This window comes from Zeugodacus cucurbitae, chromosome 5 (genome assembly GCF_028554725.1).
Source record: "Zeugodacus cucurbitae isolate PBARC_wt_2022May chromosome 5, idZeuCucr1.2, whole genome shotgun sequence".
NCBI lineage: Eukaryota > Metazoa > Arthropoda > Insecta > Diptera > Tephritidae > Zeugodacus > Zeugodacus cucurbitae.
The window spans coordinates 9,474,822-9,546,910 of NC_071670.1; the positions used below are offsets into that span (position 1 = coordinate 9,474,822).

The window sequence follows — 72,089 nt, forward strand, 5'->3', positions numbered from 1 at the left end:
TGGATGATAAGAAATGTATCCTGTAATCAAAAATACAGCCAACAGTTGCACGGCTCGTCTCACGTAATACTATTGGCAGTCATAAGTTCGAAAGCTTAGACGATCAGGTTTATTCTGGAACCAACATTCTGTGTACTGAATGAGAAACTCTGAAGTAGAGTTCTATTTCGTTGATCAAGGATAAGGAATGTTTTGAGGTAAGGAGGAAAAAATAAATTGGATAGATTGAACCAACTTCTAGGGAAGAATATAGTAATAAAAACTGTATTTATTTTAGATCCATATCAAATCACTGAACTAAATCCTCTTCATCGGACAGATTAGGATTCGCTTCTTTCGCCAAATTATCAGTTAGACGGAAATATAGAAGTAGTTTAAAATACCTTTTTAGCAAGAAATTCGGCAACTTTTTCTTTCTGAACTCGAAAAATGTGGTTGTGAAACTAAACTAATTGCTATTAGTTTAGGATCCAGACTAGATGATTAAGTTTGATAATAAAGTGGGGAAAAAAGTAAAGACGAGAATGTTCAATCAGTAAGCTTGTCAAGACCGTAGATTATATGTGGAAAGAACTAATATAGAACAAAATAGATAGTTTTCTTCAGAACAGCGATACCTGAGTCTATTTGGATCACAAGAACCACAAAGTTAATCAACCCCCTCATGACATCTATATGCACTGCATTCTCCAGTTCGAATCATATATCTGAAATCCAATAAATTTGAGCAAAAAAATTACCAAGTTTTAACGCTTAATTCTGCGAAATTCTGCCATTTTTTTTTAGTTTCTGCTGCTTTACGGAAAGTACAAAAGTTTCCGTTGGATCAAAAAAGCGAGAAACTAAACAAAAAGCACAAGAAATTGCCGCTGCTTTCCAATAAAAACTTTCTGGTCGGCAAGTGTGCACCTTTTCTCGCGCAAATTTTTTGCCGCCACTCTCAAAGTAATGCTGGCTGCGCACCAAAGTAACTGAAGTGAGGGCTTTTGCCAAAGCAAATATCTAACTCCCTAGGGTTGCATTAGGCAACACTTAGAAACACACATATCGCAGACATGTGGGCATGAGTACCCATACGTGTAACTCATATTTCGCTTTTGGCTCTACGCTTTTTCACAGCTGCCAAATTGGCTAAAATTTGAGTTTCCTTTGTCTGCGGTTTGACCTGTTTTCGACTGTGGTATTATAGTTTTGCTTCCTTTTTGGTAAATCGATGTATATTTTTTCTATTTTATTGTACCTTTTCATAAAGTGGCAAGGAATTATATTTCTGCGTCGTTATATTTTATATATAAACTGGTTGATGAACGCGAAATTAAGACAGGGTGGTTGGAGGAAATCTTTGGAATATTCTCAATGCTCTAATTTGTACTTTTCCAATTTCGCAAAGTCTTGACTGAAATACTGTTCTGTATCCCACAGTCTATATCTACCTACTTTGGATTATCATGGGCAGGGTATGTTTTCTCGATGCAGTACCCGCTGGTGGAAGCCGAGGAAGAGGGAGACCTCCACTCCGATGGAAGGACCAGGTGGAGAAGGACCTGTCTTCACTTGGTATTACCAATTGGCGCGAAACTGCCAAAAGGAGAGATGCGTGGCGCGCTGTTGTGGACTCGGCTATAACCGCGTAAGCTGTCTCTACGCCAGTCAAGAAGAAGAAGAAGGGTATGTTAGAAAGTCATCCTTAATGGCTAGTGGGCAGTTTCAGTTAAAGAACTTTATACATCGTAGTTATTATTTAATAGAAGATTCATATCGAAGGAAGGTAAAACCTAGATGAAACAGAATTACAGAAAGAAATGTTTGTTGGAACTGAAATAACCATTAAATGATCGATGGATCGAATCTGTCAAGGGAAATTAACTGAGTAGTTTTCCCACATAGCTAACAACTTTAGTTTGGAGACCGTAGTACTACTGTCTTAGTAAGGCATATAAACAAGTAGAAAAAGTTCCTCGAAATATCAGGAAAGATGAATTGCCAACGCTTAGGGAGCTTTAAGTATTTTATTATTGAAATAATCATGAATTAATAAAATTTACACATAACTATGGTACACTGTAGCGCCTATTTGCCATGTCGTACCGCAACTGTACGTCGATTATGTACGTAATAAATTCACTTTTGATAAGTTTTTGACATAATAAGCGAGAAATGAAAGCGTAAAAAAAGTGAGCGAAAAGCATTGAAATGTGCTGAATTTATACGAATATTCCCCGGTGCGCTTAAGCGCCAAAAACTATGCAATCAAACCTTATTGCCAGAAATAATGTGTTTGGAAAGGGCTTTTCGGCGATAGTACGTAGATTTTGGTGTTGATGGAAAAATATTTTACTATTTTTTTTTGAAGATTTTAAAGTGTGGTAGCGAAATTCTGTAGAAAAAAATTATTCGAGGCCATTGAAAAAATATGTTTATGTGGAAATCAGTGCATATCAAAATAAAATGCAAGATAGAAAACCAATATTTTTAATAATGGAAGAGTTGCAATAAAAAATTGCAAGTTGAAATATTTAAAAAAATATAATGACAGTTAATTAGTTTAAGAATAGATCAAACAAACGTTTGAAGCAAATTTGTTACAATTAGTTTTCAAATTTTACATTAGTTTATGCTGCCATATTTTTTCAAAAATATATCCCCGACTTATTGCTGGTTACATGCCAAATTCGGCGAACACACATGCCACAGCTAACGCTGTCATGGCCAATATTAGTTTATTGCTAACTATACTAAACGAAATCTGGAATAACACACAAGCTGGCAACCATTTGGCAAGACTAGTGGCAGCTGCTGCTGCACCTAAAAATATGCTTTGTCTTAGATTGCTCGGCATAATTTGTTGGCGCAGTCATACATTTGCCTCTTTTCAGCGCAAGTTTTAGATTCTTTTCTCACTTATTTTGGTGAAAAAATGCATATGTTGGCTCGCTTACTTTGTATGAAGAAATGTGTATATATTTGGGTGTATTTTTCTGCCCTATAACCTTTTTGGCTGCTGCATAATTTTTGCTGCAGCTGCTAGTTATTCCTGCTAGTCCACTAACACATATGTATATATACCCTTATATTTATCCAACTACACACTTCTCCTCGCAAATTTTGACCAACCAAGCGTTGCTTGCATTTTTATTACCTTTTGGCAACACTTAAAATTGCAGCGTAAGAAATATCGCAAATCGAAAAGATTGCATATGAAATCAACGGAATAAACCCGGAATGCACGAACGGAAGATTGAAAAATATCGGACTTTCTATATTTTTGCAAACACTTTTTTTTGTTTTTGTATTTTATAGTAATTTTCTTGGTACTCACCTGGAACTGTTGCTGCTACTGCTTGTTTGCTTTGCTGCTTTATAGTTGTTTTATCTGCTTTTTTATGATATGAATTCGTTGCGCTGATTTTCATACAGCTGTTGGATTTCTTATTCGCTTTCAAATTTCAAAATCTCGCAGCAATCTGTAATGAATTCATAGAATGATGAAAATGAAAATTAATGCAAGGTAAAACTCTTAGAATGTTGTGATTATATTGTGCTTTGTTTAGTTTTGATTTGCTACGGAAAATTTAATTATCTGTCGATAAGTAATAGAGTTGCTACGAAAGGAAATTATTTTGTAATTGTGAAAGAAAAATATTAAAAAATAGTCAGAAAATAGCATTTTGATAGAAAAGTTTGAATCAATAGTATTTTGCGTAGCATACTTTTGAGCGCCACCATTGAAAATGCATAATAGATATACGCGAGCTATATGTTGTTATATTTCTATTTTATTGATTTTTAATCACTTTTTTAGAAAGTAATTCGCAAAATTTCATGCCAATGACTACTCAATTTAGGGAGTTCTAATTTGAATAATCGGTTGTATGTGTAATTTTTTATAATGATTTTAGGCATATATTCCACGAATATAATAATAATCTATTTTGCCAAATTTCATATTTGTAACTTTGGAATTTTGGGAGTTATAACTTAAATTGTCACATAACCAAAGTTATATAATTCATGCGCCCCCGTTCCGAAACCCCTTTTCTATTAAACAGCGAATAAAAGTATATAGCAGTTGCTGACGCTGAAAGCTATAATTTATATATAAAATTCCTGAACTTCAGCTTAATACTGTAAATATGTAATTAAGCGGGAATTGTCAGCTGTCACGAGCTTTGAAAGAAAGCGTAATATATAATATACGTTTGTGCGCCTAAAAGTATACAAACAACAATGTATATCATATTATAATAGACAGACTTAATGCGTTGTGGCTTAACGGTGAAAGTATTACAGCGGAGTTGAAAGAAATGCTTATTTATATACCATAGATGGATGTATATATGCATGCCGTGCAGAAACAAGTATATAAATGTGTGAAAATAACGGTAAACTTATGGTTATGCAAAGGTAAGTATAAGTATAATTTTGTGCTTGAAGTTTTAAACTGTTACAGCAATACACACATCCATACATATTTACATTCGCACACACAGATTTACTGTCAAAGTGCCACTTTGCGTCTTGTACCAGCCGACATAATCCCAAATAATCCACGTAGATACACGTATGAAGGCACATGCCGCTTATATTGTATTTATATGTATATAAACATATAAATATAGAAACTAAGAATTGTGTAGATATTCTCAAGTAGGCAAAATACATTCAAATGTGGGGTTTTTATAGATGAATCTAGGGCAGTTGGGTAGTTTCTGACCTTAAAAGAAGTCTTAAAACAAATTTCACATAATAATTTAAACCAATGTATGTAAATCCGTGCAAAACTAGTACGGCTATGTAAGTTGACGTTGAGCAACACCAAAAGCTTCGTCAGGATCGGGAAGGACCTCTCCGAGCCGTTCGATAACAAACGAGGCTTCAGACAGGGTGACTCACTATCGTGCGACTTCTTCAATCTATAGCTGGAAAAAATAATTCGAGCTGCAGAGCTAAATAGAGAAGGTACAATCTTCTACAAGAGTGTACAGCTGCTGGCGTATGCCGATGATATTGATATCATCGGAAGCAACAACCGCGCCGTTATTCTGCTTTTTCCAGACTAGATATAGAAACGAAGCGTCTGGTGGTGAAAGAGGTCAATACGAAATATAGGGTTTGCGTAAGATTTTTGGTCCTCTGAACATTGGCAACGGCGAATACCGCAGACGATGGAACGATGAGCTGTATGATTTATACGACGACATTGACATAGTTCGGCGAATAAAAAGACAGCGGCAACGCTCCTCTAGTGGGAGGAAGCCGCGGAAGAGAACGACAGAAGACAGAGAATAAAACAGAATATATAAATCGAATAAAAAAATTTAAAATAAGTTGAGAAAAAAAGTATTAATTATTATTTTTAAATGTTGGAAAAAAATATCATAAAATATCATAAAAATATCGAAAAATATGAAAATTTACAAATTCTGAAAATCATTAGATTAATAAAGAAACTTGATCCTCCAAATGTAAACAAACTTGACCTTAAAAGACTTCTCAAAGTTTCAACAAACTTGAACTCATATGACCCTTCAAAAAGTAAAGTAAATAAAGTTCACCTGACCTCTTGAAACATAAACCAACATGACCTCATATGATAACGTAAAATGTAGTCTAACATGAACCCAAAAGAGCCTTCAAAATACTAACCAATCTGATTCAACCTCAAAATTAAACAAACTTGATCATACGTGAAAATGTAAACAAACCCCTGTCAAAGGTGATTGATCTTCGCCAATATGTAAACAAGTAAAACAAACCCTCCTGAATGGGTCAAATTAATGATCGGTGGAAGTTGGTCAATGAACTACCCTCGGTGCACAATAATAAAGATTTTCGACATTCTGGATTTTTGAAGAATATGACGGTTAATGTATGAGATATATTAATAAAATTTAGTAAATAAGTATAGAAGGGCTTTGGCTGATGTCGGCCTTTATGTCGTATGGGGATGATAAGGAAGTCTAAGAGGTGTGCTTATTTTTATTTTCCAAAATCCTTCCCAAAAATTGTACTGGTTTTTTCGTTAGACTGATCGTTCGACACGCATTTATTTCAAATTTTTTACATTTTTTTTTCAACATGAACATTTTGCCTACTTACAAACCCACAACTTCTCATTCACACCTTCAATGAAATTACTTGTCCTACAAAAGCTAAGCGTTAGAGCTTTTCCTATACTTACATATGTAGTTTATGTATGTATATTCCTTCGTACACCTTCCTACTTTATCATCCCTCGTTATTTAGCGACAATGTAGCAAATTATAATGCCGCGTTGCCGCAAACCACTGCGTATTGCAACTAAGCAGCTATTTTTAAGGTCACTTCCTGCTGTGTGCGCCTTTTTTATTATTTATCAGCGTTTTTGTGAATTTTTTAGCGCAAAATATTTTTATTTTTATGATTTTTCTTTTCAATAACATAAAACATCAATTTGCTGTTATTGCAATTTACAGCTATGCTTATGCACACTTTAACAAAACACGCTAACAAATTTTTGTGGCACAGCTGAAAAAACTCGCACACTCATGCATTTTTGAGCTGATTGCGTGAGTGGGTAGGTAACCAAAACAAAAATTGAATAACTGAAAGGTTACTCATACCACGCGGCGAACCGCCATTGCCAGACAATATAAAGGCTGCCATAGCGTCATTGAGTGGCTGCATTGTGTAGCTATGTGAGTGTATTTAGGTTTCTATTTTGCGCAATTTTTATATTGTATTGTTGTTGTTGCTATTCAACACTGGCTTTCCATATATATTTATAAGTGAGTGTTTTTCTGAACATCGAGTCAAAGATTGTTTATTTATGTCTTTTTTATGGGTCAACAAAGCAGTAGCCGTAAAAGATCAGCAATCTGTAGAGTGGAAAGTGGTGGAAAAATCGAAAAATATATATCTCTATATATATCTAGATTATAAAAACAAAATCTTAAAAAATTTCTATGCTGCCTGTGTCAACTTCAAGGCTTCCGCATGTTTGTTTGTATATGTTGTCGCATTGATTTGACATTCGGCATAACGGCAGGCCGAACAAAGGCACATCCAAGGTTGCATTAGCATGTCTACTGGCTCCGTTGTGCGCTTTGAAAAACAGTTATGACATGCTGTTCACATGTTTATGTGCGACAACTCAATTGGTTTACAAAAAAAAGTGGAAATGCTTTTACATATTTTATATGCTTTTAAGCGACAAAATTTTTTTCGCGTAACAGATTTATTGGTTATTCATGCTTTTGGTGCCCAAAAAAAGGGAGCGTGAATGAAATTTGTTGCAGCTTTTTTCCACACATGGGTATCCATAAAAATGTGTAAATGCAAAAATGCAATAAAATCCGAATAAAAACATTTTATAAAATAATTTGATGTGATTATTATCGTTACAGCTTCGCGCTACATTAACTTCATTTGCATTCATTGAGTGTAGTTGTTTGGAGCTGTGTGCGTTTTATAGCGGATTTTGTGTTGTTTATTATAAACTTATAAATATTTTAGCAAAAAAAGTTAAAAAATTCAAATATCTGTGTAACAAAATTTAATTGTGATTAAATCAAGTCTTATTTCATTATATTAAATGTTGAGGACAATCTGAGTGGTGACTAACTTTTTAGTGCTTTATTAAAATTAAAAGTTTTGAATGAAAAAAAGAATTTATTAGAAACATGAAATTAAGTCAATTTAATTTGCTGCTTTTTTGCAAACTATAGTGAACTAATAACCTTAACCTAAATATTATTATTTTTTTCATTATTAAATTGATTTAAAAAGAGTAAAATAAATAATTTATTCATAATTTTTTATATTCCATCTTGGTCCAAAATAAACCGGAAATGAAGAAATCATTCCATTCAAATATCCAGATAATAATGTCTCCATCTCCATCTCAACCGCAACTGATATTATAAATACCCTTTTTAAACAATTCCCTTTATGTAGCATACATATCTTCACTTAATTGAGCTAATAAGCGACCTAATAGCATTTTCACACAGAAGCTATTTGATCAATTAACCGGCCTCTGCTCGATTAAAATGCTTATTAAAATCGGTTTACCATACAAAATAAAAATCTACATTCATTCTTAATTAAATTTTAATCGATTTGAAAATGAAATGCAACTCTGCGACAAAGACCATATTTGTAATTATATATACGTTCTTTATCTGCGATTGGCTGAATTATTTGATAAAAAAAGGTACGGTAGATGTCGCTGTTAAAAATATTAATCAGCTGATGAAACTTACCAACTTCTTGTGAAAAGCAAAAACAAAAATGTATAACAGCTGATCGGTTATCGAGTAGCGGGCACTGTAAAAGGCAAAAAGGGTTTCTCAATAAAAATTTTGATAAAACTATTAATTTAGCTGTCTAAAAACGCTATTAAAAGTTGATATATTCAGAACATTTTTAGTGTTTCAATGAAATTAAGTTTTTTGTAGGATAAGAAAAATAGTTTGGTAAATTCATTCAATTTGATGTTTAGTTTTTTTTCTCAAATTGAAAAGTAGTTTAAACTATTACAAATGAAAAAAAAAATATTATTAATTATTTATTTAATTATAACAAAACTAAACTAAGCCATAAATTAAGCTATGGATGTAATATTTGGTATGAAGGATCGTCCTATGAAGTGGCATATTTGGATGTAAGTTTTTTGGGGAAGTGGGCGTGGCCCGCCTCCTACTAAGTTTTTTGTACTTATCCCGTAAACTACTAAAGCAGTATCAATTAGACTCTCTAGATTCGTTTCTTTTAGGTAGTACCTTGTACTGTCCAAAAATGGAGAAAATCGCATTATAACCACGCCCATCTCCAATACGAAGGTTATGTTGAATACTACTAAAAATGCTTTAATTCAGTAAGGAAAACCACCAGAAACATTAAATTTTATTATAAATATGATACAGAAGAGCTGCATTCAAAATGGTATACAACATTGTAAATGGACGTGGTTCCGACCACTTGTAGGTCAAAAACCATATCTCCGTAACTACCCGACCAATTTCATTGAAATTCGGTTCATAATATCTTCCCAATGATATGTTATGGAAATAGTCCAAATCGGTTCAAAACTACTACCACCTACTTCCCATAAGTATTCAAAGCTCCATATATCGAACAAGAGGACCTCAGATCTTCGATGTAATTTTTTACCGAAAATATAAGTATGTCTCCCAGATATTTTGAAGAAATTCAGAGGGAATATTTCTGGAATATTCAATGGACTTTATACCATATACATATATGACAAATAAGTGGGTCAAATTGTGTATTATATTAATAAAATTAAATAAATAAATGGCGAGAATATAAAATGTTCGGTGACACACGAACAGAGCCCTTCCTTACTTGTTTAATTTAGATATTTTTATTTAAAATGCTCGTCAATATTTTTTTAACTGTTTTATGGTAGAAAAGTTAAATTATTCCATTCCGAGAACCAGATAATAATCATCTATCTGTATCTCTCTCTCTCTTTATTCATTTCCTAAATGATTTCATAATTATGCCCTTTATTTTGTAAAACTCCTTTTAACATTTTCATAACTCCATTTAATTGAGCTAATTAACAAATGAAAATAATACTAACAAAACAGTAATGTGTTAAATAATTTTAATATTTTTCAACAGCTGTCATAGATATTATATTGTAACAGTACAATTTAGTTGTTGCGACAGAGACAATAAGTTCATTTGACACGCTGCATTATTTAATGCAATAAAAATGAACAATGAACTAAACTATAAAATGCGATGGTAAATTATATAATTGAGGATAGTCAATTATGATATGAAATCAGGGAAATTGACTGCAAGTGAGCTTTTGCTATTTATGCTTTACTTAACACGTTCAGAATGCAAAGCATTGTATTTGTAATTATTCACGACTTTTCTATTGTAAATAAGGAATTTTAATTAATTTAATTTTTATGAGTGAAAAGCACAGCAAAATTATGGAGTATTTATACAACCCGGTTTAAAAATGATAAAGCGCTGTCTGTGCAAATAATTAATGACAGATATTAAAAAATTAAATTCAAAAGGAAAAAAAAATTGTTGACACTTGATTGTAATTTATAACGCGAGCTTAAAATAAATATGAATGATCGCTGCTAATAAAATGGCTATCAAAGCAATACAATTTATGACACATATATGTATATTATATACACAAAAGTGGAGTGTGCGAAAAATAACAAAAACAAATTTGCTCGAAACAACAATAGTTTTAATAGCAAAGCGGATTTTATTATGACAACAAGCAAATGCAACACTGTGTATGGTGAAAATGCACAAGCTATTTATTAGTCACAGCTGAAGGTTAAAATGTTAATAAAGGCAGGAGAAAGTAAATAAAATAGATTTTTTTAATTAAAAAAAAATAATAAAAATTGAAACAATAAAATTTGGTATGAAAAAATTTAAAAAATAGTGTTGCAATAAATATATATCAAAAATTCAATAAATACCAAACAAGCAATTAGCTTTACAAAAAAAGATCAACATATGGACACGCAATATTTATCAGTTAACACTGATTTAAAAATCAAATAAAAAAAAATTAATTTTTTTCCTTCGAATTTGTTTCAGTATCGCCTTAAGCTTTATGAGCCATGTAAGTATTATTATATTGTTGCACTAAATGGAGTTATTGTATATAGTGCACTACTATTTATGTATTGCTGTTTTAATTAAATTGTTGTTATAAATAAAGAAACATTTTTGAAGTGAAAACTTCTTATGGCGCGTTGGGCACTTTTGTGGGTGAACATTTTCAGCCGTTCTCGCGACAGATGAGATTTTACGTAGATATACTCCGCGTGTATTCTTATAATATATGTATACTATACGCAGTCTTTGCATGGGCATTCGTTCGTGCCCTCGCGACAGACGAGATTGAAAGTTTTTTTATATTTATTTTATAAATGAATATTAAACGGACGGATATTTGGGGACGTGGGCGTGGCCCCGCCCCCAAATCGGTTATATGTATATATCACGCAAACCAATGAAGCTATATAAACCGAACTTTCTGCAGTCGATTCTCATACGTACCCCACCACACTCCATAAAAATAGTTGAAATCGGATAATAACCACGCCCACCTCCCATACAAAGGTCAGGTTGAATTATTACTAAAAGTGGGTTAACTCACTAACGTAAAACGTCAGAAACACTAAATTTCACATAAGAAATGGCAGATGGAAGCTGCACTCAGACTTTTTTACAAAATGGAAAATGGGCGTGGCGTCGCCCACTTATGGGTCAAAAACCATACCTCTGAAACTACTCGACCGATTTCAATGAAACTTGGTTTGTAATAGTTTCCTTACCATTTCCTTACCCAATAATATGTTGTGAAAATTGGCCAAATCGCTTCACAACCACGCCTACTTCCTATATACCAGAATTTTGAAGACGATCTGACTCATTCACTTTACAATATATAAAGTAAGCACTAGTGAAGATATAGGAACAGAACTTTGCATAAATAGTACGTTTATAGTGTGGCAGCCCCATTCTAAAAATCGCCGAAATCGGACCATAGGTTTTTAAGGCCCCATATATCGAACACGAGGACCTCGGTGCTTCTAACCTAATATTATGGTTTCCAACTTTCAATGGACTTTATACAATATACATATATGACGAATATGTGGGTCAAATTGTGTATTATATAATATAAATAAAGTTAAATAAATATATTGCGAGAGTATAAAATGTTCGGTTACACCCGAACTTAGCCCTTCCTTACTTGTTTTAATATATATTTAAAATATTTTTCTAGATGGTGAAAATTCCATTTCGATATCTCAACGGGAAGTATTTATGACCGCGCCTTCATACAAGCTGAATCACTGCGCAATGTTGGCTTATAGAGATGTTATAATCTCGACTTATTTAAGTCTGTTCGCAGTTCGTTCTCTTAATTCGTTTTAAGCAGGTTTTAACAAAAGACTTATTTGTGTCATCACCTTATGGTTTCTCGAATCATTTAATATAACATTTTCTACAATTTTAGATCAAATTAATAGCAAACTTTTCGCGATACACTTTAGAGTTTTATTCGTTAATTCTACAACACTACGATTCGCAATCTCATATTGAATCATTCATTATATTTATTTAGTTTATGCCAATCCATCGTCAATTTCATTGATTTGATTTATTTATTTGATTTATTGATTTATTTTATTGCCTCATCTACGTTTAAACGAAAATTAGTTTCACAATTATTTTTACAGCACCATCAAAACTATGCCGCCTTACCAACTACTTAAATGAGGGGTAGAAAACCGCAAATGGCTCAAAGCGCCCAATACATTTTGCTAAAATTCCATTTAATGCAGTTGATTAATTCGAAAAAAGTCCTTGAATGGCCTCCCCCTTCACGTGTATTATTTGTTGCTTTTTTCTGCACTCTGCCCTTCTGTAAGCGCACTCCTCGTCTGTCGTTACTTGTATTTAATGAAGCTTCACTACCTCTCGCTACCAACTGTTACGCCTCTGTAATTCAATTCAATTTAATACGCTTCGCTGCTCTTCAATTTTTGCCTTTTGTTTACTTTTACTACACTATTTTTTGTACCTCTTTCCCTTTGACCTTCTCTTTGTTGCCTAGATATCCTTCTTCACGCTCTCTCTCACGCAGAAATCTATCAAAGTGGCGATTTTATGAAGTTTGCCGCCAACGCCTTGAGGCTGCGCGCAAGCTTGCTTGGCGAGCAGCAAAAACCACAACAGAAACAACTACAATAATTTAACGCCTACACACGACAACAACAACAAAAACGTCGCGGTCTGCAGTCTTCTACGCCAGCGTTGCCATAGTGTTTACTTAATTGTTTTCTATACAGCTATGTATGATTGTTGTTATTTGTTGTTGTTGTTGCAATATATTTGCTTGTCGGTTTTTGGACTGGAAGTGTCAAAACCCAAAACCGCGTAAATCCACGCAAATCAATTTAGCGCTTTTTGCAAACGCCGCGTTGCCTTAGTGTTTGTGTTATAATTCTTGTTGCTGCAGCAGAAGCTCTTGTTGTTGTCATTGTTGTTATTAATGCGGCTTCAACGTTATTTTGTGCAAAGTTTAAATCTTGGCGAAAAGTCAACAGGACGCACAAGAACTCGCTCAAGACAATGGCGCATAGCAAATAGCTGAAGGGGGCTCTGCAGCTGCAGTGGTTCAGTAGAGGGCTGGGGGTGCTGTGAAAGTGAAAACAACTTTCACAGATTTGTATCTTAATTGTTGTTGGTTGTTCCCATTATGTATAGCTGAGCTGACAAGTAATTGAAACATTTTGTACGATTTCCATGCGGAGGTTCATGAATTGTTCAGCTTTTTGCTGCGCAGATGTGCTGTGAGCGGAACTGGCTTTGAGTAGCCAGAGATGGTGAAGTCTGTGTGGATTCTAATGCAAGATAATACTAAGGGTACTAGTAACTTTTTTGGTATGGGATTATTGAGGTAAGATTTGTACTATCTTCAGACCACAATTTGGGGCCCAAATTATCAAATTATAAAGTAATTGATAAAGCAGCTCCGTTCTCACATCGGACATTTTCTGGTTCCTGGATCATATCTCGTTGATTACTGAATCTCTAATTTGGCTCGCTACACAAAAATCTTAAATTCATGAACGCTCGAAGACATTTAACATTACTGGTATTTGGCAAACGAATCTGGTTTGTCATGCGTCCAATTTTTTCATCTTTCGAAGTTCTCGTGCTCACCTCAGACATAATCTGGGTCATATGTGTGATTTTATAAGTTTCAAGCAGTCTGCCTATTTGAAGCTCCCAAGGTTAAATTAATCCCTACTTCGACCCGCTGCATCGAAACGGTACAGTTATTACTGGCTTCGTATTGTCCATGTTATTTAGTTTAATTTAGTTCATAGATCATCAATTAGCAACTCAGTTTTTATAGAAACTATAATTTTATTTTGAGTTGTGGCAGTATGGAAAATACTGATGTTCAAGAAAAAATATGTATAGAGAAGATTATGGAAGAGGCCGTGGTGTACCAACCATATTCCACGGTTTATTTGAACGCATCGAGTACTAGCGATACAGAAAGGCTTATAAACTCACGATGTACTAGTTGGCAACTGCCACAACAAAGTACAGCTCCAGTTGGTTGGAGATCAAATACGGCTTATAAAACATGGAGAAAAATATTTTGACTTGACACAGTTTTTATAGAAACACGATATTAGGGTCTTAAGATATTCTGTATATTAACACATTGGTTTTTGTGTTGCCGCATGGCTAAAAATATTTTTTTGTAATAAATATTGCCTATGATAATGACGGAGCAAGTTGATTTTATATTTTCAAAAGTTTGGGTTTAAGTATAAGTATCTTAATGACGTTGTCACCTTATTTTAGTTAAAAAAAATAATTTTTTTTTTAATGTTTCAGAACAGGGGATATAAAATGGAGACTGTTACCGAAGTTAAAATTTATGAAGTTTTCATCTGATTTAATATTAATTTAAAAAATTTATAATTTTTTTTTCAAATTTAGGGGTTGCCGCCCAATTTAAATATAAATTTAAAATTTCCAAAGATATATAAAGTTTAAGTTAAGAAATGGGCTATACTTTTTAATTTTTATTTCAGAAAAAAGTTAGTAAATAAATCAGTTATCCACGATTGGCTAACTTGTTAACTTATAAATTTTACACAAAAATGTGAAAGATGTCAACACACAACAATTTAAATGTGTACGCCTGTGTAATTGTGAACAATCTCAGCACAATTTACATATTTATGAGCTTACAAGTGATAGTTAATTAAAAGCGGTTGTATTGGTTGTTAAAAAAGTCAAAAACGGAAGTTAAAAGTTGCGGCTACAATGTATGGGCGCACTCGAAATGGAAGCGAATTTACATACATACTTGCATAAAGTACACTAGTAGCATATATTTACCGTTAATGTGCAAAATATGCGACCCATATTGATTTATGCGCATTGCGGTGGCTTGATGTACGCAAAGCTGTGTGCGCACCAGTGCGTGTATACTTGTATTTCCTACTGGGTCATTGATCAATGACGTTGAATAACGACATGACGCAATTTATAGTAAGCGCGGCTGTTGTTGTTATTAGCGGTAAATTTTGTATTGAAATGAGTTTATTAAAGCAAACATGCTTGTCAACAGGCACACGCAGAGTAATATGTGTAGGTTTCCATATTAGTGTGCGGAAGACGAAAAAAAAAAAAATATTGGTAATTGTATATTATGAAGTCATAGCTATTATTAATTTTGGTGATTTTATTTTATTTTATTTTATATTCCAGACCACCTCAAATTGGGAATGAAAATTGGTTTTTGAAATCGTTTACCTATTTTTTATAGATTATGGGTTCAAAATTCCCGAAAATCGAAACTTCTATTTTCTTATACCACCCTAATGTGAAAATACAATTATGTAATATAAACGTATACATATAAAAGTACTCAAACATGTCCCCTTTGCATTCTAGGGTCACGTCGGTGCGCTGTGAACATTGAGGTCATTGCGAATAATCGAAAATTGCATGCAGCATGAAATGCGTTGCATACTTTATGGCGTGGAGACGTATAAGTGTTGTTTAATTTATTTTAAAATAATAACACGCACACAGCATATATGCGATGCACTTGCAGTGGCATTCACACCACAACAATATGCATCATTATGTGGTATGTTGCAAATGTTGCATTTATTTAACGTTTCGGCCTCTCCAACATTGGCAACCGCAGCGTGGCGCTTTTTAAGTACAAAAAACAGCGCATGAATATGCAGTTGTCTGTGTAGGAATGTACAAAAATATTTCCTGCGTTTGTATTTATTATTGTTGTTGATATTTCCAATATTGATTGTTTGATTGATTGCTTGATTTGCCATCCTGTTTGCTGGTATTGTACGCGACGGTTGTGGAAATTAACAATCAACAGTTTGTACATAAATTATTCGGCACTTAAAAGTACATGCCAGTGCTGTTGTGCACATAATGAGGTAGTGCATGCGTGCATGAAATTCTTCAACAAATTAAAGCGTGTTAAAAATGTATCATATTTATCTCTGGAGTTATGCGAAAATTTCCGGAATGAAGTGATGTTGGAGGCATTGTATTTTTATGTATTTTTGATAAAATTTTGGTTATTTGCCACATACAAGTAAATGGATTCAACAAGCGACAATTATACATTTAAACATTAGTATATTCACTCCAGTGTATGAATTGTATGAATTTGTGGACTTAGTAGCTTGATCTTTCCCAAAAATTTATTAACAAATTTCTCCTCCATGGAGTCAAAAATGTTTGACCCCAAAAATTTTGAACTGGGTTGTCGTGAGTGAATATTTAATAAATTTCCGGGGAGGAAGGAAGCATTGAGAAGATTCAACCTACTCTTCGTCCAGGGAACTTCAGCAGGAAGCACCCGATATAATTATTATTGGGACAATAAGGAAATATGAGACCGAAAAGCGCCCTACACATCTAATGATTTTCCTTGCAACTAACCAGCGCCTGCTCAGCTCACTTGAAACCCAACTGCCCAGTTGAAAATTACAAGAGAATAGGTAGTGCTCCATTTGTTCCCATTCTTCCTCTTCTTATTAACTGGCGTAGGTACCGGTTACGCGGTTATAGTCGAGTTTACAACAGCAATAATATCATGTGAAGTCAGGTCCTCCTCCACCTGGTTTTTCCAACGAAGTGGAGGTCTTCCTCTTCCTCGGCTTCCACCAGCCGGTACTGCATCGAACACTTTCGAGCGGGAGTGTTTTCGTCCATTCGTTAGTTAATATATTCCTTCTGTGAGTATTTCAGATGATTAAAGAAAATTTTTTGGGTTTACATTAAACAAAAAAGCTGAACTATGATTTTGAAGCTAATTGATGCTAAAAATGATTTCAAAGAGTTTCACTAGTCGCATTATTGCAAAAAATTATTATCAATGATTGTCTAAGAAACTAAATTTCAGATAAACATACATTTTTTGAGTAATTTGTTCTAATAAAACTATCAAATTCGCTGAAATGCATCAAAAACCTTAAAATTTTCGATAAATTAAACTTTGGTCTTGAATAACTTGTAAACTATTAGGTTTCTCAAAAAATTGTAGGAGACCTTTTTTGTTGAGCGTTCAATTCTCTACAAAGGCAAGCGGAAGTCTCTTTTTTATAATACATGACAGACTAGCAATAAAATTCAAAAAGTGCAGAGAATAATTTTTCCATGTTATTCTTACGGGAAATAGAAACACGCGATGCGGACAGTCTTAATATTAATATTAAGGGCTCAAATTTTAACTGACATCTTCTTACGTTGAATTGAAACTTTTAAGCCTGCTTGCAAGAAAAAAAAATGTTTTTTTTTTTAATCACCCTAATGTATATATATTGTACAAATTTCGATTTCACAAACAAATTCGCCAGCCAGGAGCCCGCACCACTGTCCCTACCAACGCATTACACTTGACATTCTTGCCACGTAAAATATTTTCGTTGCATGTGTATTAGAGGTGTTCTACGTTATATGGAGATTTTTGAAATAGTGTTTTAAGTTAACAGAATGGGCTAATTTCTTTCCTTTTTATGTAAAAATGTTTAAAAAAAAATTTGGGGACAATCGGATGATGGGAAGACGGCGCGGAAACGTTTTTAAATTAAAAATTGCCTACCTATAGGAAAAAACAAGTTTTATGTATTCAAGAATCAATTTTTCTTTTAGTGTATTTATTAAATGAATATGTATGTCTCAACTAGCACGATATAAAGAATAATTTTAATAATATTTTGTTCTTATTTCGAGTGAAAAAACGGTAAATATTATTTTTTTATCGCACCATCGTCGTAACTGGGCCATTGCACTAGCGACTTGGTAGTCAATCGTTCTACTCTCCATAGACTGAGGGAAGAGCATCGCAGAAAAGAATCACAGAGGATTCAAGCGAGTTTTATTGACAAAGTATACCATGATTGAAAATATACGTATAGGTTATTTAAATACTAATAATATCCTATTCTAGCTAAGTGATACACAAGCAATGGTCGTCCACTGGGATGGTAAAGTATTGCCAGATCTAATTGAAAAAATAAAAGTTGAGCGAATTGCAGTGCTTGTTAGTTATAATGGCGAATCCAAATTTCTAGGCGCTCCAAAACTTATATCTGGCACTGGTGAAGATATAGCTACAGCCGTTTTTGATACACTTAGTAAATGGAATATTTTAGATCGCGTAGTAGGCATGTCTTTTGACACCACGTCCACTAATACTGGTCCAATAAATGGAGCATGCGCTCAATTGCAACGCATGTTAGGAAGAAATTTGTTGACGTTACCATGCCGTCACCACATTCTAGAAATATACTTGCGTAGTGTATTCGACCTGCATTTCAAAGTGACTCAAGCACCAGAAGTCTCAATTTTCGAGAGATTTGCCAAAGCCTGGCCAAATATTGACACTTCATCATTTAAGAGTGGGCTCGACTGTGAAGATATAAAATCTCATATAAGTGATGGCATCTGCAATGACATCAAACAATTTTGTCATTCACAATTACAAAAAACGTTTGTTCGTGCTGACCACGAAGAATTTTTACGTCTAGTACTTACATTTCTTGGTGACAATGGTGGTAAATTTAAAACTCCCGGAGTTACAAGTCATGCACGTTGGATGTCAAAGGGAATATATTCCTTGAAAATATTTCTGTTTCGTGATCAATTTCACTTGAGTAAAGCTGAATTAAAAGGTTTAAGTCACATTTGCGTTTTTTTAGTGCGTTTATATATAAAAGCTTGGTACAAATGCTCCAATGCAATTACCTCTCCCCTGCAGGATTTAAGCTTTGTAAAAGAATGTATTAATTATGAAAAAGTGAACCCAAGTATTTCTTCGGAATTGCTGAGAAAAATGCAACAACACATGTGGTATTTGTCAGAGGAAAACGTCGCAATGGCTTTCTTTGATTTCAATGTTTCAGTAGATGTTAAGAAAAAAATGGTAAAAAATTTAAAATCAGAAGAGCCAACTTATAAACTACAAAACAATCGCAAAATAAAAAAATTAAGTGACTTAGGCAATTCGGATTTAAGCGAATTTGTATCCAAAAGAACTTTAACATTTTTTACGAAGTACAAGTTGTCAACCAACTTTTTGTATTTGGATCCAGAGTCTTGGGAAACAAACGAGGAATTCCAAAATGGTCGCACAATATGCCACAAATTGCTTGTTACTAATGATACAGCGGAAAGAGGTATTAAATTTATAAAGGATTTCAATACTATTCTTACAAATAAAGAAGAAGAAAAACAGATCCTCCTTCAAGTTGTTGAAGAATACAAAAAAAATATAAGTCCTATAAAAAATCAGAATTAATTTAAGTTTTAATATTTCTAGATGTATTAAATAAATTGATATGAACAAAAATATTTCCTTGAAGTAGTAGTTTTAAGTTAATATAATGAAAAAAATTGGAGAAAAATAATACACTAAAAGAAAAATTGATTCTTGAATACATAAAACTTGTTTTTTCCTATAGGAAGGCAATTTTTAATTTAAAAACGTTTCCGCGCCGTCTTCCCATCATCCGATTGTCCCCAAATTTTTTTTTAAACATTTTTACATAAAAAGGAAAAAAAATAACCCATTCTGTAAACATAGAATACATTTTGAATTTTAAGGACAGGTCTAATGTACATATGTATACGTATGTCGTTTTGTCGCATCTTAAGAGCTCGTTTTGCGATCTTCGCTTGTTCCGTAAGTAGGTAAACAAACGATCACTTGGGTTCTTTTCTCAATGTAGAGATTTTTACCTTCTTTGTACGCTCTTTCGCCGAAGTTCTGGTTGCACTTAGTAGGTATGGTATCGAAAACTGCTTCTTCAGTATAGCGTGAGTAGCGGTGCACATAAGTTCATATTTCAGTCACTTCGTGAGTTGTTACGGTATGATGTCTACATTTTATAATATAATATATAGGATATATGAGTAGAGATAAGTTTTGCTTTATTTAGTTTTTGATTTTTCGCGGTATTGTTACATTGTTATAACGGAAATAGCGATCTATACTGATGATATTAACTAAGTGATTTTTAGAAACAAGCATAACCAAAAAACTGCTTTCTTTGTAAGCAAGAGAGAGTGAAGAGTCGCCAAGTGAGAGTCAAAATTTAAGAGCGCTCACAGTTGTATCGCTCAGAATGTCATATTTTTAATATTTTTATTTTTGTTTACAAACATTTGGCCGCTGACTTGTGGTTTGTTATTAGTTCTCAACAATTTGCTGATAAGCAGTTTGGGCGAGTAAACCTCAGCAATACTAGGTACATGGCTGCCACAGTGCCGAAAGTGAATAAAGGAGAAATAATAAAAAGTTCAAAAGAATACAAATATGGCAACATACAGTTATCCCTGAGACAGACTTGTAGTACATATTGTAGTATGCTACATCAACCATATGTGTATCACCAGTTTTCCGAATTTCGTTTGAGAGCAAATGGTGTTCCGTACTACAATAGAGTTCTAGAAACCATTGAAATTTTGTGGTGTTGTGAAATGTACTACAATGGATTGCATTGAACACACCGAAAGCTTTAAGCTCTTCTGCCACAATCATATGTTTTCTGACATTTTGACATACAGAAAATAAATTAAATTCAAAATAATTTGAAATCAAAAAAAAAAAAATTGAAAAAAAAATAATGTGAAAAATTTGTTGAGAAGTAATAATTATAATGGAAAAGAATATTTAAATATTGCTTGCAGTTATAACTAAGTCAGGATCCATTTTCCTTTCTGATGGACGTAAACATAGTACAATACTAAATGTGTGTCACTATGCTGGTACATGGTTTCTTGAGCTTTTATTGTCGTACACATTGTAGTACGGAAACCATATGTTCATATAAAGTGAAAACTAATTCAAATTTTTTTTTTTTCAATTTCAACGCTTTTAAGGTTGAGGATTTTTGTAAAATAGTAATACAAGTGTGAATTAAATCGCACAATTTCATTTTACAAATCGTACAAAAGAATTTTAATTGAATATGGCAATTGACAATTATATAAAAAACGGTAGTCAATAAACCCATAATTTTGGATTAAAGTTAGAGTGATTTTAGTTTTAAGATCTGAGGCGAAATAACTATATCCGTTATTTTATTTCTATAGATACTGAGAGATTTTTATAAAGTTGACTTAAGACTTTAATTATTTAATTATTATTTAACTAATACATCTTAGTATCGAATTTCTACACTTAGCGATTGTTGAATCTTAGATTAAATGCTATGATCACTATAACGTATTGTGGTTAGTTTATTACCGAGCTCGAAGTTTAACGCGCTACCAAAATAGGACTCCGACCAGTCGGATATAGAAAATCGTACATTTCGACTACGTAAAACCGTTTGTCGTAGTTATGGAACGAATGTATTCACGTCGTTTCAAGTGATGCTGTCATTTTAAAAATTGTTTAAACTAAATTTAACTAGAAAGCAAAGCTCAAGTTGAATTGACTTTATTCAAAATAATTATTTTCATTTTCATATTTTCTCATCGCAACAGGAAAGTTCAATAAATAAAAATGGCCACAAGTTCAAAGCAAGCAACTGCTTCACAGCGTAATTTGAATGAGTTGAAACTACATTTCATGGAGAAATTAATGAAGAAAATATTTTGCTTCTACGATGAACAGTCTTTAATTGATGTGACTTTTAAAGTTTCTAACCCAGAGTCTTTGTAAGTATTACATAGTTTGAATCTTACATTAAATTAAATTGTTTTATATATATATTTTTTATTTTTCACAGTATACCCGCGCATCGTTTGATACTCTCAGCAGCGAGTCCTTATTTTGAGAACCACTTCAACGGGGACCAAGGCAATGCTCTTGTCATCGAAATAAATGATATCGATAGCGATATCTTTGAACGCTTAATAACCTTTTGCTACACCGGACAGGCGCTGGTTACCGTAGACAATGTCGCTGCGATGTTAAAGGCGGCAATCGTGTTGCAATTGGAAGATGCCGCGACCATGTGCATGGACTTCATTATGTCGCACATCGATGAATGCACATTACAGGGTGTATATGCGCTAGAACGCGAAACGCAATGTGAACTTGTCAAGCGGAAAATCCACGAATACGAAATACAGAATTTCATGGAGGTGAGTCTATTCAATCAATGGGGACCAATGGCGTAATAAAAATTTCGTGTTTTGCCAATACTAGATTAGCCAACGGGACGAGTTTCTCAATTTTGATGTTGAGAAATTGCAATGTCTTCTCGAATCGGACAATTTAAATATAACTTGTGAGGAAGATGCATATGGTGCCATAACTCGTTGGTTTAATCACGATGTTTCTGCGCGCCAACAACACCTACCTCGTTTAGTCGCTTGCCTGCGGCTCACGCAATTCGATGTGGACTTCCTCTTGACTCACATTCAGTCATTACTTGGTTGTGAGCTGTTGGCCTTCATGGCGTCTACTTGGATCAGTAATCCCTCAGCACGAACTAAGATAAATATGCGATTTACTGAACCACGTGTAGGAGAAAACTTTGCTAATGGTTTACAAAGAGGTAAGCGCTCACAGCGGTTAACTTTCAAAATTTAATCTCTAATTAATATATGGAAAATATTTATTTTTAATATAATCAAAGCATAATGCGTCGAAGCCATGTGTATTTCAATATAATAAAGCTGAGGACACATGGCAAAAATATGCGACTCTATATAAGGATAGTATAAACTCTAGTGCGATATTAAAGGATGACAATTTGTTATTTATTGGTGGTGATAGCTATAAATCACCATCCAAAAGATTTCTCAGTTGGAATATTCCAAATAAAACATGGCGAGAATTGCCAGAAATGAACCAAGCACGAAGGGATCACAGTGTTGTCGAATTAGATGGAAAAATCTACGCAATTGGTGGTCGTGGTGAGAATAATACTCTTCTGCAGTCAGTTGAAAGGTAAGTACCTAGTGTCTGGCCGATTTGTTAAATATTATAAATTTATATATACATATGTATATGTATCTACATGAATGGAACGGTACGTTAGTCGCAATTTCAGCAAGTAAGGAAGGGCTAAGTTTTCATACAAATATTCGTCGTAACGGCCACTAAAATATCACAAGTCATTATATATTGTATATGGCAACAGTGGTAATTCCTGGACTGTTTTCAGCAATTTTCGACACCAAGCTAAAGCAAATCCAGGATTATACGTTCAGTTAGTTTAGCTCTGATTTCTCACGAATTAACCGATATATACGGTATAAAGTCTACCGGAAATTTTAAGATACATACTATATAAGGTACATAGAGCAACTCCATTGAATTTATTTGAATATCTGAGACAGCCATCTTTACCATAAAATTTAGGGTTAGTGTGTTATTCCTTACATAACTAAAACACTCTTAGTAGATTTCAACTATTATAATCTGTGTAACATGTTGCGAGAGTATACTACTAATCTGCGAATGTTAAGTATTGTGTTTCATAAACCAAAAATTCAGCTCATGTATAAATATGAAGAGCGAGTTACCCAATGCACATAATTATTCTTTATATGATATATGTATAGGTATAGTTTACAAAAATAGCTTTTCTACAGCTGTAGCCGTTAAGAACTGTTCAGAAATCTATTATTATAATGTACCTCGTATGTATATAAAGAACAAATAATATTATTCGTGTTTCCTCCAAGCAATTTGGAACGCCAGGACAGGTTTTTTCATTATGTACAAATAGAAGTAATTTGGCGAGTATTTAAAAATAGTGGTTCTAGTAAAAAAAATTATATTATTTTTCCAGTAGATGGCTTTAGTAATTTGTAGCTTGTGTTATATAACTGTAATCGACGTATATATGTATGTCACATCTCCTAATCGCTGCTGAATCCGCTACCAAAATCGATACATTGCTTAAATTTGAATACTATTCTTTCTTAATATTAATCGAACTTTTAAAAGGTGAACAGAATAATTAATATTTAAAGCTATTGAAAAAGTAAAAAACATAACCTGGAATCGCAAGTCTAATAAGTACAAAAGATCGGCTAAAATTTCACCGTGGACGCTAGTTAATGTTACGAAGCGCAACGATAATTACTGCAATGTAACAAATAAGTATTAATTTTTTATTGTTTATTTCCAGGTATACGGCATCCAATGGTTGGGAGTTCGTGGCACCTTTGATTACAGTACGTTTCGAGGCCGGTGCAGTGTCTTTGAATGGTAAAGTTTACATAATAGGCGGTTCGAATAGAAAAACCTTAAAATCCGTGGAATGCTATAACCCGGATTCGAATAGTTGGACTTATTGTGCAGTTATGAGAGAAACGTGCCGGAGCCTTAGTGTAAGTTATATTGAAAACTAATGGTTGATTTAAAGAGGCCCAATTGAAAACTAGATCACTTTTTAAATCAATTATGAAAAGATAAATCTCACTTTTAGACGATTTTGCAATTTAAACAAAAATATATAAAATTTTTAAAAGGAATTACATTTTCGAAAATCAATGACACAATGTAGAATGGGTACTGTACCAATCAGTAGACATTGTTAAAATATTTTATGAGAACAGTCGGAATCTTATTAAGTTGTCCGATTTGCTCCAGCAAAGTTAAATAAAATATTAATTCTTATTTTTTGTACTACAGGTAGCTGCACATAATGGTCACATTTATGTTGTAGGCTATTTTAAAGGTAGCCCAGCTGTTGAACGTTACGATCCTCAGCGAGACACATGGACTCAGGTACATTGCAATTGATTTTTTCCAACTGTTTGATTTTAAACTAAATCCTCCGAAAAAATTTCGCAGATTCGCTCTTTGAAAAATGATACTTGGTGTGAATTCGCTTGCGCATCTCTTGACAATAAACTATGGACTATTGGTGGCAGCGTGGAGAATGAGAATGGGACAAGAGTTGCCGTTTATACCGAAGAAAATGACCGTTGGGTACAGAAAAACCTGTTACCCAAAGGAGAAATATATTCTTGTTTTGCTGCGTCATTGTCTTTACTGACATAAAAATAAACCAACAAAAATAAAAATGTTGTCTGTTTTAATAAACTACTTATAAGAAATACACAAAATCTAAAAAAACTTTCTTTAGCACAATAAATCGTCCTGTTTATCAAATAAATTAACAGCGACTCGTTTACAGCAGCATGCAAGCTAACCAACCATGAAACCGACCACAAGTCCACAAATGATATGCGAAAAACTAATATCACTTTCGAATATTTATTATTTCTTTTATAAATATAATTTATAAAGCAATAAACACGAGCTGTGTGTATGAATTTAATTAAAATAAGAAAAAAGTCAAAAAGAAAATTAAAAAAAAAATTGTTAAACTAAAATCCTGACGCTCAAGTGCTTTACTGTGGGAGTGTATTTACTACCTCAGTCAAATAATTATATGTGCATGAACTTTTTGCAAAAAAAATTAAAGATTACAAAATTGCAAAATATTTCTGAGTATGCAGGTTTGTTATTATTAATGTATACGATATAAAAAACAAAAAATTAACAAATTTCAAAATATTTTTTAAACTATAAAACAAAATTGAAGTTTAGGCTAATGGTAAATATTTATATGTGCATTTTACTATTTTTACCAGTAAAGCCTATACATTTGAGTTTAACTGAAAGAAATGTTTATTTTAATAGTCAGTAGAATTATCCTTATATTTTAAAACTAAATTAAGCCGCTTAATCAGAGAATTAACTACTGACTGTAGAATAGTTAGGTAAATATTGGCAAATTCTTGCTTTATGGCTAATTTAAGGTGACGTACTGTCTCAAACTACTTTCCTTTTTGGAAAACAGGAGCAGAGAGGTTCCCCCAGAGATCCTCAATAGGATTTAGGTTCGAACTCAATGCTGCACATTGTAATACCGGAATTTTCCGGTCGTTAAAGATGTTCTTCGTGTGGATTAAAGCGTTATCCTTTCGTTATGTCCAGTTATATGCCATAAATATTGCCAGCAAATTTTATAAACTCGCTGTTCAAAAGATCTACATTGATATTAGCATTCATTTGAGTGAATATAAAACATGTAGATAGCTTTCCCCAGCAGCAAAATGCAGCCCCTGAAATCAAGGTACCGCTTCCAAAACATCGCTTGTAGTAGGACCGTCGTTTCTGGTGCGAATCTCTCGAATATTTCTTGCAATGACCTGGGCCGACCTAATTCAATTTTTTTTCGTCACTAAAGACTGTATTCTATCACTCATCGGCACAGAATTGGTATTTATTTTCAAACCTCAAATGTGCTTATTGTGTCTTTCTTTAGCGTTGGTTTAGGTGCCATGGAAGTGTGTTTCAGAAACTGATTTTTATGTATAATTAGAAAAATTATATTTATTGTGATTTTCTGTCTTAACTAGGTCCATATTTGATCGCTGCTTATCAAGTCCGCAACTACTAGCCGTCGAATCATCCTTTCGCACCGCTCATCAATGTTGTTTTTCGACCGCTACGTCATTTTAATAATTCATTAAGTTAATGCACCTACAATAATTTTGAAAACAAATTTTTGCAAAAAAAAGTTTTTGCTGTGACACTATCAGTAAGAAAGATCCGCTAAACTGATTTTGCACATATAAATATTTTCTATGCAATACCAAATTCACAAGCACATTCTTAATGTAACTGTACAACGAACGAGAAAAGTATGAAATAATTTTCGTTGCATAGTAACGGTAACATACCAACCTTTTATTACCCATTTACCGAAATCCAAAAAATAACACTGAATACGAAATATAAACAAAAGCCGAAATGCACATATAATTATTTGACTGGGTTATATACGATATGCATACTAAACTCACCGGCATTTCTACAACATTTGCCTAACTCCCCACATATGCGACCTAAAGACCTACACTACACACTGTCTCATTCTTCTAGCAGTAGTTAAGGCCAACCCACTTTGTTTTCTGTAGGGCTATAAAATTTTTATTACAGTCGGCACAAATTCGCATAACAAATGTCAAGTCATAAATGCAAACAAACAAAACCGTTCACGGTTGTTTTTACTCCCACACATATGTATGAGTGTATGAAAGCAGGAAATTTGCACAGCAATGAACATGGCTAAGACTACAGATGAGTGTCTCATATGCAGCATGAGGTATAAGCCTTGCTCTTATAACTCCTACAGTTCAGCAGCTAAATATGAATTTTTTTAGTGCTAACAATTATCAATAGTTGAAAGCTGAGACCGGAAATCAATAAAATGTGTCGAACTTATAGCAACCATACAACCGATTGTTCAGATATGCGACTTTGAGTTATAACTTCTGTTATTTAGAAGACACCCAGCTTAAAAATGTTTGATATAATTATTTATTGAGGAAAATCGGTCCGAAGCGGAAATTAGCAAAATCGTATGAATTTAGCATTTCCCATACAACCGATTATTCATATTTAATATTGAGAGCATAGCGGATTTTAACTAATAAAATTAAATAAAAATAATAATCAAATTAGAATATTGCCTGATAACTGAAGCACACGTTGGTTAGCTGATGCAATGAATTTATATTCAGTTGATATGATGTGGCAAACGAAAGTTTTGAAATTTTCTGGGATTAGAAGCTAAATATGGCACATTCAATAAAAAATCAAGGAGAAATACCTAAATAACTCGCCGACAAGTTAATATCAATAAAGATGCAGCTACTAAAAATCGGTTCAGCGCCTCTGAAATGGTAGTAAAATTAATTTCCGAATATGAAAAATAAGAGTTCAAAAAAGAATTTAGCTGCAGACAGAAACATAAAGTGAAGTTTTGTGAAATATCTCAATCTAAAGATCTATACTGTAGCTTCATATGTATTTATTTTTGGAGTTAAATCTTATGTATGTACATATACATACATATGTATCTTTGAGCAGATTCTATGTTTGATTTCATTTGATTCATTTCAACAATAACAAGGACAGACAACTGAACTTTCAAATGCTTTAGCAATAGAGAGAGAGGGGGTTGAGAATACAGAGGAGGAGCGCAGGTAGATGTTTGTTATCAGTTTTAGAGTGTATCTATGAGCATGTATTTTTCTTAAGACTATAAGCGAGTGAGGATTAAGTCATATGTAGAAGTTCACGTAAGTGAGGAAAGTTTCTGATTGCCATTCACTTGGGAGTGGCCAGGAACGATTTGCATGTGGTCAAGTCAAGTCAAGCAGCTCACGACTTCCGGTCTTAGACCAAGTATCCTCTTGGTAGCCAACAGACATCCGTTTGGAGGCGAGCTAAAGTGAGAAGGCGAATTCCACTTATGCGGTTGTGCGTAGGGTTTGGGACCCACCACATAAAAACGAATAACCAATGAATAGGAAGCAACAGCCTCGGATGAGACACCCCCCTTTTGATGACGACCACAGCAAATGTATAAAGGACTATGATTTGAGGACATGCACCTGGAATGTCCGGACTCGTAATTGGGAAGGTGCCTCTGCCCAGCTGGTTTATGTCCTCGTAAGAGTAAAGGCTGACATCACTGCAATCCAAGAAATGCGATGGACGTGACAAGGACGGAAGAAGATGGGTCCTTGTGACATCTAGTGCAGCGGCCATATAAAGGAGTGCAAATTTGGTGTGGGATTCGTGGTGGGAGAGAGACTCCGTCGTCGAGTCTTGGCATTCACTCCGGTGGCTGAACGTCTAGCCACAATTCGCATCAAATCGAGGTTCTTCAACATATCGCTGTTTGCGCCCACGTCCCGACGGAAGAGAAGGACGAAGTAATCAAAGATACCTTCTATGAGCGCCTAGAACGTACCTATGAGCGCTGCCGCCGCCAAGATGTCAAAATCGTGTTTGGCGATTTCAACGCTAGGGTGGGTAAAGAATGTCTTTGGCACAACAGTCGGAAAATTCAGCCTCCATGACGAAACATCACCAAACGGTCTGAGGCTGACAGACTTCGCCGGGGCCCGAAATATGATCGTCTGTAGTACTACATTCCAGCATAAGAAAACTCATCAAGTTACTTGACTGTCCCCTGATCGAATCACTCGCAACCAGATCGATCACGTTGTGATAGATGGGCGACATGTCTCCAGTGTTTTTGATGTGCGTTCGCTTCGTAGTCCCAACATCGACTCGGACCACTATCTTGCAGCAGCTAAGATACGCACCCGCCTCTATGTAGAAAAGCGCACACGTCAACAAACACAAGGAAGGTTCGACATCGAGAAGCTGCAATCACAACCGACAGCCGAACGATTTTCTACTCGAATTGCACTCCTGCTTTCTGAGAGCACTAATCAGCATCTCGGTATAAGGGAACTGTGGGATGGCATATCAAACTCCTTACGTACAGCTGCAACCGAAACCATTGGTTTCGGAAAAATCAAAAAAAACAGCTGGTATGATGAGGATTGTCGTCTCGCAGTGGAGAGAAAGCAGACTGCCTACCTCGCAACGGTGCAAACGACCACAACACGTGCGGGATGGGATAGATACTGAGAACTGAAGAGGGAAGCGAGACGCATTTGCAGACAAAAAAAAGAAAGAGACCGAAATGCGTGACAAAAAATCACTAAAAATCACGAAATCCGGCGACTATCTGAAGGTTTCAAGACCGGAGCACTCTCCTGTAGGACTCCCAGAGGTGATCTAGTTATTGATGACCAGAGTATACTGAGTTTGTGGAGGGAATACTTCTCTAGCCTGCTGAATGGCAGTGAAAGTACAACAACAGGAGATGGCGAACCCGATTCCCCAATCGACGACGATGGAACAGATGTTCCGTTGCCCGACCGTGAAGAAATTAGAATAGCAATTACCCGCTTGAAGAACAACAAGGCGGCGGAGGCCGATGGATTTCCGGCCGAGCTATTCAAATACGGCGGCGAAGAACTGGTAAGGTGCATGCATCAGCTTCTTTGCAGAATATGGTCGGAGAAAGCATGCCTGACGATTGGAGTCTCAGTGTACTCTGCCCAATACACAAAAAGGGAGACCCCACACGTATAAGGTTCTGTCGAGCATACTATGTGAAAGACTAAAGCCCACCGTCAACAAACTGATTGGACCTTGGCTTTAGACCTGGAAAACCTACATCTGACCAGATCTTCACTATGCGCCAAGTCTTGGAAAAGACCCGTGAAAAGAGGATCGACACACACCATCTTTTTGTCGATTTTAAAGCTGCTTTCGACAGCACGAAAAGGAGTTGTCTCTGACTGTCAGTGTTGACAGTCATAAGTTTGAAGATGTAGATAATTTGGAAATTCAACACAGAATCACTCTTGCCAACAGGTGCTAATTTGGACTGAGTAGGCAATTGAAAAATAAAGTCCTCTCTCGACGAACAAAAACCAAACTCTACAAGTCTCTTATCATTCCCGTCCTACTTTACGGTGCAGATGCGTGGACGATGTCAACATCCGACGAGAGAACACTAGGAGTTTTCGAGAGAAAGGTTAAACATTGGCAACGTCGATTACCGCAAAAGATGGAATGATGAGCTGTATGTGTTATTCGACGACATCGACATAGTCCAGCGAATAAAAAGACAGCGCCTACTCTGGCAATGTCATGTTGATCGAATGGACGAAAGTGCTCCAGCTCTGAAAGTGTTCAATGCAGCATGTACCCGCTGGTGGAAGCCGAGGAAGAGGGGGACCTCCACTCCGATGGAAGGACCAAGTTGAGAGGGACCTGGCCTCGCTTGGTATAACCAATTGGCGCCAAACTGCCAGAAGGAGAGATGCGCGCTGTTGTGGACTCGGCTATAACCGTGTAAGTCTACGCCAGTCAAGAAGAAGAGAATAATCTACAACCAATCAGATGAATTTTCTTCAAAGCGAACTTTTTCGTTATTCCTGGAAAACAGCAGGGAGATCTGAATGCAACCCATTGTTCTGCATGAAAGCAAATAGATTGACGAACGGTCATCCTGTTAAAAATCAACGGTTTTCTCAAGCTTCCTAAAAACGGTATAATGAAATCGAAAAATACCCAAGAAATAGATTACGAATATCAAAAATTATTTCTCCCCCTACTGGCAACACTATCAGATGTTGTAAAATATATAGACCATGACAGCGCTCTCTCGAATCAAAGAGTTCGCTTCATATTTGCTTTGGTTAATAGCTGTGATATCGAAAAATGTTTATCAGTATAACATGAGTAGCGGTGCAAATAAGTTCATATTTCATTCACTTGGTGAGTTGTTTTGTGATAACGTAATTGCTGCTTTTACGCGATATGATTATAACGGGAATAGCGATCTATATATATCATATTAACTTAGTGATATAAAGAAATGAGTGCAATAAAAAAGAAAACCTTCTTTAAACAGAAAAATGTGTGTCAGCATTTGAGGGGAAACCCCCGAATTCAGTGTTAATATATATACTTATGTATGTATGTGATAAGAGAGGGTCTCTCCGGATGAATAATGTGTAGTGTTTAGCTGCCACGCGCATACACTTTTATATATATATATATATATTTTGAAGAATGCAAAAACAGATTGTACCCAACAATCAAGTGTTTATTCAATACTATTATTCACACAACACCAAATGGGGTGCATGCTAACAAATTAGAAGTCTGCAAATGATATTTTGGTATTTATAAATATATATATAATAATATAATAAAACTCATGAAATTGTAATATAGATCTAGATGCGGATGGCTAACGTGTTGTAATAAAACAGATAATTTTAATTATTATTATGCTGTTATATACAGGGAGCATTTTATATATTACGATTTTATGAATCTAGTTCAATATGAAATTTTATCTATTCAGATTGGTTTATGTTGCATATTTTCATTCGGACTCGCGTAACGTCATTTGTCATCTATATTTCATGTATAAATTCCATATATATATGTACATACAGTCTTCAAAAGAGTTTTCTCAGTATAGCGTGAGTAGCGGTATCTCAGTATCATTCACTTCGTGCGTTGTTACGTATTGTATACTGTATATATACACATATATATAGTACATATGAGTATATATACACTTTGATAAATTCAATTGTTGTTTGTTATTTTTGTTATATTGTTTGTAATTGTGTATTGATCATATTAATTTAGTGATATCTATAACAAAAACGAACGCTAATTTTATGAGCAACTATGTAACATTTGCTGAAATCTCCATCCGGTTCGGCGCTAAGTGAAAGTCAACATTTGAGAGCGCATAACAGTGGTATCGCTCAGAGTATAAAATTTTTATATCTTTATTTTTGTTTACAAACACTTAGCGTCTCACTTGTGATTGGTTACTAGTTCTCTACAATTTGCTGATAAACAGATTGAGCGAATAAGTCTCAGCAATACTAGGCACATGGCTGCCACAGTGACGATATATATTTAGATTTTGTGGATTTTTAAAGTGAACAAAGGAGAAATAATTTAAAAAAGAAGAAATAATTAAATTATAAGGAATTTATATATGAAAACATACAGTTACAACATACATTCGTATGTAAGCGAAAAAATAATAATTTTTTATTTCAATTTAAACGCTTTCCTCCTCCTTAGGATGTTTGCAAAAAATAAATAAGAGTGTAAATTAAATTGTACAATTAACATCAACATTTATCATAAAGAACATTTCTATGAAAATAGTGTTTTCCTGGAAGTATTAGAAATGAATATGACAATTCACAATCATACAAAAAACGGTAGTTTCTAAACCCATGGGTTTAGGTGTAAGTTGGAGGGATTTTATCTTGAAGATCTTAGGCAAATCATCTATATCAGTTATAATATTTCTGTAGGGATCGCTCATTGTATGCGTTATAAACGCTAGAAAACTACATATATAAAGGTGACTTAAGACTTTGAATACTCTTTAGTACCTAATTTCTGAACTTAGAGGTTGTTTCGATTAAAATCTATGATTACTGCTGATAACTTATTGTGGTGGGTTTATTGTCGAACTCAGGGTTTTCTCCAAGAAGAGTTTGCGTAAAAACTTTGTTTAATATTTTGGGTCCGCGCTTGGCAGTTTTCAAAGTATTAATCGTTCTTGGCATTGAATCCACTAACATTAATATCCGGAGAAGGCGCTGCAGTTTTCAATACTTTCGGGCAATACTGACTCCGTGTGCTGACATACATCCATACACCAATACATATCCTCCTCCATGTTTGACAGTCGCACGCAAATTAGCTAAATCCAACTCTTTACTTGGGTTTCTCCACACTGCTTGTTTGCCATCTGACGCAAATATGTTGAACTTTGAATCATCCGTAAAAATAACATTATGCCAGTTTACCAGTTACCAGATAAATGGTTTCTTCAGAGCAGTTCTTCCATGAAAACTGTTTTTACGAAGCACTCTCCTTACTGTTGTATCACTGACTTCCTTTTGGATGTAAATTTTTAGCTCGTTGCTTTTTGGGGCTGATACTCTTGTGTTTGCCTTCACTTGACATATAAACCATCTCTCGTCATTAGGGGTCAATTTACGTTCTTCGGGAGATGTTTGCTTAATTTTCCTAAATTCTGATGCTGAAAACTTTAAAAACTTCAAGAAGACCACTGTATATAACTTAAAAGGCAATATGCGTCAACTTTCAATTCTAAAATTCGTGGGTATCCCCGAAATCTATTTCAAACGATTTTAAGTGACGCCACATTTTGTTGTGATTTTACGGTATTGCCAGAATTAAACAAAACACAAAGAAATGTCCACCTTTTTTTGAACATTTTTTATTAATATATTCCAAAATGTTGATTGAAATCATATTATGAGTAGAAAAGTTCATTGGTATGCAAATTATCAAACAATTGTTTAGACCACCGTTTCTGTACGATTTTAAGTGTCACTCACTGTAATAAAAAAAGCAAAGCTCAAGTTGAATTTTTGTATTTAAAAAAATTATTTTCCATTTATTTTATTATCACAACAGGAAAGTCTAATAACTAAAAATGGCAACAAGTTCTTCGCAAACAACTGCTTCACAGCGTAATTTAAGTGAATTGAAAAGTCATCAATACGAAATACAAAATTTTGTGAAGGTGAGTCTAATCACGTAATGAAGCACAGTGGCGTAATTGAAATTTCGTTTTTGTCAATACTAGATCAGCCAATAAGTCGAGTTCCTCAATTTTGATGTGGAGAATTGCAATGTCTTCTCGAATCGGACAATTTGAATATAACCTGTGAGAAAGATGTCTATGGTGCCATAACTCGTTGGTTTAATCACGATGTTTCTGCGCGTCAACAACACCTCCCTCGTTTAGTCGCTTGCCTGCGGATCACGCAATTCGATGTGGACTTCCTCTTGACTCACATTCAGTCATTACCTGGCTGTGAGCTGTTGGCCTTCATGGCGTCTACGTGGATAAGGGATCCCACAGCCCGATCTAAGATAAATATCCGATTTACAGAACCACGTGTAGGGTTCGGTGCTGGAAATTGTGCTGAGAAAACATTACTGGCTATTCATAGAGATGTAAGCGTTCCAGCAATTAATTTTCAAAATTTAATATCTCAAATTAATGTACATATGTACAATATATATTTCTGATATAATCAAAGGTTCACGCGAAGAACCCATGCGTACTTCAAAATGATAAAGCGTGGATAAGGGATCCCACAGCACAGTCTAAGATAAATATCCGATTTACAGAACCACATGTAGGGCTCGCTGCTAATAATTGTGATGAGAAAACATTGCTGATAGTTTTCAAAGAGGTAAGCGCTCACAGCGGTTTATTTTCAAAAGTTAATATCTCTAACTAATGTAAGCACAATATTTATTTTTAATATAATCAAAGGTTAATACGACGAAGCCATGCTTCCTTCAATATAAAAAAGCTGAGGACAAATGGCAAAAATATGAGGATCTAGATGTCGATTATGTGAACCCTAGTACGATTTTAAAAGATGACAATTTGGTTACACACCATCCAAAAGATTTCTTAGCTGGAATATAAAAAATAAAACATGGCAAGAATTGCCAGAAATGAATCAAGCAAGATGCGACCATAGTGTTGTCGAATTAGATGGAAAAATTTACGCGATTGGTGGCATTGGTGGTATTGGTGAGAAAAATACTGTTCTGCAGTCAGTTGAAAGGTAAGTATGTATGAATCTAGTGTCTGACCGACTCCCAATTCTTGGCCGATGCTGATGCTAATTAATCAGTAATTTGACAAACAAACGGCCGATGGCGATTCTTTAATTCATTCATGAACAAATTTATTTACTAAACTAGTATAATAACAAAAGAATCACAAAATATGTAAAAAGTCAGGGAGACATGTTCATTTAGTAGTGACCCGCCGACGCGTCGCTGTGGATAAGATATAAATTAAATAATATTCTAGTTAACTATTTGATATAATGAATGCCATGAAAATTATTGAAAACATTTTCTCTTCCACAATATTCTTGGTTAACCTGTCTCTAGCTAACACAGATAGATTCAATGGTTTTCCCGCACATGAGTTAGCAATATATAGCATATGAGAAAAACCTGGATTCCCTAAATCTAAATTCAAAAGAACACTGTTTGGTCTTGAGACTTTTACTAAAGATAATCGCTGTAGCCTTCTGAAGGGCAGATATATAAAATTCTGACCGCAGCATTGGAATATGTGGACCTGAGTTTTCTCTAATCTTTTAAATCAAAAATATTGATCCAATAAGGTTTTCTTTTTGTTGACCAAACGTGAACCGTTGGATAATAGAGGTGAATGATAATTATTTTTTATGGAATATCAGTAGCAAAACCCTACCTTTGAAAATTTTATCGGTACCGATAAATTAACACGCAAATATTTCGCAAAATAAGGTCTATTTCGCAATCTTCATTTGTACTGACAAGATTTAAAGTTACGATATATTTGTACCCAATTTGGATAGAATAGGTCAAAGAGTCAAAGAGAGATGCGATTCTATAAAATTTAATTCTTCTGAGATTTTTCGTCTGCTTTGGTGGACTTTACAAAAAATCTCTTTTGGGCAGTGAACCGCAGATGACCTTCCGTATCATGATCCTCTGTTCTAAATGTTATAGCTTAATCTGTAGCTTTGTTCAATCCCATTTTTGTTTAGCAGCATTTTTTAACCGGTGCAGTAGTTTGATCTTGACCATACCAACACCAGACCTTTTCATAGTGTCTGTGATTGGTAAGCTAAGTTTTGTCAAGAAGTCTCGCTCAAATTATCGCTTGACCAAATACACTTCATTAGCGTAACCATTCACCGTTGATGAAAAGTGGTTCATTCACAAAAAGTTCAATCGAAAACTATCGAAATCGAAACGTGGTGAACCGAAGCAAACGGTGGCCGGCCAAGTAATGATTGACGGGCAGAACGATTTCGCTATGTACAATAATTTACTTTGAGCCACACTCCTTCGTCTAAACTTAATTCGAACCTGTTCTGTCAACAATGGGATGTTCGAAGGAAGTAAATTGCTCCGAACGATAATAATTGTGTTCCATCAGGATAACGCTGGACCACACATATTGATGGAAGCTCCGTGTTTATGAGGTTTATTTATATCCACCTGCTCTTGTCTAGAGCCAATGATGTAGCGTGGGGAATATTCGCCAAAAGAGAATCTTTTCAAAATTTGCGGTCCAGTTTTTGGCAATAGCATTTCAATAGAGTTTCATTATGAGATTGTCTTCCAAATGGCATCAAGTTATTAAAGAAAATGGTTACTTTTAATAAAAACCAGACCATTCTTAAGTTTGCAAAAGTATGTGATTTATTCTTAATAGCCCTTATATGATTATGCTGAGGAATGAATGGCACAGTTAAATATGAATCGCACTGTGTTTTAAAAGGCAAACCGAAGAATTCATGTCCTAAGCTATTAAAAATACTTTAATAAAGAATTGAAAAAATGAAGAGCAAAACATGGAATGGCAAATAAGTATTAATTTTTTATTGTTTATTTCAGGTATACGGAATCCAATGGTTGGGAGTCCGTGGCACCTTTGCTTATAGCACGACATGGGGCCGGTGCAGTAACTTTCAATGGAAAAATTTACATAATGGGCGGTTTCAATGGAAATTACTTAAAATCCGTTGAATGCTATAACCCCGATTCGAATACTTGTACTTCCTGTGCAGATATGGTTTATGATCATTGGTTGCCTGGTGTAAGTTAGATTAAAAACTAATGGTTGATATAATGAGGGCACCTTGAAAACTTTGTCACTTTTGAAATATAGGTTTATTTATGAATAGGATGCTCTCACTTTAAACTATTTTGCAAACTTAGGCAAAAAGCGAAATTTCTGTTCGTTTATTGAATTTTTGCGAAATCTTCTTCGGGAGACAAAAGCCAATTTTAGAATAGCTATGGAAGCAAACGATTGACATTGTCTAATTTAGTAACGCGCTTTACATCAGGCCACGCACACAACGACTTGGTACTTAAGTTTGTGAGGTGGCTGCGGTATGGGCACCCTAATTTAACGTATTTAAACTTATAATCGAAACATATATAGGATGTGTGTCCTCCAGTTACTAGACCCTTACATAACGATTCGACTTATGTGAACCCGTATTATTATTGATAGACTAAGAAACTGAAATAATGACGAATTTATATCCAGCAAAAATTTCCCACCAAGCAAATATCTCAAAATTATTTAGTACTTACATACTATCGGTACAATAAGAAAATCCACTTGATTTCACTAAAGTATCTCTTCGCTAGATATTTCTAAAACTGTTAATATGACTTCGTTTCAAGTGAAAATATCTATAAATTTAGACATAATTATAATATATTATGAGAATAGTCACAATCTTATTAAGTCGTCTACTTGACACGCATAAAGTTAAATAAAATATTAATTCTTATTTTTTTGCACTACAGGTAGCTGTACACAATGGTCACATCTATGTTGTAGGCGACTTTAAAGGTAGCTGTTGGACGTTACGATCCTCAGCAAGACACATGGTCTCAGGTACATTGCAATTGATTTTCTCCAACTGTTTGATATTAAACTAAATCTTCCGAAAAAATTTCGCAGATTTGCTCTCTGAAATATTATGGCTGTGGTCCTCACCCTTGCGCCTCTTTTGAAAATAAACTATGGACTATTCATCACCACGTTGAGGAGGGGAGGACAGGAGTAGCAGTGTACAATGAGGCAAATGACCGTTGGGTACAGAAGAGCTCGTTACCCAAAGGTTGGATATATTCTTGTTTTGTTATTTCTTTGTCTTTACTGACATCAAAATAAACAAACAATAATAGAAATGTTGTTGTTTGTTTTAATAAACTACTTATACGAAATACACAAAATGTAGTTAATTTTCGATTTAAAAAAAAGCGGCAAACTAATTTTTACGAATGAAAAGCTGTAACGGTTCTTGTTTTGGAATAAATATATATACATAAATTGTTGGTACATCTGTATCTGTAGCAGTTCCATTAAAAATGTAGCTTTGTTTGTAAACGAAATATAGAGAGCCTAATTGAAAAACCGAACACTTACAGCCGGTTTCACGAAACAAATTTAAGTGAAAAATAATTAATTTCATACAATACAAATACAATTTTTTTGTTTACATAAATCAGCTGTTATTCTTACTAACATCCCTGCCTTTTAATTTTTTGGATGCCAAATGTCAATAATGGTGAAACGCAGGAAACTTAAGTGAAAAGTTAAATAAGAATTAAAATTAAAATTAAATGGAACCTAATTTTCAATTAAAAAAGTTCGTGAAACCGGCTGTTAAGATTGGCCACAAATAGTGGTGGAAATAAAAAGTAACGCTGTTGTTATTATTACAATCACAGTTATGTTAATCAGTAAATGGATAAAGAATAAATATCCAAAAAACATTAAAAATAAAAAAATTGAACTGTTTACTTAATCTAACAAAATAACATAGAACACACAAAACAAATACGCATGCATACACACATACTTATGCTAATCAAGGCAAGAACTTAGGGCTCAACCCATTTGCTGTACACCAGAGCGTATGAGTAATGCGCTGCACTCGCAAACTCTTGCGATTCTCCAAAGGCTAATAATATCGCTGAAAGCGTAAGTATAAGTGACAACCAGGGAATAACAACGACAAAACGAAATGTAATGCGCTAAATTGCTGGCAGTTCAAGCGGATACACAAATAGCTTTCTGTTTTTCCATAGAAACTGGCTTGAGAAGCAACAGTCATGGTGTTACAGCGAAAGACAATCAGAAATTCGCGTTGAATCGAATGGATTGATGTGGAATTCGGGGCAAATAATTTGCTGAAATGTAGCTGCGAAGATTGAGAAAGATTGGAATATGAGATAATGGAAAACTAATGAAATATTTAACTGGATTCTGTGATTTGAGGTGCGCTTGGGTATTGATAAAATGAAATGAATTAGAATTTCTAGAATGATTTTACGAGATATGAGATATAGTTATTAGATTCAGTACAAAAGAAGGCAACAAAGGGGGTGGAGAGATTATTAGCATCCGCTGATGTCTTCCCGAAAGTTCTTCCTCATCTGAGACTAATTCGCAGAAGATAGATTCTTATTTCTTATGACTGCTGGAAGTGGTAAGGTACTTTTAAACTAGTTTTTGGATAACTTCCTAATTCTAAACTCTTTCATTCAATTTCTAAACTGATGGAGACCTTTTTTCATGAACAACTTTACTTGAAATATATATTTTCAGGGACCTAGAAGACAGCAGGATCGACAAATTTTGTTCTCTGGGGTTAAGCGAACACTGGCCGACATGATTTATGACATTATACCCAGAAAGAAGAGGGCTTTAGAAGATTTTAAGCACTAGGAAGTGTATAAAATTGTCTGCTTCCGCCAAAAAGATTCCATAAATTGTGCAGAGTCGATAGTGCACACTCGGTCTGAAATGTTCTGTATGTTTTGACAGATACAATTGATTTAATTTTGGAGATATCATCATAATATTTGATTCACATATACATTTGAACAATATTTGCGTCATTTGTAAGAACCGACCAGATTGGACGACTTTAGCAACCGATATAAGTTGTCGTTTTATTGCTCCTACAGTTCAGCAGCTAAGCATCTAAATCTTTTAAGGTATCTCTTTGTATTATAACTAAAAACTGAAGAGTTGGAATCAGCAAGTACAGATGAGTAACATCATCATATAGCACTCATATTACCAACTATTCAGTTAAGAGATTTTCTCTTATAACTCCTACAATTTTACAGCTATGGTCAATAAATTTGTTACAATAAGTACAAATCATCAAAATCAGTCCATTAAAATATATAGTTCCCGTACAAAGGATTTTTCAAATTCAATAATTTTAATAATATTTTAAGCAAACATTACAATATTTATTTGTATACATCTTTCCTATCAAAGTTGGAAATAAAAAAACATTTTAATAATAATTTTGATGCCAAAAAAAGTGCAAATCCTCAGCACGAGCCCAATTGTTCCTTGTTTGTCAAATAAATTAATTGCGACTCGTTTACAGCAGCATGCAAGCTAACCAACCACGAAAACCGGCTACAAGGCCACATATGGTATGCCAAAAACAAATTTCACTTTTGAATATTTATTATTTCTTTTATAAATATAATTTATGAAGCAATAAACACGAGCTAGTAACGTACTATTTGCATGAATTTAATACAAATACGCAATAGTCGAAAGAAATTTGTTTCTAAATAAAAATATAAACTAAAATCCTGACGCTCAAGTGCTATAGGGTGGGAGTGTATATATAATACTATATACGATATGCATATTAATCTCACCGGCATTTTCACAACATTTGACGTACTCACTCGCATATGAGACCCAAAGACCAAGGCCAACTCACTTTGCTTTCTGTCGGATTATAAAATCTTGATTACAGTCGGCACATATTCGCATAGCAAATTTCAAGTCATAAATGCAAAACGGTTCACTAGCGGTTTTCACCCATACACCAACTGGTATATATGTATGTATATGTTTATGAAAGCAGGACATCTGCAGCAGCAATTAGCATAAGCCTACAGATGAGTGCCTCATATGCAGCATGCACTTGAACTCAAAACAGAGTCAGTTCCACATAATTGCCCATTTTCACAACAACAAGTAAGGAAAGGCTAAGTTCGGGTGTAACCGAACATTTTATACTCTCGCAATTTATTGAAGAAATTTTATTAAGATAACGCACAATTTTACCCATAAATTCGGCATAAAGTTTAATAGAATAACGAAAATCGTCATATATAGATATGAGGGCTGAGGTAATTCCTGAACCGATTTCATTCAATTTCACCAGCAAGGTACACTATATCCAATACTACACGCTCACTTAATTTTGCTAAGATATATCACATATTAACCAATACGTAATACAGCCCAACGAATTTTTGAAAAACCTTTAATTATGTATATGAGAGCTAGGAGATGTTGTGACCCGATTTTAATAATTTTTGGAACAGAGACACACTATTGGAAGAAAACAATTTTCTCTGAATTACATTAAATTATCGGAGAGATTTACACACATTTTCGGTTAAAATTTAACCTTAGGCGCTGAGTTCAACATGTTCGATATCTGGGGCGTTGAAAAGTTATAGTCTGTTTTCGACAATTTTTTCACAAGTGATGCCAGAGATCATATACTGTATTTGTGTAAAGTTTTATTTCGCTATCATCATTGGTTCCTAATGTATATATTATAAAGTGAAGGTTTCAGATGGAATTCAAAATTGAGTTATAAAGAAAGTAGTCGTGGTTGTGAACCGATTTCAACCATTTTCCACACGTGTCACCAAAGTGTCAATAAAATATTATATACTGAATTTTATTGAAATCTGTCGAGTAGTTCCTTAGATATGTTTTTTGACCCATAAGTGGGCGATGCCACGCCCATTTTCCATTTTGTAAAAAGATCTGAGTGCAGCTTCCTTCTGCTATCATTTCTGTGAAATTTTGTGTTTCTGACGTCTCTCGTTAGTGAGTTAAAGCACTTTTAGTCATTTTCAACCTAACCTTTGTATGGGAGGTGGGCGTGGTTATTATCCGATTTCTTTCATTTTTGGACTGTATAAGGAAACGGCTAAAAGAAACTACTGCAGAAAGTTTGGTTTATATAGCTTTATTGGTTTGCAAGATATATACAAAAAACCTATTTGGGGGCGGGGTTAAGCCCACTTTTCCAAAAAAAATACATTCAAATGTGCCCCTCCCTAATGCGATCCTATGTTCCAAATTTTATTTTCATAACTTTATTTATGGCTTAGTTATAGCTCATTATGTGTTTTTGGTTATTCGAACTTAACCTTCTTATGGTGCCAAGGAACACGTGTTCCAAGTTTCATTAAGATATCTCAATTTTTACTCAAGTTACAGCTTGCACGGACGGATAGACGGACGGACAGACAGACATCCGGATTTGAACTTTACTCGTCACCCTGATCACTTTGGTTTATATAACCCTATATCCAACTCGTTTAGTTTTAGGACTTACAAACAACCGTTATGTGGACAAAACTATAATACTCTCTTTAGCAACTTTTGTTGCGAGAGTATAACAAGGACATACAACAGAACTCTCAAATGCTTTAGCAATTCGGAGGTAGAGATGGGGGTAGATAATACAGAGGAGGAGCGCAGGTTGATGTTTGAAGATCAGTGGTAGAGTGTATCTATGAGCAAGTATTTTTCTTATACTATAAGCGAGTGAATTTTGTTAGTTAACATGCTTCGTCGGATTTCTGCAAAAACGCTGTCAAAGCGCAAAACGGACTAAAGTAGCTGAGCAAATTGAGAATTTTCGCACGTAGGCATAGTAGCATAGTAAATATAATTGTTGTTGCTTACCTTTTTGTTATTGTTGTTGTTTTGCTGCAAGCATACAGCTTGTGTAAATATAGGTTTAAGCGCTGCAACCCTTAGGTGTATGTTGTTGTATACAACCAACTGCGCAGGTTGAAGGACGAGGTCGGAGTTCAGTGCGCAAACTGAAATGCACTGCAAGTGATTTAAATAGTTTAGTTTATGTAAAAATATACTAAAAACTTTTCGAAAATATGTGCTGTACTTAAGTCTAAAACAAAGTAATATTGCAGAAAAGTAACCGGGTACTCATGTTATTAAAGTAACTGGTTCCGCATTTGGAAAGTAAAATTTTACGAAATCTACATTATTAACGTAAATTGAGCACTAAAGAATAAAAACGAATAACCACTAGTAACAAACGATTACCGGTTTCAAATACTTTTTCGTTAGATAATTTTAGTTTGTGTATTTAAAAAAATTTGTTCACCATCAATTAAAACCGAATAACCGCTAAGAAAAAACCAAATACTTTATTAAAAATTGTGTATTCGTTACTTTATATGCAAATACTTATGAAATTATGAATCTAACTAAAAATTACTGACAATGAAATAAAAGTATCTATTTAGTATAGAAATCGAATAACCGTTGCAATAAATAATAATATTATCCGAGTATACTTTAACATATAAAATGGAGTAAGGAAACAGGAAACACTCAAAAAAAGTCCCCTCGGCATAATAAACATTGAACCGACGGCATTGAACGAAGAGTCAAGTCCACTTTGCATGAAATGTAGAGGCGATTACAGTCTCCAGTTCTTCATAAATTTGCTTGATAAATATTCAATAAAACTTGGACAACGCTTTTGAAATCTTGATAAAAAAAAATAGAATGAAATTGTATAGCAACTGCAGCTGACACCTTTTTGGAAATAAGGTTTTGAAGAAACAAGGAAAGCCCGAAAAGCAATACAACTAAAACAAAATTGACGAAAGAACAGAACGTCTTGTGACTCCTAAAACCGCTCGAATTCCAGATTTTATTTTCTCTTGAATAACATGCTACTTTATTTGAGCCTATATCCTTAGTTTTAAAAATAAAATTTGGTTAAGAAATCGAGCTGTATTGTAATTATCTTAATATCTAACTGGAAGCAATCTTTAGATATGCTGAACTTCCAGAGAGGCAGAGACGTATTTAGTAAAGACCAATGAATATAGTAAAGACGTTTTAAATTTAAGAACGTATAAATTGCAGTTTTAGGCTTTAATAGACTTCAATTTCGCATGGAACTCGAACAACATGTGAACTAATATGTGCAATTCCCAGAACTGCCCATACAGTCGTCCATTCACACTCCATCCGACTCAATGCAAGTTAATAAAATGCATATTTTACACGAAATTTTCATGCGAATTTCGACTTTTGCCAAAGTTTTAATCTCCTCCAGGCCGGTTACATAAAGCATGCACAGGAGTTGCATCTATCGGCTGAGTCTTGAGTGGTTGTTCCACTACATAGTCAGATTGTTTGTTGTTGTCCGGCCGGTAAGCTGTTGGGACAGTTGAAAACTTCATTACTGCTGTGAAAAATTATTGGCTACGTTACAACGAAGTCGTCGATGTTACTTGCCTAGTGCAGCCTAGTACGAGAAATTGTATTAGCTCCTGTAGAGGTTAGGCACATATGAGTGTTTGAACGGAGGATGAGAACGAAGGTTGCTTGCAAAACTCTTTATCATACAGACAACTATACTGAATTTTTCATTCTTTCGGGAAATTTTATTCATTTAGTCTACATATGTATAGACCAGAATTGAAAGAGAGATCCGTATTCAAAAGTAATTAAAGAATGTAAAATGGAATGGTTTGTTCGTTAACAAACAAACATCTGGACAATATCAAATAGGACGTTCAATTAAATATACTGGAACCTTCTCTGACCTCGTCGAGCAAAGTTCTCGTGTTAAGATATCAAAAATTTGCTTATATTCCAGCAGCAATCTGTTTTATATCTTTTGGAGCACTCCCGATCAAAGACATAGGTTTTCTACTAAGGCCTCAATCCTCTTCAACAATGTTGTATCCATATCCATTGATTACAGAGCAATCCTCATAAAAACTCTTTTACTAAACTGGTAGAAATATCTTCCGAAAAAGCTAACAGCGCCTATAAAATACCAGAAGCTTTCATTAAAATGTACTCAACAAAAAGCTCTGACAAAACTGTCGTATGAAATTAAGCTCTGTCGAAAGCTTTCAAGTTCTTATAAATAAAAACAGTTTTCTCTGCACGAACACACTATTTGAAGCAAATATTTTAATTTCATTCAACATGTGTTTCAGTTAGCGAACTGCTAGATTTTTCTTAATAAAAATCTCAAATGGATTTGTCAGCGATAGTTTGTGATTGCAAATGTATGTCAGGAAAAGAGGTTTCAAGAATTCTTTATACAATTCTTTACCACCTTCTTCACAACGTGACTGCGTTGTCATATTTTCCGCTCCTTTATTTCAAAAGTTGCAAGCAGATTATTTATGAATTTGTGTTACTGACATTCAGCTTACAAAACTTAGCAAGGAATTTACAAGCATATAAACATGAATGCGCGCTGAAAGCGGAAATCAGCAACTTGAGACGGGCCAAATATACGTGCAGCGCGACAACATGTAGCTTATTCACCTTGACAGCGAAAGAAAACAAGTGGAAGGACGGCTGTCAAATATGAAAAAAAAAATAAACAAATAGTTTTCAATACTCAACTTAATGATAAAAGCGCAGAGTTGAGCGGAGCGGAAGAATTAAAAAAAAAAAAATTCTTTCAAATAAATTCCGCTATTTAGTTCTGTAGAAAAGCCCAATGGACAAAAGGGGGATCTTATAAAATGTCAAAAACCACAGAAACCATTAGAAACTAACTTGAATCGAATTTTACAAACGAACTGAGTTGGTAAGCAAAAAGTTTTGAAGCGTAAACATGTAAAGCAAAAGGAGCGAGCGAATGAAATGAACAAGCTTTTACAAATATTGCGCTGTGAACTTTCATATTTTCTTTATATTAATTGTTGTCGCTTAAATATATTAAATAAATATACAGTACAAATATATAGTTTTTATATGACTAAGGTCGGTGAAATATGATCAGACATCAAATGACTTTTCATTACTATGCAAGAATAAAATAAAATATGTATTTTTTTAAATAATCACACTCTGCTTGTATAATTTTTTACAACGAAAGGCAATGATAAATTAAAAAATCACATCATATGATATTATATTAACCATGTGATCTTACATCATGTGAAATAACATCATATGATAACAAAAATCTTTTTCAAATATCATTATTATTCGCTTCAAAAATTTACCAGACTAATTTTGAAATGATTGTCAATAAACAGCGAAGAGCTACTAAATCACATCGCATGATATTTCATTAAACATGTGATATCACATCATATCATCATTTGTTATATGTTATCACCAAAGCAGATATTTAAAATTTTGTGCATTACACCGGTCAACACGATTTTTGGGTCTGACATCTACATGTTAAATTTTAGTTTCTCCTATGACAAAAATAAGGAAAAACATTTTTTTCCGGTTAAAGTTTGCTTTCGTATAAATTAGAGCAATTCTTCGATTTTTAAGCAGAAATGACTGATTTTTATTTTTTTTTCTACAATTTCACTATAGATTATTTTGATTACTGGCTTTTAGGTTAAAATAGGCTTCATAGGCTTCGCAAAGTTTCAAATTTGTTGATAAAGCAAAGTTTTTACTTCTAACTTTAATAAATTCACTGCAAATAAAACAGAATGAATCAACATAATTTTTACACTGACTTGATGCCATTTTTAACTGAGTAACACACTAATATTGTTGTTACAGCTATATTAAACAGGTTAACATTCACTACTGTCCCTCTTACAAACTTTCGGGTTTCGGTTTACTTTCGGGTTAATCAAAGTGCTGCCATCTTTGATTTATGAAATAAATTAAAATATACTTATCGATGTAGATACTAGATGCACATATAAGGGACACAGCGCCTCCTGGCAGCAAATCGCAACATGCATATACAAAAGGCAGATCCGTGGAGACTGCACTCCATTCACTGGTATATAACATTGAAAAGGCTCTAGAATACAAGGAATATGCTCTGGGAGCATTCCTGGACATTTCGGGAGCATTCAATAATGTGTCTACGGAATCCATACTGCGAAGTATTGAGTCAATGGGTGTTGAGCCTGTCATACAAAGATGGGTGAAAAACCTCTTGATGTCTAGAAAGATAAAAGCAGAATGGAATGATGCCAGTGTGACCAAGGAAGTCTGTAGAGGTACTCCGAAAGGCGGAGTGCTATCTCCACTCTTATGGACACTAGTGGTAAACAACTTACTAAAACAGTTTGAAAACAAAGCTGCCAAGATAACAACGTATGCGGATGACATCGCCATCTTAATAACGGGAAAGTGTCTGCACACTGTCAGCAGTATAATGACCAGCACTGTCAATAACTGGGCAACGCAAGCGGGACTGGGGCTCAATGCGGAAAAGACAGACCTTCTGGTGTTTACTAGAAGGTACAAAATACCTGCATGGAGGCCCCCTTCGCTAAATGGGACCGAGCTCCCGCTCAAGGACCGTACCAAATACCTAGGGGTAGTCTTGGACACCAAACTTCTGTGGAAGTACAATGTGGAGGAGAGAGTGAGGAAAGCCAGTAATGCTCTGTATGCATGCAGGAAGATGCTTGGCACTACCTGGGGCCTTTCTCCCACTCTCATGCACTGGTGCTACACAGCAATAGTGAGACCAATTCTGCTCTATGGTTCTGGTATGGTGGACGGGTACCAGAAAATCTACATATCGGAAGCCGATGGAAAAGGTTCAGCGGCTTGCAGCGCTATGTATAACGGGGGCCCTAAGAACCACCCCAACGGCTGCTCTAGAACGAATATTAAACCTGCCACCTATAGATCTCTTTGTCGAAAGCTGAGCGGCGAAATCGGCTGGAAGGATCTACCGGGGTGTAAAACTGCAAAGGTCATGTGCAAAGCGGTAGATCAAAAATATACAAGGTTCCTACTGGAGCTCGATAGAAAGGGCTGTAGGACCATGGTTGGCATTCTTACCGGTCACAGCCTTGTAGCGGCACATGCCTATAAAATGGGGCTGTCAGAACGGGAGGAATGTACGATAAGTTAGAGGAGATATCGTCAGTGAAGCCTCATAAACTATTAAAATTCACGACAGGCGTAGGCATCCTGAACGATGACTACTACTCAGGGAATACGTAAAGGCACTCCATTCTGGTATCGCAAAGGACCATAACTGGTCTATGCGTGGCCTGCAGGCCTACCAGATCAACCTAACCTATCGATGTAGATCATCCCAAAGCAAACTTTAAGAACTAAAGATTAATATTGAAGTGGTTTTCAATGTCTAAAATCAGAATTCAAGCATGAGAACAGAAACCCCACAAAAAATATTTTTTTTTTTGTTGTCCGGTGTTATGTGATATCACATCAAATACACTAGAGTATATCACATGAGTGACATTTCATCATAAATAAAAAAAAAATCATCATAAATTTAAAAATCGTATAACCAGAATGTGATGTTCCATCACATCTGTCACATCAACAGCTTGTAGACACCTTAGTATAATCTTGGCAATCCGTAACCACGTGATATTTCCAATTTATCGCACGATAAGATAAACCCCTTTTTAGGGATCACAACATTAACCATACTCTTTAATGATGTTTTTTGCCCAACAAAGTGAATTACGAATAATTACGACTATGTTTAAATAGATCAGCTGATTTTAATTGAATTGAACCGATTTAGTCTAATGTAAATGAAATTAATTTAATTTAATTGAATTTGCTCTGTTTTTCACGTTGAGGTTTTATTAGCAAAGCAATAAATTGAACTAAATCGAAATGCTTTGCACTAATTAGATTAAAATTGAAATTGCTTGGTTTTGGATAGAACTTAATTAAATTTATCTAAAATATTTTAAAACATAAAAGTAAATTGGCGTGAATAGAACTAAATTGAGAAAATCAAACTGAACTAAACGACTAGATTAAGAAATAAAATTTTGGAATAAATTAATAAACTGATTAATTCTTTATTGGTGATAAATAATATGCATAATAATTTAGTAAAATGAAGTAAAATTAAATTAATTGATTACATAGAAGAGTAAATATGAGTGAATAGAACTAAACTGAGAAAATAAAACTAAACTAAACGACTACATTAAGAAATCCAACAAAATTAAATTTCAAAATAGTTAACTTGCTTTGAGTAAATTAATAAACTGATTATTTTTTATTGGTGGTAGGTAAATATTTATTATAGACAGAAATTTAGTAAAATTAAGTAAATTTAAAATTAATTGATTACATAGAATACAATTATAAATGAAGTTAGAGCGGATTCAAAAATAATATAGGAATTTCAGAAGATTGCTTAATGGAGTCATTTACCAAATTGCTTACATTAAGATGAGCGCGAACAGATGTAAAATTGACTAAATTATGGGAATATCTGAAATTAATTCTATGGCCTTTTTAAAAACATTTCAGGAAGCTCCTTAATTTAGTCAATTAAAAATTATTTCCACTAATGGATATAGAGAAAAACTAGTAATTGACTAAATGAAAGCATTGGATTTTATGGATTGGAGTGTTAAGGGTGCGATTTGGACACTGTATTGGACTTTCCAGACCTATGAAAGTGAAACGAATAAACAACTGGTATAGATGTAAGCTATTGGTAGCATTAAATATATAAAGAAACGTGATTGGGATTAGTAATAAACACTGCAGGCGACTGAGATGTGATTATAGCTATCTTCCATTTTCCACATTTTTGAGAATTGCGACTCGAACTATATTTTGAATAATTGTACATTTTTGTCTGGAGAACAGAGAAATTGAGAGAAGGACTTAAGATACCTATAGTTAGTTGGTAGAAATATATAAGACAGAAGTTCAGAATCAAATCCCTTCTTATTTGAACTCTATTTTTATATTGTTTTCTAAAATATATCTTTTGTTTTATTATTTGTTTCTTTAATAGATACATACATATAATAATCATTCATCCTATTTCTTATTTTATAGCTTTTTATTAACATAAATTTTGATTTATTTCATTTTAGCTCACTTTTCCTACTATCTCTAAACTTCAGAATTCCCACGTTACTGGCAGTTTTTCTTCTTGATTCACTGAGTTGAATATATAAGACAGAAGTTCAGACTCAAATCCCTTCTTATTTTAACTCTATTTTTATATTGTTTCCTAAAATATATCTTTTGTTTTATTATTTGTTTCTTTAATAGATACATACATATAATAATCATTCATCCTATTTCTTATTTTATAGCTTTTTATTAACATAAATTTTGATTTATTTCATTTTAGCTCACTTTTCCTACTATCTCTAAACTTCAGAATTCCAACGTTACTGGCAGTTTTTCTTCCTGATCCACTGAGTTTGCTGACCTCACATACGGTCAGTGAGTTGTTATGGTTTTATTGCTTAATTACGCGTGCAGCGTTATTAGCCTGTGCTGGTTAATTTTGTTCAGTACATAAAACAAGCTCATGTTAAATAAATCTTTTTTATAAATTATCCTTATTTGCTGCTTTAGTGTCATTAGGAAAGTGCGTTAGGCAACAACGCACATATACTCATATCAATAACAACCATAACAACAACATTATTGGTCAATGGCATTGTGATCGATTTGCTGAAAGTACATCAACGACCCTATCGTGTGGCTCCCTCGTGTAACTAGCAGCCCTACCTCACATTTACCTGTACGACCATAAAGTAAAGCCTCAGTGAGCGCGCAAACGAACTCAAATCAATTCAGCTCAACATGTCAGCTACTCGAAGCAAATTTCATACGCAAATAGCGTTGGCGCTGCTATTCGACACTTGAAAAAAAAGCTACTTGACTACACATTGGCCTACTCGTTGAATGTACACCCTTAAAATATCAGATAATTTAGTTGTCAGTTGTTAGTTAGTTGAGTATGTGGGCGCCGGTGTTCAGTTGACTTTATATTGCGTAACCGTGCTTCATAGCAGCAGCCAATTTGTGGTGGCGTTAATGGCTGAAAATTGCTATAAATTCTATAATAAATAATTGCAAATACATGCTGTAGTACAAATGCAAAGGATAAGTAAATTTATTTAAATTTAAACAACGCATTAAAGTCTACTTTTAGGCGTAAATGCAAGGGAACGAGCACTAAGTGCTTCGACCGAAAAAGTTTTTGAGGGTGTGGCAAAAATAAAACCTGGCGGTTCTTAATATTAGCCACACACTATTTATGCGTCGCATTAAAGTCGTATTTTGAAGGCAAATATATGTCTTAAGCAGAATAAATTACAGTTAATCAGACATGATGGTTTTTATAATCACAGCAAATGATTCGCGGCTTTAAGAGGATTTATGGATAAAATCATGAGATTACTTCAAGAATGAAATGAGTATTGAAACCGTATTAACCGCAATTCCAGAGCTTTTTCTCCAAGTAGAGCTTAATTAGGCAGTATTAGCAGGCCTTTGGCTGTCGTCAACAAAGAGGTGGAACTACCATACGGAAATCAACCATTCAAAAATTCAGTCGAGTGAATTCCCAAAGGCTCCAAATCAAATTAATAACGAAATCTCGGTCATGGCAAAGTCGGATTTTCAAAATATCTTAAAAGATGGCTTTAAGCTAATATAATCTTTAGATTTATACAAATATGAGTTCAAACTCATCTGAACATCGAACAAAAGGGTGTAAAGAAATCACGAGGGGATCGTAGAATTGTCACGATATTTTCTAGTGAAGACACCACTGATCGACTAATAGATTTATATTAGGAGCATTATCAATATCAATATATTTACTCGTATATAGACGACCTGTGCATAAAAATTTGGTCCATTCTATTAAGCGTTTCTTTATTCGTTATGTTACCTTGCTACTGAAGAACTTCGAGGGAGTCTTCTTCTAATTCCATGAGATATTCTAGGTTGCATAACAATTTGGTCTTAATATCTCCAATCAGAAGAATGGATCTTTGATGGATTCTCCTTTTCCCAGTTCTCGTAATCCAAATAAATATTTTGGGTATCCAACGCTCCAAATAGCTCACCCACAGAACAATCAGCGATCGAAAAATTTAATTTTGAAATTGTCAAGAATGCCAATTTGAACTGAAAATCTTTGTACCTAGCAAATAAGGCTAATTTTAATATCTACGAACTGAAGTTGAAACGGAAACTGACGCTTCGACATTCGGTTTCATTGAATACTATAGATTATGATTTCTAAGTATACCTACAACGGAAATTGTATCGCTTGATGTGGATACTCCAAACGGCTTTGACAACAACAACGACGGTAGTACTTTAGTAACCGATACGGTGGTCACATAAATCAATGTTTATTGCCTTCATCCCTGCGGCTACTAGTCAAACAAGATATCTTTTGCTGGCAGCTGTTGATGCCGCACTCGATAATTCTAACGGGAAAAAAGTATCGTAATGTTGTCATTAAAGGAAATGACAAAGCATTTTAACTGATTTTCAACAGAATTGTTGATGACTTTTGACGGCAAAGAAACTTTGTTTCCATGGGGTTAGTGACCTCAGTTGTATCTAAAGTAAGTAATAGCCATTTCACACAGCCAAATTAATTGATCAATTAAAATTTTGATTACGAAACCAGTTTTTGCCCTTCACACCGCCGCCGACTCGATAATCGATCAGCTGTACATTTTTGTTTGTGCTTTTCATAAGAAGTTGGTAAGTTTCATCCGCTGATTGCTATTTTAGCAGCGACGTTTATCGTCGTGTAGCATGAACTGACAAAGAACGTATATATAATTACAAATACGGTATTTGACGCAGAGTTGCATTTCATTTTCAAGTCGATTAAAATTCAATTAAAAATCAATGTAGATTTTCAATTTGTATGGTAAATCGATCTAAATCAGCAAAGCCCGGTTAATTGTTCAATTAGCTTCTGTGTGAAAGGACTATAAGCATGCAATTTTCTTCAACTTATTTTCTTCAGGAACTAAATGAGCTCGATGGCGTCTTCATAGTGGAATGTGGAGAAGATGATGGTATTAAGGTAAAGCGTTTACATCAGAAAAAAAGTATTGATTCGGTAATTTTAAACATATTTTGATTTAAATTGAGAAGGAAACTATAGTATACCGGTACGGATGCAATAGTGGAGGATGAAAAAAGTGGATATAATTAAGGATTACAAGGACGGTTTTGACACTAGGCGCGATAATAATGGTATTTAATGGAGCTGGACTTAAAATACTTCGTTGAAATATTCCAGAACGCAGAACATATTCGAGAAAAGCATGATCATCAGCATTTCTACAATAACAATACCTCAAAGGATAGTGTTCCGAGGAGATATACCTCAATATGGCCTGCAAAGAGTACATTTTTTATACAGAGACCCCTAAAAGACGATTTCGGTAGTTTTTCGGTCTCTTTGACATCAACATGAATGTGTAAATCTTAGTTCATAAGAACTATTATAGTAAAGTTAGGTAAGCTAGACTTAGAAACACCCGTAAAACGCAGAGAAATTCTTCAAAATTGGTCACTGATAACAATTTTGAGATCGAAATAAGTCACGCAGACAATACAATCGAAGGAAGCCTGCTCGATATAAAGGGAGGGCACTGACTCTCTCCTAACCCCAAGAACTTCTATGGTAATAACAAAAAAGATTTGTATACCAAAACGGGGTCGACTTCTTTAAGTTACGAAATTCAAAGGAACAAAGCAAACGAGGTATTCAAGAACAAGAAAGGCTATCAAACTCACTAAATCTGTCTTTGGAAATTTATAAATTGGGGTTTTTGATATTCAGCCTTAAGCAAAGTAAAGTGGCGATAAATTATTATTATGACTGTGCAACTTGTGCTTGTGGCAAACTATCCTTGCAACATAATACATATGCAAAATCTTCAACATAATTTGGCAACTCATGTGCCGTGGAACTCCTCAAAATAGTTCAACTCATACGTGTTCGTTATGCAAACGCCAAGGGAGCATTTTATAAATAGTATTTGCTTACCTCAACATTAAAGGTGTCAAAAAGCAATTTGTTTGCATAGTTTTCGCTGCAGTTGAAGAAGTGTCGACAAGTACTTGCCACGTGCCACTTGCTACTTGTGTTCATATTTATTCATATGTTCAAGGGTATTTTCCTATATCAAATTTGTTGTTACTCTCATAAAACACTGCTGTTGCATAAATGTGTTGAAAGCGTTTGGTATTTGTGGAATTTTCCTATTATATTTACTTTTATAGAAAACAATGGCATTTGCAGCTGGTTTAAAGTTGCATGAAAGAGTAATGATGCAGACGCTTTCAGGTGAGGAGCTATGGTGGAGTTGATAGAGGAGTGAAAAGAATGTGAATGGTTTCTGAATGAAAGCGTGAGGTGCAACACGTTAGCTGTTTGTGCAAGCAAGGAAAATGTGGTTGGTAGGCAGGAGGTGAAAACATTGAAAATTGGTATAATAAAATCCCTAGAGAACTTGAAATTTATACTGCGCATAAAAATCGCGAAATATTGATGAAGTAATTATAATAAAATTGCAAACAAAAAAGAATATATAAAGAAATCATGAAACATATATTACATTAATAAAATAGATTCAAAAATCCTTAATAAAAAGAACTCAGAAATAGGGTAAAAAAAAACTGCCTACACAAAAGAAATATATGAAAAACTTAATTCCAAAAATTATATTTAAATTTAATTAAAATATTTCGAAGATTCTGGAACAGAAAAATAATGGTGAACAATCGTGAAATATAATTAAAATAAAACATGAAAAAATCAAGTACATATACGAGTAATAATACAAAAAAAATTTTAATTAATATTAAACTATAAAAACTAAAATAAAAACAAGTAAGGAAGGGCTAAGTTCGGGTATAACCGAACATTTTATTCTCTCGCAATTTATTTATTTAACTTTATTTATATTATATATATTTATATTTATACTTTATATATTGTAAAATAAACGATTCAGATCGTCTTCAAAGTTCTGGTATATAGGAAGTAGGCGTGGTTGTGAAGCGATTTGGCCTATTTTCACAACTAATATGTTGTTGGGATGTAAGGAAACTATTACAACCCAAGTTTCATTGAAATCGGTCGAGTAGTTCCTAAGATATGGTTTTTGACCCATAAGTGGGCGACGCCACGCCCATTTTCCATTTTGTAAAAAAATCTGCGTGCAGCTTCCATCTGCCATTTCTTATGTGAAATTTAGTGTTTCTGACGTTTTTCAGGGGTGGGGCGGGGCCACGCCCACCTCCCCAAAAAAAATTACATCCAAATATGCCCCTTCATAGTTCGATCCTTTATACCAAATTATAGTTCCATAGCTTTATTTATGGCTTAGTTATGGCACTTTATGTGTTTTCGGTTTTCGCCATTTTGTGGGCGTGGCAGTGGTTTTGAAAGAAACCTTCCTATGGTGCCAAGAAATATTTGTGCCAAGTTTCATCAAGATATCTTTATTTTTACTCAAGTTACAGCTTGCACAGACGGACGGACGGACGGACAGACAGACATTCGGATTTGAACTCCACTCTTCACCCTGATCACTTTGGGTGTTACAAACAACCGTTATGTGAACAAAACTATAATATTCTCCAGCAACTTTGTTGCGAGAGTATGAATATAAAAAATAACTAAAATTAGAAAAAAAATATATATATAAAGATATACAACTTTCATTTAACTGTAAAAATTATAAAAAATATCCAAAAACAACTTTTATAAAAATAATAAAATATAAAACCCATATGAAAAAAAAACAAAAATAATAAAAAATGTCAGAAAAACTAAAAACAAAAAATAAAAGCCTTGGAAAATAAAATAACACAATAACTATAGTAAAACTATTAAAAATTTAATTCCAAAAAAATTTTAAAATTAATGAATAGGTAAATAGAAAATTTTAAACAACCAATAGCCTTTTCACACAGGGGTTAATTGAATGGCCTCTGTTCGATTAAAACGCTGATTAAGATCGATTTACCATAACAAATCTACATTAAATATTTATACTATTTTAACCGACTTGAAAATTAAATGCAACTCTGCGACAAAGAGAGTATTTGTAATTATATATACGTTCTTTGTCTGCGAGTTGTTGTTCACGCCACACGACGGTAGATGTCGCTGCTAAAAATAGCAATCAGCTGATGAAACTTACCAACTTCTTATGAAAAGCCAAAACAAAAGTGTATAACAGTTGATCGGTTATCGAGTAGCCGCTGTGGGAAGGGCAAAAACTTGTTTCTCAATTAAAATTGTAATTGATTAATTAATTTGGCTGTGTGAAAAGCCTATTATTCAACTTATATGGCCACTCTTTTTTAAAAATAGTAAACAAAACGTTGATTTATTTCCCTCGCAACTATAAAGATCTCTTGCTCTTCTGCTTGCCTTTACTGTTATATATTATATATAAGGTCACTCATTAATACATCTTAATAGAATTCAAATAGGAATTTTATTCACGATCATAAAATCTATATAATTGGTTTATAAGTTCTTCTAGCCGAGCACTTCCAGTGGAGTTTATTGAGTGAGTAAAGAAAGCGCAAAATAATCCGTATGAGTTTCTCAGAAAATACATCTAAAAAGTTATTAATACATACAGACATAAATATTTTTATTTGTATTTCGAAAACAAAGTGAAATAGTCACCAACTACGTCTTTCTATGTGTGAGAAATAAAACTTGAGAACAAATTTTAATTGGCAAACTTTTATTAATAGCTGTCGCTTCTTGGCCGACCATAACTGCCACTTATTGGATAGTTATGTATATTTGCTTTATACTACGCCAATCAATATCGATGAAGCGTGGAATTTGAGAAGGATAGAAATTATTATGAAACGAATAACGGGACACTTTTGACATTTGCGTATGAAATATGAAGGAATGAATGAAAAAATATAGTGTATTTCATTTCAAAAAACTCTGAAACGTAAAAAGTTCTGGGCAGTACCGGGTTAAAAATAAAATATACAAAATTTAAGTAAAAGTTTAAATAATAAAATATATTTAATAAATTTTTTATATAAAATAAATTAAAATAATGTATAAAAAATTAATATCATTTAATAACATTAAATTTTGTTTATATATAAAAATATATATTTTATTATTAAAAAATTTAAAAAAGAAAATAAAAACAAAAAATAAAAAAAAAATAGTTGATTAAAAATTGTTAAAAATTCTATGTAAACATAAACATTTTTGGCAACTATGGAATTAAGAACATTTTAACTAAAATATTTAGTTTTCAATAAATAGTTTGAAAAAGAAGTCTTCAAAAAATAAATATGTATATTAAATTCCAAAAATCTAAAGTTTTTTAGATTATAATTAAATTTTTTAAATTTTATTTTCGATTTCATATTAATAAAAAGTGTTTTGCATTGCGAATACGTTTTGTGACTTAAATTCAAAAACAAAACTTATGTTTTGAAATTTTGAATTTTCTGACTTTTCACTAAATTTCAAATTCCATCATTCTTAGTACTAACTGCTTGCAGCTCCAAAGTACAGCGATAAAAAAAGCGTTGGGTTACAAATTAAATCAATAAATTTTTCTAGCATATCTTTTGGCGCTAAATGGCAGTTTTGGGCAGTTAAACAGGCAAGTGATTTGAGTAAGTAAAAGCCAATTGTGGTTGTGAGCTCCTCACAGTTGAGGCGAGTAACAGCGAGTTGCAAAAATCGAACGTCGAGGTATAACAAAACATGGAAATTTTAACAAATAATAATAGTATAACCAAAAACAAGTAATATTAGAAATCGTACGAAAATCCACAGTCAATAAATGCGGCATGCAAAAAGCCATAAATGTCGCAGGAAATGGATTTTTAAGCGCCCGAATAGTGAGCTTAAAAGTATACAATATTTGTTGAAACTGAGCACTTAAGCATTTTTAGATTGCCTGTTGCTTGCCGAAAAATATTTTTTATTTGTGTTAAGTGAAAATTAAAAGAGTCGAATTGCTGCAATCACTTTTTATAGCATAGTTTTTGGCGCTTAATCTCTTTTATATACATAAAAATGTATATGTTAGCGCGCAGTGAAATGTAACTGTCACAAATACAGTTACAAAGGAAACAATAATTTAACAAAGACATGAGAACGCTCTATTGTTGGTCAGTTCTTTGTGTCCTGTGCATTTATTTGTTTGTATACAACTTCCTCCAATAATACCATTTTGATTTCAATAATGTTTTTATTTGTGTTAGGCAAAATTTCTGTTAGCAGTCAGCAGAAAAATATTAGGTAGCACCGTTTAGCGCCTGCATGTATGCAACGAATTTCATTTAAAGGACTATTAAGAATAAGAAATGACAAGTCAGTAAACCGTAAGTGAATAGAATTAGAGGAAGCAAGCGAAATAGTTTTCGTAGCATTGCTGAATAGTTTAATTGGAAGATCATTAGGGTGTACTAGCCTTATCGAGAAAAGAGTTGTTTAGAAAAGGGTTAAGGTTCACGAAGGTATCTATTATTTTAAAGAGATATAAACTAATGATTTGAGTCACAAATTATTGATGGAATAACATACAGAAATGAGCGAGATATATTTTCATTACATATGCCGCACATGTTGGAAGTGAAAGCGCACGAAATTGGACTAAGGTTATAGTTTTTGAAACATCAATTTAGAGCCAATCAATTGTATTTATGCGACATATTTTGCGAAGAATCTATCGGTGATAATGTCTTCAAAATATTATTAATAAAATCATTTAAAATTTCCGATTAATCGAAACTAATCTTTTAAATTTTCTCTGCAAGCTTTAATATATTTTGTAGCAAGCGCCTGAGATGAGCCAGCTGGAAAATCAGAAGAGCATTAGGGGTCTTGGTGGCAAAGTATTACTATAGAGTCAAAAAAGGACTAACAGTGGCATTGGTTCTTAATTACTGGTTTTGTAGAAAGGTCTACAACCAGAGGATTAACTTACTTATGATCATGATTTACTGATCACAACTCTCCACGGTCCCGAATTTATCGACTGATGATAATCTAAGTTAGAAAGTTTGAATGCCTCTCGTATTTACACAAAATAAAGGTAAACTAAAGTATAATTATAGGCGACATCACTTTATGAAGTACTTGGAGCATTTACCTTAAGAGTTTATTTCTGTACAAAACATGCATAGCTTATCTTCATACTATCCAAAAGTTTATAAAGAATTTGGAAAACCATTCGAAAGGGGTTTTAAATACAATATTGATAAAACAAATATCAGAAACGGGTTCCAACCATCTAAGCACCAACTATTTTGTTGTAAAAAATATTGATGCAATCTAAAAAATGTGGCGTAACCTTGGCCGAAAAGCTAGAAGTGCGATAATCGACAATTGTACATACGAAACTGGAAATTTTTCTATCTAACCCAACTTTTTATATATATTTATGGTTATATTAATATTGGTATATGTAAATAAAACAGATATCCAATAATTTAAGCCATTGTAAGCCGCTTTAGGGGTTATACATTGCTTTTAATAGCAATTTTTATCTAAAGAATTAAAAAAGATAGTATATTTTTAGGCGCCATGATTTTAAAATCCACTCAAAACTTGCTTGCTTATCCATATATGAGTATGGTTCGAAAAATCAATACAATTTCATAGCAATAAATATGATTTGCACAAAAATATGCTTCACAGCGACCACAAATTCAATCAATTTCGCCCATTACTCACTCCACACTTAATCTTCAATTATATTGTGAACTATGTATATATGCTTTTCCTTATTGACTTCAATAAGATTTTACTTAATCGCTTTAGAAGAAAATATACGACAGTGCTGAAAGCAAACAGTATTTTACACTCTAGTGGCGAGTGGATGAGCAAGCGCCAATCAAATTCTTATTAGGGTTCATTATAGAGAAATTTGTGTCACTTATAGAAAATGTCACTCAACAATGTACAGTGAAATGCCTGAGTATCGGTTGGAGCTAAGCAATGGCACATAAGTATATGAAGTAAGGCTCGCCTTTCGTCCGATTATCATTAAGGCGCATAATAACTTTATCCTCAATGCACAGACACACACTTAGAAACTCACGCAGAGAGTCTAGTTATCCGGCTGTTGCTTTAGTTGACTGGCTGTGAAACACCCACTTGTCATGGGCGTTAAAAAGTATCGTTAGTATAGCGTATATATATATATATTTTATATATTGAACTTTTTGTTGTTTGTTGTTGTGGCGGTGTGCGAACATTATTGGCTTTCCTACTCATTCGTTGCGTCTAATTAAAAAGTACAGTAGTGTAGTAAAGTATAAGTACTACAGTGTTGTTGTTATTAGTAAGTGGTGTAATTACGAGTAGTGGTTCATTGCTGGCTGATATAGTGTCAACGGTACTAGTTGGTCACTGCATTTGATGCGTTGACAGCGCAAAATACTTTTCAATATCCGCTTGCTGTTGTTAAATTTCAGATGCTTAGAACCTTTTCGCACAGGAGCTAATTGAACAATTAACTGGCTTTTGGCCTCTGCTCGATTAAAACATTCTACATTAATTCTCAATTGAAGTTTAATCGAGTTGAAAATGAAATGCAACTTTGCGACAAGGAATGTATTTGCAAGTAATAGATACTGCTGTAAGACGGTAGTTCGCGATGCTGGAAAATAGCAATCAGCTGTTGAAACTTACCAACTTCTTATGAAAACTAAAAACAAAAATAACAGCTGATCGATTTTGAGTAGCCGGCAGTACGAAGGGTATTAACTTTGCTTTGAGAAAAGTCTATTAAAGAAATATGATTATGCCGGAAGAACAACATTAAATTTGTGAGCTTAATACAAGAACCGATTAAGGTGTACCAGAAAAACCCCGTACCCGACGTCAATACAAAATTCAGTAAAAAATACCGAATGTTCTTGGAAATGATTGAAAATAATGCAGCTAAGCTTAATAACAGTTTGTGAACGGATTTTAATTTCAAAACACATGTAGGACCGAAATATTAAACTTTGTGTACTGTTTCAGTCGAAGCAATGATTGCCGAGCACGACTATGTGGACCCGATGGACATTCAGAGAAATCGAGTTCTAATCTTCATTACTATCAAAAGGTCGGTAACGTGCCTATTTACTACTTAAAGACTTTGATAGAGAAGTTCGACATATGTTAATTCCTTATCCCCTTGTATAAAAACAAAGGTCGTCTTAATATGAGCTGACTTTTATGGAGTTACAAATAGCAGGTTATTATTATGATTGGACTGAAATCGGATATACATACTATATTAAGAAGACAGGAAGTTTCGACTCTGGAAAGGTCAATACGGTACGATAGTGCCTTCAGATTTAATTAAGCTGCAGAGTCTATCAGATGAGTTTATAAGGGCAACTCGGCTGCTGAGTGGATGACTTTTTGAAATCAATTTGATGGATATGTGTCTGGTTAAGAGCACCTCAGAATACCAGTGACCTTAGAAATGGTTTCTTAACCGAAAATATTACTAATTGAATACATTAGATCGTTTTAGAACTGACAGTGACGAGCTTATTGTGATCCAAATACTGTATCCACGTTATTTAAATGACCTTCTTAATATAATTCACTCACGGACGTTAACCAGTGATAGTCTAAGGTTTACACTGTCCAATGACCCTTTGAGTCATTCACATAATCGACTCAGAATACTATAATCTACATATGTAGAACTTCCTTTCAGCTTAAACTTTCCGTTTGTTCAATATTATTCTAAAAGGAGCTCAAACTTTCTATTGCATCAATATTATTGTAAAAGAGGCCAGGCAGTCAGTTATGCAAAACTTTATAATTGAATTGTGAATAGTTACAAATGCGCTACTGGCGATACTCATTCAATAATGACTGGCGAACGAAGTAATATTTATACGAGTATATTTCTAAGCAGCTATTTATAATGTCTATGTGTATTTATAAATCAAATTGATATTTGTAGACACTGAACATTCCCCAAAGTGCGTATTCGATATTATTATATAATTGTGTATATCTTGAAAATTATCTTTGCGTTGACAGCCAATTGACAGTTTAAGTGTTGGAAATTAATTTCAATTCCACTCAGACTGCAAATTCTTAAAATTGTACATGCACACACACGAGTATTTGTACTTTGATGCGAAAGCCTTGGGGCTTATTCTAAATTGAAAAGGTAAACATTGTTGGAAGTTAGAATTGTATGTTCGATGAGATAAGAGACGCAGTAGAGAATTGACAGGTGATTTTAAGATGAGTTGACACAAATGTATTATTATTATTAATTCAATAAATTCTGGAGGGACATTTTTGAAAATGTCTAGAAAAACAATATTGTTCTTATATACCCAAAATCTAATTAAGTTCGGTCTAAAGACAGGCTAACATTGGCTGGATGAATATTTAGAACTTTGCTACTAAGCTCTAAGACATATTTTCAAGTCATTTTGAATGGCTGACGATGAATTATCATACCAGACATACTATTATACTACTCAGAAAGAACTTGTGAGAGCTTATCTGGGTCGTACGGACATTTGCTGGGCTGGAAGCTTTTAGAAATTTTGGACTGTGCTGAACAATGAGACTAATGTAATTCTCTATAGGTTGTGAAGTTTCTCTTCTAATTCTTCAGACGCCAAGTAAATTGGCTTACTATTAAAAGAAAAAAAAACAATCAGTAATTTTGTTAACAGGAAAAAGTCTGGAAAAGCTTCAAGTAGCTTTTCAAGAAATTTAATGATTTTTATAAAAACGGTTCAGTGTTTTATATAAATTTTAGAGCATATATCTTATTTCGTGAGAACTCTCTTGACTTAATAACCCTCAAGAGGTGTGTAGAAAGGGAGCTTTCAGAGCTTTTAATTGGATACTTGGTGGAGGTGGAGTAGATCAGAGAAGATTAAGTTACTTACGAGGATTTCCTCATTTCATTTGAACTTATTTTAAGTGTTCAACGACAATTTGGCATGTCATAGAGGTCAGAGGTTTTGTAGACTGGATTTTCCCTACAGGGCGCAAAAATTCTCATTTTTTTTCGAACTTATTTTGAAAGAGATTAACGATAATTTGGGTTGCCATATAGTTCAAAGATATTGTATACAGCACTTTCCTCCAGGTGGAGCAAGTTTTCTTTACCGTAAAACAAAAGACGTGCTGATATTGGTAATTTCTCTTCTGGCCAAAGATTTCAGGCTGTCGACCAAGTAGCCTCGGGTATTCCAAAGCTTCATTCGCTAGTCATAGAATTTTCATAAGTTTTTTGGGAAAAGAACTTGGTAACCACTAGAACAAAAACCTAAAGTTAAAAAAGCTCTAAAGATGCATAGATTTTTCGGCTCGAAAACTTTTTCAATGACAATAACTAAGTTAAAAATATTTTGCAGTACTTGATACAATATAACTAAGCTTCTAAACTCGAGCTGCAGCCAAGCGACATAATACACTTCATAACTCATTTCACCTCATTCGCATTACTATCTTTTAATGGTATTGTAAAACTTAACCACTACATTTACAAGTAGAAAACCACTACAAATGAATTCAATGAAAAAGTTTCAATAACTTCCGGTGGACGAACGTTTTCTTACGACTGTTGTTGTTGTAACGGTTATCTTAAGACCGCCTGGACGCCTGATCGCTTCAACTCAACTTGATTGTTCTTTTATTGTCTCTACAGCAATGAGAAGTCTCAAAAGCCAGCACAAACTACAAAGCGGCAGCCCCAGATTCTTGTCACTTCATAATAACTGTATAAACTTATATACTTAAGCAACCTCTAACCCCAAAAAGAAGTTGAGAAAAAGAAACACTCGACAACTCGAAATAAAAGCACGCTCAGCTGGTGGCTTGTACCGCACAAAAAGCTTAAGCAAGTTACAAGCGAGTGGCGGGTGTTGCAAAAGAAAATCGTAATAGAAAAATTAAAACTCATAATTAAATTTCGAGCAAAGTTTTTTGTGGCATCAAAAGCGCAACAAAACAATTAAGTGTACGCACAAGTGTATGCAAAGCAGGTGAGCTTAGAGTACACAAACAAACACGAAGCTGGCTTGAGCACATGGATATTTCCAGTAGGTTTAAGTGTTAAGAGGTACATATATATGTATATATATCAGTCCCTTACAGTCTTAATTACATAACTGTTGACCTTACTTATTATAGATTAATGAAGTATTAGTAAATAAGCAGCACTTTGCCAAGTGTAAGAAAGGAAGTGTGTTGCGGCTGTTTATCTGCCGGAGTTTTGCATTTTTATTGACAGATTTTTGAAAGAGATTGTTTTAGATTCGAAATTTAACAATCCAGAATTGTTATTTATGTGACGCATGATAGAACAGCAGTTGAATTTTATGAGGTATAAAGAAGAAAGAAATATTTGAGGAAAAAAGTTTAACTTTTAAGACATCAAATTAATAAACCAGTTGAGAATTATAACAATTTTGTAGATATCAAAGAAAAGTATTACAAACTAGTGATTTTTGAAGACAACTTCCAGAAGTCTCAGAGTATGCAATAGACTCAAGGCCTCTTTTAATCCGAAATACCAAAAGAAGAAACTAGACGCGTATAACCTATACAGCAAACTTCACTCTGGATACTATAGAAAGCTAAACCACTACTTATACACAATAGTCCCAGACAGTAAAGAATGTTTTTGGCATGCCAAATAAGACTACCCACATTTTAGCATGCTCATTGAAAACTACTCAGCCATTCTTCGCTCTATGGTTCAAACCCGTCGAAACAACTCGTTTTTGGAACTCTTATTAATGGGATTCGAGACAATTAATTTTATTTTTCCTCCAAACATGGTTTAAATAACCATACAAGAACAACAACATGGGTAAAGAAGCCATTCTCACGATAGTCGGTCTTATGTAACCGGAACGGAACCAGATTTTTATCCGGCCAAGGACTGACAAATCGGCAGCAAATTGTTGGGGAATGTTTATGCCTCTACAACAACAACAACCCATACAGCAAAGAAGCTTCAGGCTTGCCAAGTAAGTTTCAGGAAATCATATAATAGGTACAATAACACACACCGTTATATATTGATGTCGTCCGACACAAATATGTTTTATATTCATGTCAAAGAAAAATTTTATTTGCTTTGAAAATAGTATATTATTGTTGTTGGTAGTTTAACTAAAATAAATCAATATCTAAATATGAAGCTCAAATGCTATAGTTATTAGTTTAGAAGCAACATCAAAATTGCATTTTAGAAAAATAATGTTCTAGTTTAATACTTATAACCTCAAGAAATTGTTCACACTTGTCGCCCAAGGAGACAATAACAACGCTCAATCAATAATTTATTTTTCTTCTTGTTTGTTTCAATACTAATTAAAGAATCTCGAAAGCTCTTATATAACTTTAATTTAAATTCCAATCAGAATACACAGTTACATAATATAAGATAATGAAAGGTTTATCACCATCTGCCATCGTCGATAAATAATTACTTGAGTTACAGCATCTGTATGGCAATTAAAAATTAAATCCAACACGATGCAAGTGTAAATAGAATAAAAGCGTAATTTGCAATGAAATTCAGGGAATAAAGACGCGAATGAATAAAAAAAAGACAGGAGCAACAACAACAATATACAAATTACAAGCAGGCAATTGCAGGCAGTAAAGCTGCAGAAAAGTAAATGCAAATTGTATGCAAAACACTTGAAAAAAAGCACATGAGGCAGCAGCAAAGGAGGTTAAGGCAATTTGCGCAGAGTCAAAGCAGGAGCGCACCACGAGGAGGCAGCTGCACATACAAGCTGAGCAGAAGAGTGGCAGCAAGGTAAGTTGTGTGATGGCAACGGCAAGTAAAGCTCTGCCACAGAGCTCAACTAAATAAACGGTTCTTATTTTTTAGCTCTAACGGTGTAAAATATTAACATCCCTACTAATATTATAAATGCGAATGTAAGTTTGTTTGTTACGCTTTCACGCAAAAACTACTGAACCGATCATCATGAAACTTTGTACATATACTCTTGAAGGTACTAGAAGCAACATAGGGTACTTTATATTAATAAAAAAATTTTTACGAAAGATAAAACAATTGTTTGTCAAAAAATTTATTTTTTCCTCGACGAGACAATATGGATGATTTTGAGAATGAAATTGCACGAGAGCTAAATTATGATTTCATAGCACTGCAACATCAAGTGACAGAATTAGTTCCTCAATTACTTCCAGAGCAAAATCATGTTTTCCATCAAGTTTTACGTAAAATAGACTCCGGTAGTGGTGGACTCTTCTTTCTCGATGCACCAGGAGAAACTGGAAAAACGTTTTTACTAAACTTATTATTAATGTCCGTCAGAAAAGACCAAAAAATAGCAGTTGCCGTAGCTTCGTCAGGTATTGCCGCGACGCTATTAAACGGCGATCGTACGCACATTCCGTTTTAAAATTACCATTGAATTTGGCACAGAAATATTCGCCAATCTGTAATTTTAGTAAAAATAGTTCACGAGGTAGAATGCTGCGAGAATGCAAGCTTTTAGTGTGGGATGAAAGTACAATGTCTCACAAAAAGGCTATAGAAGGTTTAAACCGGACCCTCCAGAACTTGCGAGATAGTACAGATATAATGGGAGGTATGGTGGTTTTATTGGCTGGTGATTTCCGTCAAACCCTCCCAGTGATTCAGAGGGGGACACCAGCAGATGACGTGGATTCAGGACTTTACGCAGAAATGTTGTTGAAAATTGGTGATGGTTGTTTAGACGTTGACGCTGAAGGCTACATATCACTGTCAAGAGAATTTTGTAATTTAGTAAAAAGTGATGTGGATCTCATTGCTAATGTTTTTAAGGAATTAAAACAAAATTTGTGTAGTGATCAGTGGTTGTGTGCAAGAGCAATATTAGCACCAAGAAATGAAATCGTTAATAGGATCAACACTGACATTTTAAACGAAGTTCAGGGAGAAATGAAGGAATATTTGTCAATGGATACAATTATGGATACGGAACTAAGTACTTCACATCCTGTGGAGTTCTTAAATTCACTTGAACTATCGGGTGTACCGTCACATAAACTTCAATTGAAACTAAATGTACCAGTAATGCTTATGCGAAATCTATATGCTCCTAGGCTATGTAATAGAACAAAGCTTCGGATAACAAAATTGGGACAAAACATACTTGATGCTACTATTTTAACAGGTGTCGGTAAGGGAAATAGTGTTATAATACCTCGGATACCAATTATTCCCACTGACTTCCCATTCCAATTTAAAAGGATTCAGTTTCCCGTCAAGCTTAGCTTTGCTGTTACTATAAACAAGGCACAAGGACAAACATTACAGGTATCAGGAGTGCATTTAGAAAACCCATGCTTCTCTCATGGTCAGCTTTATGTAGCCTGTTCACGTGTATCTAATGCCAGGAATTTACACATACATATTTGCACGCGACAGGAAAACTTATAACATTGTCTACAAAAATATCTTAAATTAATACTTTGTATTTTATTTTTTTAAATTGTTAGAATTCAGAATTATTTATTTGTGTGACGGTGAAATATATTTTAACATTTGTTGTTGCATTTCAATAAGCATATATTAAAGTGTTGAAACTTCTGTCTGTAGTAATTTTTAAAAATTGTTGATCTCAGCCAAACAATCAAATTTAGTTATCATATTGACTCATTTCTATTATTATACCCTTACCCTTTATCTCTCATACTTATTTAATGACTCCACTGCGGGCGAAGCCGCGGGTAAAAAGCTAGTATTTGTATATATATAAATTATAGAGAAAGCCTGCCTGTCGAAAGTGCGCATACTTTCAGCAGCTGCGATCATACACACATATATACATATATTTATATGAAATACTTTGCATTATATTATTCAATATTTACTCACCTATTTATATGCAGAAATGCTTCATTGGAAGTATTTACAAAAATGTGGCTGTAATTGCTTTGGTATTTCTTATGCCCGATTCTGCTTGAGCATTTGATGCTATTTTCTGCAAATAGCATAGTTTCATAATACTGACGTATAAATAGTATTAAACGTGAACTTGTTGCATAGTCAGTCAAACAGTTTGTAGTGGCGCTCTTGCAGCTTGAGTTGCTGTAAGAGCAGCTATGGATTGGGCATGTAAAGCTGTTGAGAAGATAAAAAAATAAGAAATACAAATAAAAATTTGTATTGAAGCGCTTGCGAGGGATTGAATTTAATCAAGCTTAATGTAAGTAAAGAAGTAGTCAATAGAACTTGCTAACTACAACTGTTTATTCCGAATAAACTATATACTCACTTAAAATGTAAATTGCATTTATAGATAACCCACCTCAATACGCTCCTCCTTTTGTTCTTTGTTCACCGTTTCAGTCCTTTATTCAGCCCGTCAATACATGTCAAGCAATTGCCATTGGCTAGTAGTCGGAGTAGAAATGTAGACTACCTGCCGGTTTAAGTAGCGCACATTGGTTGACCGAAGGTACGTTAATTGTTAGCATAACAATGTAGCTGCTGAGCATAGCATTATTTAAACCAATCATGACTTATAGTTGAATGACCTTCAACAGAGGTCACAAGGCATATGCAGAGTGAAGTATGCAATTGGAACTTTAGCATATAATATTGATTTAGTATTAATATTATGAATCTGTATGCATATGTGACTTTGGAGAGATGCTGAAATACAGAATACCATACTATTTTACAGGATTATTTATTACAAACTCAATTAAATACCTGCAATAAACGATCGACGGTTGCTTGACTCTATCACAAACTTAACGAGGAGATTTAACCGATATATTTAATATGTTTTATACAAAAGTACTTTACTAACACTTCATTAAACACGTATAAGTCTCTAGTAATGCGTTTATTAACACATTACTGATATATTTATTATAAAAACCCTTTAGAAAAGTAGAAATCGCGTTTCGAACTTTAGCCGCGTAAAAATTTGCAAATCATCAATTTATGCGAACTTCCGTGTGGCCTTCGTCTCACACACTATCTATTCACAATAGTGTTTTCGAAGTTTCGAATATGAACCTTGAACTTGCTATAAAAATATTATTATTAGAATTTTTTATTCAGATCCTTACAAATGTATAAAAAAAAACAATTGTAATTGTAGTTCCATTAAAGGTTATTTTTTTACAAAACAGACTTTCAATTGAACAAATAGAATTATAAAACTTTTTTATCATAAATAATGCTGACTTCTAATATATAAATCTAAGCAGTTTTTCGAATATTTTTTATATTCCAATTCTTCATCAATCGTTAATATATTTTTCATGAAAATTTTTCGAAGAAAACTTACCAGTCTATGAAACGCAGCCTCTACTCTTTTCGAAACTGCTGTAACAAAACTGATCTTCTATATATCTGGCATCACACTTTTGTAGCTGCGAAATTTTCTCAGCTTCATTGATCATTTATAATTTGCGAATTCCAATTAGATGTTGGATTCCGGAAGTGCATTACGAATTGTTTTAAAATCTAAACAAATCGGTCGCGGTTAATATTGAAATCGTTTTTCGTTTAAGTGCGGTCGGTTGCGTGCATAGAGAATAAAAGGAATAGATTATCTAAAGTATAAATGTGACAATGCACAATTTGTGCCGGAGGCTGCAGCCACAAACGCCCTTGAGAGGTGCTGCGTACAATTTAATAAATTTTAACATTAAAATCAATTAGTTGTATTGTTTAACTATTTGAGTAAAGACCGAAACTTAGTTAAAAGCTGTGTAAAATAATGAATGTTTAATAATACTTTCATAAATGTGGAGTGCAGTTAGGACATGGACATGCACGGACGTGAATGCATTTGCATGTGCATAGGTATGTATGTATGCACCAAAGTGAATTAGAAAGTACATACATTGCAGGTAACAGGTGACTTTGTGAGGCACTCGTGTGTTCCATTTCGTGTGAGAATGCACTTGTTTATGGCTAATGTGTTGACGATGTCAGTATGTGAATGTGTTTGAAGGCGTGCGGTTGCAATGTTATAAAATGAAAATGGACTATAATATTATAACTAAAAATTAAAAAAATGTGTGATGCGTGGAAATGTTTGTGTAAATAAAATGAAATATGTATAAACAAATTAGAGGCATAATTAAATCTAAAATGACACCTGTGCTTTAAAAATATAAAAATTAAGTAGAAAGATCATTTAAAAAATAAATTAAAAATGAAAAAAAATTAAAAACGAAATCAAATGAAATAAAAAGAAATAAAATTAAATAAAAAGAAATAAAATTACATAAAAAGAATTAAATTTAAATAAAATGAAATAAAATTAAATAAAAAGAAATAAAATTATATAAAAAGAAATAAATTTAAATAAAATGAAATAAAATTAAATAAAAAGAAATAAAACAAAATAAAAGGAAATGAAATTAAATAAAATTAAATAAATTTGAACAAAACGAAATAAAATTAAATAAAAAGAAATAAAATGAAATAAAACGAAATTAAATTAAATAAAAAGAAATAAAATTAAACAAAACGAAATAAAATTAAATAAAAGGAAATAATATTAAATAAAAGGAAATAAAACAAAATAAAAAGAAATAAATTTAAATAAAAGGAAATAAAATTAAATAAAAGGAAATGAAATGAAATAAAAGGGAATAAAATTAAATGAAGGGATATAAAATTAAATAAAAAGAAATAAAATTAAATAAAATGAAATAAAATTAAACAAAACGAAATAAAATTAAATAAAAAGAAATAAAACAAAATAAAAGGAAATGAAATTAAATAAAATTAAATAAAATTGAACAAAACGAATTAAAATTAAATAAAAAGAAATAAAATTTAATAAAAGGAAATGAAATAAAAATAAAAGGAAATAATATGAAATCAAGGGAAATAAAATTAAATAAAACGAAATAAAATTAAATAAAAAGAAATAAAATTAAATAAAACGAAATAAAATTAAATAAAAAGAAATAAAATGAAATAAAAGGAAATAAAACAACATAAAAGGAAATGAAATTAAATAAAATTAAATAAAATTGAACAAAACGAAATAAAATTATATAAAAAGAAATAAAATTTAATAAAAGGAATTAAATAAAAATAAAAGGAAATAAAATGAAATAAAGGGAAATAAAATTAAATAAAAGGAAATAAAATGAAATAAAACGAAATAATATTAAAAAATATAAATAAAGGGAAATAAAATTAAATAAAAAGAAATAAAATGAAATAAAAGGAAATAAAACAAAATAAAAGGAAATGAAATAAAAATAAAAGGAAATAAAATGAAATAAAGGGAAATAAAATTAAATAAAAGGAAATAAAATGAAATAAAGGGAAATAAAATTAAATAAAACGAAATAAAATTAAATAAAAAGAAATAAAATGAAATAAAAGGAAATAAAACAAAATAAAAGGAAATGAAATTAAATAAAATTGAACAAAACAAAATAAAATTAAATAAAAAGAAATAAAATTTAATAAAAGGAAATGAAATAAAAATAAAAGGAAATAAAATGAAATAAAGGGAAATAAAATTAAATAAAACGAAATAAAATTAAATAAAAGGAAATAAAATTAAATAAAATTAAATAAAACGAATTCATATTAAAAAATATAAATAAAGGGAAATAAAATTAAATAAAAAGAAATAAAATTAAATAAAGGGAAATAAAATTAAATAAAAGGAAATAAAATTAAATAAAGGGAAATAAAATTAAATAAAACGAAATAAAATTAAATAAAAAGAAATAAAATTAAATAAAACGAAATAAAATTAAATAAAAGGAAATAAAATGAAATAAAGGGAAATAAAATTAAATAAAACGAAATAAAATAAAATAAAAAGAAATAAAATGAAATAAAGGGAAATAAAATTAAATAAAAGGAAATAAAATTAAATAAAGGGAAATAAAATTAAATAAAACGAAATAAAATTAAATAAAAAGAAATAAAATTAAATAAAACGAAATAAAATTAAATAAAAGGAAATAAAATGAAATAAAGGGAAATAAAATTAAATAAAACGAAATAAAATAAAATAAAAAGAAATAAAATGAAATAAAAGGAAATAAAACAAAATAAAAGGAAATGAAATTAAATAAAATTAAATAAAATTGAACAACACGAAATAAAATTAAATAAAAAGAATTAAAATTTAATAAAAGGAAATGAAATAAAAATAAAAGGAAATAAAATGAAATAAAGGGAAATA

General features: G+C 33.3%; 3 protein-coding genes across 3 annotated transcripts; all 3 read left to right on the forward strand.

The window, feature by feature from the left end:
• The first annotated feature begins 19,854 nt into the window (after positions 1 to 19,854).
• LOC128922237 (kelch-like protein 3) lies at positions 19,855 to 25,247 on the forward strand. Its single transcript, XM_054232052.1, is given in 9 exon segments — positions 19,855 to 19,949; positions 21,571 to 21,744; positions 21,816 to 22,173; positions 22,238 to 22,556; positions 22,558 to 22,589; positions 22,671 to 22,984; positions 24,174 to 24,375; positions 24,680 to 24,775; positions 24,842 to 25,247. Coding segments are annotated over 8 exon segments (1,686 nt in total). The 5' UTR covers positions 19,855 to 19,949; positions 21,571 to 21,589; the 3' UTR covers positions 25,052 to 25,247.
• Positions 25,248 to 31,177: 5,930 nt separating this feature from the next.
• On the forward strand, positions 31,178 to 35,124 carry LOC128922231 (uncharacterized). Its single transcript, XM_054232044.1, has 5 exons — positions 31,178 to 31,216; positions 33,932 to 34,040; positions 34,104 to 34,477; positions 34,564 to 34,719; positions 34,803 to 35,124. Exons 3-5 carry the CDS (start codon positions 34,352 to 34,354, stop codon positions 34,959 to 34,961), a joined length of 441 nt encoding a protein of 146 aa, XP_054088019.1. The 5' UTR covers positions 31,178 to 31,216; positions 33,932 to 34,040; positions 34,104 to 34,351; the 3' UTR covers positions 34,962 to 35,124.
• Positions 34,991 to 38,077, forward strand: LOC128921927 (kelch-like ECH-associated protein 1B). The gene is made up of 4 exons (XM_054230966.1): positions 34,991 to 35,103; positions 36,941 to 37,142; positions 37,868 to 37,958; positions 38,025 to 38,077. Exons 1-4 carry the CDS (start codon positions 34,991 to 34,993, stop codon positions 38,075 to 38,077), a joined length of 459 nt encoding a protein of 152 aa, XP_054086941.1.
• The last annotated feature ends 34,012 nt before the right edge of the window (positions 38,078 to 72,089 follow it).

Coding starts and splice junctions, on each gene's coding strand:
- LOC128922231 (XM_054232044.1), top strand. CDS start 34,352: ATGGCGTCTACGTGGATAAGGGATCCCACAGCCCGATCTAAGATAAAT. Junction 34,478..34,563: donor TACTGGCTATTCATAGAGAT/GTAAGCGTTCCA, acceptor ATATAATCAAAG/GTTCACGCGAAGAACCCATG. Junction 34,720..34,802: donor TGCTGATAGTTTTCAAAGAG/GTAAGCGCTCAC, acceptor ATATAATCAAAG/GTTAATACGACGAAGCCATG.
- LOC128921927 (XM_054230966.1), top strand. CDS start 34,991: ATGAATCAAGCAAGATGCGACCATAGTGTTGTCGAATTAGATGGAAAA. Junction 35,104..36,940: donor GTTCTGCAGTCAGTTGAAAG/GTAAGTATGTAT, acceptor TGTTTATTTCAG/GTATACGGAATCCAATGGTT. Junction 37,143..37,867: donor ATGATCATTGGTTGCCTGGT/GTAAGTTAGATT, acceptor TTTGCACTACAG/GTAGCTGTACACAATGGTCA.